Source organism: Rhamphochromis sp. 'chilingali', assembly GCF_963969265.1.
Source record: "Rhamphochromis sp. 'chilingali' genome assembly, chromosome: 6".
Lineage (NCBI taxonomy): Eukaryota > Metazoa > Chordata > Actinopteri > Cichliformes > Cichlidae > Rhamphochromis > Rhamphochromis sp. 'chilingali'.
The window spans coordinates 3,836,107-3,908,195 of NC_137933.1; the positions used below are offsets into that span (position 1 = coordinate 3,836,107).

A 72,089-nucleotide genomic window follows, 5' to 3' on the forward strand; every position below is an offset into this window, starting at 1 on the left:
TGAAATGTAGCGTTTAGAGGAGTCAAAAGCTTGAGCCGTTAGCTCACCCAGACTTCTTATTTACACATGTACCCTGACCTCATTATTGGAAATTTAACTACTTACAATTTACATGTTATGCAATTTCTCCAAGCATTGCGTGCACGAGCCTATATTCTTGCATTGTATAGTCCTTTTGCTACATGCCCTTAGACATTAATTTTGTTTGCATTGACTAGAACATGTCTGCAGCCTCTTATAGGTTAATAATAACAGGCAGCTAATGTCAGTCAGAGAAGAGAGATGATACCTGTCTGACGCAGACATCAGCAGCACTCGGTGTGCAAAGAATGGGCGCCCGTCCACCATGAATGTCACATCTGACATCTCTTTGTTGTTCAGAAAATGAATATCTGAGCAGAGACAACCATGTAATCCTTCATAAGTTGGTCAAATGTAACATGTTAAACATTGACACTGGCAGGAGGGGAGTGTTACCCAGCTGTGTGGACAGAGTGACGTCCAAAGGTGGGACCGGAGGAACGGGAGACGAGCCGTAGCAGAGAGAAAAGACAGTCGCCAGACGCTTTGTTACCACGTAGTCCTACATAGAATAAAACAGAACAGGAGATCATCGTAGCACTGACCTCTGCACATTCAGCAGCACACATCCACACACACAGTCCTTTATATATGCTGTATTATATAAGAAGACTGATGATCCAAACTCTGACTCCTCCAGTGGTGAAGCATCTGCGGGAAATTTTCCCCGAAGCATCCATCAGCATGTGAGAATGACACTGATGGATGTGTGAACGTGGCTCACACTAATGCCACTGCTGAGTGCTGTGATGAACTTTACTGAGAAATTACCAAAGAACAAACAAGTATGTAAATAAATGAGAAAATATTTTTATAATATGGTGTCATAGTTTGAACAGGTTTGAATTTCAGAATAGTCCCCAGTGCAGGTATAAATGTCCCCAAATGGTTGGCTCTGTGTACCTTTTCAAAAGTGTGGGAGTGGTCGGGAACTACGCTTCGTCACGTTCTGCAGCAGTATCATTGTGACACACAGTTTGTCTTTCATGCATGGGAGCAAAAAACCAACTGAACATCCGCCACCTTGTAGAGCTAGTAGATGTTTGTTGTACTGGGCACAGAGTGTGACACCACTCTCTAAAATCTGTTTAACAATAAAAATGTACCATCGCTATTTTTCAAGACAGGTCAGGAATCATCATTTCTGTTTCTTTTGTTTAGCTGCTCTGCCTCAAACCCTTTATCCGCATTTCCATGAAATTATGGAAAGACGGGAAAATCCACATAATCAGAGATGCAGAGGTGCTGAGTTGTACCTTGGTGGTCTCCAACATGCTGAACATGAGCGGGATGCCCGTGGAGAGAAGCCCGGGGCTGTAGTCCTCCGTCCTGATAGAGGTGAACTCTGTGAGGAGGGAAATGATGACATCGTCCCTACACAGCTGTTGGGCTCTGAGCAGAGACTCTAACCAGATGTGCAGCCTCCAGGGGACACCTGGAGAGATCAGCGAGAGGGAACCAGGGAACGTGTTTGAGGTCTTTGTGCAGTTGGAGCCAGAAGCAACAAGCTGTTAAACTACTCTGTTTTTCCCCGCCGCTCTCTGGATTGCTGCTCATCAAAGCCAAAGGAAATAGGAAGCTGCAGGCAGGTGATTGCAAATGTTCCTTTTATAAAGACGCTTTCAATGCAATATATGGAAAACCACCAAGTTTCCTGGCATCATACAAAGTTTGGATTTTGAATGCTTTTGTTAGTTCATTCAGTTTATTTCACTTTCATTTGTTGAAGCACACAAATACAAAGAGAACGTGCACACCTCATGGACAACAAAAAAAAGGGTTCAAATTTATATTGAAATTTGTGCTGTCAGCATTAAACGCGTTAACGAGCTAACCGTGCTAACGCGTTTAACGCTGACAGCACTAGCTGTCACATCCTCAACTTCTTTTACGTCTCTCAGTGATCTAGCATTTTTATATACACTCAACAAAAATATAAACGCAACACCTTTGTTACTGCTCCCATTCCCCATGGGATGGACGTAGAGACCTAAAATTCATTCCAGATACACAATATAACCATCCCTCCCAAACAGTGGTCACAAATCAGTCCAAATGTGTGGTAGTGGGCACATCTGCCATATTGAGATAATCCATCCCACCTCACAGGTGTGCCACATCAGGATGCTGATCTGACATCATGAGTAGTGCACAGGTGTACCTCAGACTGCCCACAACAAAAGGCCACCCTGGAATGTGCAGTTTTGTCTCACAGCAAAATGCCACAGATGCCACAAGCAACGAGGGAGCGTGCAATTGGCATGCTGACAGCAGGAATGTCAACCAGATCTGTCGCCCGTGCATTGAATGTTCATTTCTCAACCATAAGCCGTCTCCACAGGCGTTTCAGAGAATATGGCAGCACATCCAACCGGCCTCACAACCGCAGACCTCATGTAACCACACCAGCCCAGGACCTCCACATCCAGCAGGTTCACCTCCAAGATCGTCTGAGACCAGCCACCCAGACAGCTGCTGGAACAATTGGTTTGCACAACCAAACAATTTCTGCACAAACTGTCAGAAACCGTCTCAGGGACGCTCAACTGCATGCCCGTCGTCCTCATCGCGGTCTTGACCTGACTCCAGCTCGTCGCCGTAACAGACTTGTGTGGGCAAATGCTCACATTCGATGGCGTCTGGCACGTTGGAGAGGTGTGCGCTTCACGGATGAATCATGGTTCACATTGTTCAGGGCAGATGGCAGCTGAGAATGTCCCAGTTCTTGCATGGCCAGCATACTCACCGGACATGTCACCCATTGAGCATGTTCGGGATGTGCTTGACCGGCGTATACGACAGCGTGTACCAGTTCCCACGAATATCCAACAACCTCGCACAGCCATTGAAGTGGAGTGGACCAACATTCCACAGGCCACAATTGACAATCTGATAGACTCCATGCGACGATGTGTTGCACTGCATGAGGCAAATGGTGGTCACACCAGATACTGACCGGTTCTGGGTCCCCAGACCCCCAATAGCCCAAAAAACTGCACATTCCAGGGTGGCCTTTTGTTGTGGGCAGTCTGAGGTACACCTGTGCACTACTCATGATGTCAGATCAGCATCCTGATGTGGCACACCTGTGAGGTGGGATGGATTATCTCAATATGGCAGATGTGCCCACTACCACACATTTGGACTGATTTGTGACCACTGTTTGGGAGGGATGGTTATATTGTGTATCTGGAATGAATTTTAGGTCTCTACGTCCATCCCATGGGGAATGGGAGCAGTAACAAAGGTGTTGCGTTTATATTTTTGTTGAGTGTATCTAAAAATACTAGATCACAGTTTTAAACGCTCGCTGTTGAAACATGTTTTCTTTGTTTTCCAGATTGTTCTATATGTCGACACACCCTCCTGTCAGATTATAATAACTCTATCAAGCAGTGAACACTTGAGGTAGATTTTCATGTCCCAGCAATGAGCTTCATAAATACACCTCTGTGCCTGCTTCTTGGTACTGTGCTAGGGCTGCACACTAGGCTAATAGTTTCAATGTGTTCACTTCACTGGACGTGTGTTTTTTAATGAACTAATTTTTCAATCAATTTGATTTCATTCGAGCCAATTAAAGTAACAAATAAGGTGTAACTGGGCTCATTATGAAGCTCATGATGAAGCTCTGTCTGATATTCATGGATATTTTCATCCTGAGCTTTGTAATAAAGGACTGTAAATCTCACATTTTGCTCTCCTCTGATTTCTTCAGCATGAAATTTTGTTTTTATCTGTCACAAGTTTACAATTAATTACGCACATTTCAAAATTATACCAGGAGCCTGCAGTGCATATGTATTTACTTCTTAATTAAAAGTCGATTACCCCAGTTCAGAGTTCCTCAGTTTGACATCACGTGCTTACCCATGTCTCTGAGCTCCATGGTGACGTCCAGGTAGCCGTGCTCCGCGCTGTAGTAGGCTGCCTGCTGCAGGGCCTTCATCCTGTTCTTACACAAACTCGGAATAATGCTTGGGGAGTCAGGAGCTAGAGGCTGTGTTGAAAATTTTAGTTCCTCTTCCTCCTCATCCTCCACTCCTTCAGCCAGGATCTCTTCCAGAGAGAGGATGTCCTCCTTCCTGTGCTGTGGCTGCTGCAGAAGCCTCCTGAGGATGTTTCTGCAGGTGGAAAGGGCAAATGTGTTGCTATATATGTGTGAAAGAGCAAGGTAAAACAGGAACTGGAAAATGTGGAACTTTAAGTCTCACCTGTGCCCATGTGCTGCTGCATAGCTAAAGCAGTTCATGTCTTCATACAGCGGTGAATTCCCATGATGCACTTTGATCAGAGGGTCTGCTCCGTGAGCGAGCAGCAGGCTAACCATGTCGTAGTAACCTGAGAAGATCGGATGTTCTATTGGTGGATCCATTCGAAACATGTGACATGTGACATGTGTGACTCGTGGTCACATGGCCCCTCATAGAGCCTAAACTGGCAGCGCTGTCAGTATACAAGTCATTATTCTGCTAAAACATCTATTCATACAAATAGTTTTCACCAAACAGTCAACCACGCGAAAACCTCAAAATAGATGTTATATTGTAACCAGTTTTTATTTACACCATTGTAATTTATTCTTATTAACAATGTGTTTCTGATCAAAAAGGTCCACTTTGGTAAAGCTACAGTTTTGTCAGTTAACTTCAGATTACATACGCTAAAATGTTCAGCAGAATGATACCTGCTGCAGCAGCTAGCTGTAGTGGTGTCTCAGCTGAGCTCTCCTGACTGTCCAGCAAGGCTCCACCCTCCACGTCTGCACCGGCCTCCAAAAGCAGCTGCCAGCATGAGAAACACGATACTGTGAGAGACTCATTCAGTCAGACCACTGCAGCAATTAAAATGCTAATTTCAGTAGTCCAGTGAAATGTTTTTCTGCTGATGGAGTCTGTTTGAAGGACTCACCTGAGCCACGGACAGGTGACTGTGAAGCACAGCAAATGTTAAGGCCACCCAGTGCCGACTGCCTGGGTAAACAGACGGATGTCTGGCAGAGCTGCCAGGGACCTGAACATAAAGCACACACATACTTCACAACCTGTTGTTATGCAATGAGGTTTTACCTACACCACCATCACTCTTTACCTGCATGTCCAGGTGAGCTCCGGCTTCAATGAGCATCTGCACTAGTGCCTCATCTCCTGCTGCTGAGGCGTACATTAGAGGGCTCATTCCCTGCAAGAACACATAGTAGGTTTTGTTTCTTTTTATTTATGTACATAATTTAGATACAAAGTAATACAATGGAAAACACATCAGGAGACAGAGGAACAGAATGACATCCACCAGTGCAACTATGTACACATGATATGTAAGATGTATTTAAGATTTTTAAAATGTTAATGATTTTGCATCGTGAAAATAGATACAGTTGTATCTCATTATTTGTGCACAAAAGAAGAATCTACATTTTTACATTTGTAGATCGTAAATCAATGCAAGACAAAACAAACGGACTAATGCATCGTTTGGCTCGTAGAGTCAGCTAAAATGAGCAGATCACATATAAAAACACATAATCATTTTAATTTTGCAATAATGAGCACTGGACAATACATGTCATTACAGTAGATGTCTTTCTCAAAGGGCTGGAACTAACTTTAAGGAAGTGATACCGCCACTGTTATCTTCTTCCATCCATGTGCCGAGACAATGCAGAGCAGCTACCTAAACTCTGCTACGACAGAGGTCCATGATCCTATTATTACGGTTACTGTTATCTAGCATATGATAATGTGACTACTCTGAAGAAGAAGCCAACAAATCAGACACACTTCAAACTCTATAAATCTATAAAAAAGAGATCTGAGAGCTGAGACATCATCATGTCAGTGCAGTCAGACTGACAAAGAGTCACAGCTTTGTTGAACCAATTATTCCTTTAACCTTAACTAGCAATGACTTGATGAATTTCTTCGCAAATAAAATTGTAACCATTAGAAAACAAATTATTCATAGCTGTCCCACAGCTGCTGATATTAGACTCTGTCTCCTATGAATCTATCTGTATACTGACAAAGGTATCACATTTATCCAGCAGAGCTCTTCTGACCTTACTCTGATTGGAGTCTTCTCAGTAAATTTTTAAGCAGTTTTCTGAATTACATTTTAAACGTATAAACATCAACCTAGTATCTGTTCCAGTCACTGAAACACAGCTGCACTCACCTGATCGTCTATAGTGTTGACACCTTCAGCTCCTAGAAGCCGGGCGGCGTGGTGGAGCAGGTCTGCTCGGCCACACGAGAGCATCCTGAATCCTAAATCCAACTGGAATTTAGCCGAAGCAGCTTCTGCATCCAGACATTTAAACAACTGGAAACAGCACTCTGGCCTGCAGAGTAACACAGTAAAAAAACAGGTCATATCAATTTAACTCCTATCTGCACGGCATTTTTAGAGAACATCCACCTATTAGAGGACTAGATGCTGCTCATACTGATATCCATACAGCTTGTTTTGATATTCAGGGTTCCTGATTGGAGGCTCGATTTCCTTTTCTTTTTTGTGGTCACTAGGCAGTCTTTCTGTACCTGGAGGATCTAAGGCATCCTTTCAATACAGTCTAGTTGAGAAGGTTGAATAATGCCAGACAGGTTGGTAATCAGTCAACTCCAGCTTTGACAGTATACACGATCAGTGGTTTTATTCTTTGGTGTCCTACCTCAGCTGCCTGGGCTCACAGTCCAGTCCTGGCAAAAGCTGTCTGGCCGCCTGTCTGACATCATCACTATCAACCAATAGGCTACGGCGATGTTCAGCGTGCACCACGGCAACACGGATCCACTCCATGAGAGGAGGGAGGAGCAAGAATGGCCTGAAAAAAGTTTAACATAAGACAGTATAGAGATGGCCACACACACACACACACACACACACACACACACACACACACACACACACACACACACACACACACACACACACACACACACACACACAAACCTCTCTCTGCTCAGTGTCATGGTTGGAGGGTCAAGGTTGGGATTCTCCAGTGATTCCATCTGTGGGCTGGACAGGAAGTAGTAGAGTGTGCGGAGGGCATCTGGAGCCCAGGATACTGGCATTTGATTGGCTGAAGAAGAGTGGCTGATGGAGGCACTCGAGCTTCTTAGACGCTGCATGTGGTGCATTGCTCGACACACCAGATCACCTGCAAAAAGACAGGAACCATCATTTCCCACCACCACAGGCTGTCATATTTCAGAAATTTCAGAAAGTTTATAAACTTAATATATTTGTAGTTATGTCTGTTTTATGGACAAAGAAATAATGTTAAAAAAAAAGAAAAACAACAGCAATAATGAGGCTGAGATTATTTGCCATAAAGCTCATACAGTTACAATTTAATTTGCATTATTTTTCCCTCTGATCTGCCATTTACCTGCTGATCCAGTGTTTTTGAGTTATGAACCTTCCAGTTTTGTTGACATAGTGAATCACAGTGGGTCTGTAATAGTCAGAGTTCTGGAGTAACAGAGTACATGTACCAGCATAATGTATTTAAAAACACAAAATATGAGTAACTGTATTCTGTTACAGTTACCACTTAAATAAGTGATAATTAGAATACAGTTACTTTGTTAAATGCATTACATGGCGGTCATTTCCTGTTTCATATGTTAGCCCATCCCCTCTCTAATTGTGGTAATTCCACGCATTGCAGGAAGCCCAAACAAAACACGCAATAAGAGGCTCTAATGTAAGCGTCCTGTTAATGTTGGTGGCGTCAGTTACACAATGGACCCGGCGCCAGCACAACAGAGCCAGCAGTGCACAGGCAGGAATGCATTTCTTATTGACCGTGCAGCCAAGCTGCTCTCAGCGTCAAAAGACTCCAACCTAAAGAAACATCTGGAAATAAGTTCTTTTTAAAAGCTAACGTTAGCCTACTGCAGCTAGCTTGTTTTAGTTGTGGTAGCTACCTAGGTTATGTGCCAGATAATGAGGTGCGGTGGCCTGCAGGGTCTGAAAGTGCTCTTGTTATTTGGACACAAGCCACAGGTTATGGAACCAAGTGGAAACACTGTGTCCCAGGAGTCCGACGTCGGTCACAGTTTAAATAAACACACACAAAACACAGGAGCCTACTGTGCTGACTGACACAACACACACGTACTCAGCTCTCCAATGCTGCCAACGCAGGTGGCAAGGAGCGCCTGCTCCAACATCCGCAGCTCCAGCTGGATGTAGGCATCTTCCCTGCTCTCTGTGTATGGGCTGATGTGGGCTGGGAGTGACAGCTCACCTACAAAAACAAAGAACATTTATGAAGCTGTAAGTTTTTAGCCAAGTTTCCTGCATAAAGGTGGGAGTTGGTTTGTTGCATCACTTTGGCCTATGTACGTGGTTGGAGAAGGTTCTGTCTTCAGAAACTCTTTGCCAGTTTTAAACTCATCACTGCAACGTAGCATTACAAAAGTATCTCACAAACACACAGAACATCATGGATACAACAGTTCTGAATGCACTGCAGCACAAAAGCTCTCTCATGTTATTGACATGATGCACCACCACTTCAGGCCATCTGCTAGTACGATGCGATGCACTCACTCTCAAAGCCAAGCAGCCACTTTAGAAAAGCCCATACAGATATACGCCAACACACACACACACACACACACACACACACACACACACACACACACACACACACACACACACACACACACACACACACACACACACACTCGTAGATCCCTGACCATTGTGTGCTTTTGAATCGGGGATTTGCTGACTCGTAATCTTACGCACAATGGAAGCCACATCACTGATGACAATCTGCAAAACCTAAAGCCCAACAGAATACAAATCCAGCTTTAGTGAGGCATTCACAGTGATCATGTATGGAGACATGAACATGACTGACCAGCCAGGACAGATGGGGATGGTGAAGTGGTTGTAACCACTGGAGCGTTTACAGGTACTTAGTTTTCAAGTTCAATTCAATTCAGTTTTATGTATATAGTGCCAAATCACAACAACAGTCACCTCTATATTGTAGAGTAGATTGTACAATAATTGTAAGAGCTAGCTAGAGTAAGCTAGCATTTTCTGCATCCTTACTATACTCCAGTGTTTTTAAAACTTAAGATCCAGCAGATTTCACAGTCAGAAGACAGACAGATCTTCATCCTCTTTGATGCCTTCCCTGCAGATGGCGGCCCCTCCCTGAACCTGGTTTTGCAAAAAGAGGTTTTGGGGGTCTTTTTCTCCCCACCGTTGCCAAGTCCTTGCTCACTGTGAATCATGTAATTCCACTGGTTCTCTCTATGGTCAGATCTTTAGCCTTGACATGACCATAAACCACAGGTGTCGAGGGCCGGTGTCCTGCAGGGTTTAGATGTGGCCGTGATCCAACACAGCTGATTCAAATGGCTAAATGACCTCCTCAACATGTGTTGAAGTTCTCCAGAGGCCTGGTAATGAACTCATCATTTGATTCAGGTATTTTCACCCAGGGTGAAATCTAAAACCTACAGGACACTTGAGGCAGTATACAGCTCAGTGTATTAGAAACAATATTCACCGTACGGTGTGGCCCAAACCTCATCCAACACCTCTGGGATATACCAATGTTAATCAGACTGTTTATCAGCCTGAGCTGATTCATTCCTCTCTACTGAAAAAACATCTCTGCTTTCTAAAACCAGGCCTGGCCAGAAATAAAGAAATCTTTGGTTAAAAAACGGACTTGTGTAGGTGATAATCGATGCTCATTACCCTGCTATGTTTACAGACAGGAGACAGGGTGAACAGGCATCTATTCACTGGTGCACAACAGGGGACCAGTCTGCAGTGGACAAAGCACAAATCACTGTTCTCTAATACCGACCCGTGTAGGACCGACCCCCCCTAAAGACACGCCTGAGCTCCTGTTCCCAACACTGCCCTGCTTACATCCAGAATCATGAGTGATTAAGTCATTTCCTTTGACGGTCTCCTTGTGTGTACCTGCGGCTCAGTGAAAACAGTGCTCAACAACCCTCGAGCCTGCAAGCACACACTGTGAGAAAGACTGAGTGTATGTGTGTGTGTGTCCCAAATGGAGAGAGAGGCTCAGTCCCCGGCCCCGAAAACAACAGCTCTTTTCTGCTGCATGGTATAATACTGCAAGTGTTTGGTTGAGACAACAGAACCAGAGAGTCAAAGGTTGTGTGCGTGTTTCAGTGTGTGTTTGTATGTAAGGGTTTAAGGTTACAATCTCAGTCCCGATCCAGACTAAACCAGGAGAGAAGGAAATACATTAAAAAGAAAGAAAACCTCTGCAGTGCTGTGAAAACGGGTCAGATAGTGACAACATGGAACATTTACATGCAGAAGGTTTTATTATTGCTACAAAAATAATTTAGAGTAAAGACTAGTAACAAGAGTAAGAGTAATGCTCATGGCATCAAAGCAATAGAAACTCAACAACATCCAACTGGAATCATGTAGGCAGACCTCTGTCACCTTCTCACTGTGTTTATTCACCACTCCCCATTTAGTCATGAGTTATTATTAATCTCTGGCTCTCTTTAACAGAGGGTCTTTATCCTGTCTTCCTTCTCTCACTCCAACCAATCGCAGCAGATGGCCCCGCCCCTCCCTTAGCCTGGTTCTGCAGGAGGTTTCTTCCTGTTAAAAGGGAGTTTTTCCTTCCCACCTGCGCCAAAGTGCCTGCTCATACGGGGTCACATGATTTTCAGGGTTTTGTCTGTTGTATTATTGTGTGATCTTTACCTTACAACATAAAGCACATTGAGGCAACTGTTGTTCTGATTTGAGAAAACGGGGAATCACAGATTGTTGCTAATCAAATAAATTAAGGCTTTTTTGAACTTCTGTTAAAGTCATTTATAACCTGTTGCTGTTCTAATATTTTGGGACTACATCACACTAGAGTAAAAATAGGATGTCAACTAGCTGGGAACAAAAGGTTACCTGGTGATCACATCTTCAACCAGCAAAACTGTGGATGCAGTCGAGCCTCTGCATCTAAAAACTGAGTCAGTAGTCTCGAATTCTTTCTAATGGTCATCAGGGTCAAGTTTAAGAAAATGATCTTATTAATCATTTTAAATAATTTATTGCATAAAGGCCTTCTTAAGTATATCTCCCTGTTCATACTTTGGTTCGTTAAAATAGATGATAAAGGCAGAGCATGCTTTTTGCGACTGACAAATTGTAACCAGACCATTAGGCATGCTTTGGATGTAAGATGCATCCCTCACTTATTTGGCTTTCATTCTACTAAGGACACGGCGTTTCATTTCTTCTGACTTTTCTCAATTTAATTAGCCAAAACCTGTACCCCAGTTTAAATAAAAGTTAATAACTAGCTGTGGTATCCATGGTGTCAGTGTCTCCACTAGAGCACTGCCTTTTTTACCTTGACCTGTTGGTCAGAATATTAGAGAGATGGATGCTTAACCCAACAATGTAGACAAGAGCCTGCAGCTACAGAAATATTATAACCATGAAAAAGGGATTTTTGAATTCACACAGTTCACCCAAAAGCACCAGTAAGTCACTTGTTTGTGTAGTATACAGTATGATAATACAGTACAGTACAATACAGTATGATCCTAAACAATCTCAGTGTTTTAAGCGGAGGTCAGAAGGTCAGTCAGAGCAGGGGTTAGCTCAGTGTTCATAACATCAAGGAACCTGAACAGACTGTTTAAAGTCAATTTATGGTAGAAACAATCCGTATCAGGGCTTTTATGATACGATCTCTGTTTCACATGGAGCCAACATGACAACACTAATGGAGCAAACATGAAGAAACATGAAGTGCCAAATGGCACAGAAACAGAGAATCCTGTGCTCCTACTTGGGTGGGATTAAATAAAGCCTCCGCTCAGAGAAATGTCAAACACACAGGCAGAAGATGTTGTTTTCGTCGTATAATCTGGTTAAAACCTGCAGGCCGCATGTCTGGAGCGATTCTGTGTTGGCTTGGGGCAATGAGCGCACAGAGCCAGGAATCAGCAGCCATGAGATGCTGTTAACAGCAGAGCAGAGCTCCAACATCCAAACGGCCTCCTGTCACAAAGAAGTTTACAGTTTGATTAAAGCTGGTCAGGACAGAGCCGTCCAATGTGCTCAACCTCTGGTTAACCATTTACTTTGGTGCAGTTGTCCATAAAATGCTCCTGCTGGAGCCTTCCTCTGTGGTGGAGCTCACAGATTGTATCCTCCTGCTAATACAACCCAAAGTAGCCAAGCCATTAAACATTAAACCACATTTTCCTTCTGTTTTATAGTTTCACATAAAGGCCAGATGGAGATGACATTAAGTGACATTTGGTAGCCAATGAGTGTTGGATTACTCCATGTAATCTGACCCAGCATCAGATACTGTCTCCAGCTGGCTGCATCCACTTCCTCCTCAGTCATAGCTGACACACACACACACACACACACACACACACACACACACACACACACACACACACACACACACACACACACACACACACACACACACACACACCAAGTTTACCAAACATTTCAAGTGTTCATTAGTAAACTTTTTTTTTGACTGTTTTATCCTTTACACTTAGTTTTCTTTTATGCTTTCATATGCAATTTCTTTTGCTTTTGTGTTTTAATGCCATTCAACTTGCTAGCTGTTTTGGTACCTTGCCATAGCCCTCATCCTTCCCTGTTACTTCATCCTATTCTCAAGCACTTTGGTACACCACTGTTTTTTTGTTTTTTTTGTTTTTTTGTGTCCCGTTTGGATCTTTAGCCGTCAGAATTGTTGTCTTAAGGCCAAGTAAGATGCCAAGCGGATTTATTTTACCAAGTGGATCATCATGGCTGTGCCATATTGGTCCATTTGATTGACCTTTATTATAATTATGTATTTATTTGATTTGATTTTTGGTTGTTACAGACGGGACAGACATGACTGGGGGATAGGACAGGGAGAAAGAATGAAAGAAAGAGAGGGAGAGAAAGAAAACCAAAGGGGAGAAGAGATGGTGAGAAGGGGGGGAAGAAAGAAAAAACAAACAAACAAAACACCTGGGTCACCTGTATGGAGGAAAAAAACAGAAGAGAAAGCAAACAACAAAGAGCAACATAATAAAAAAAACAGCACCATCACAATAAACTAGCTAGCAGTAGATAACAGTAGATACTAAATAATAAACGATATTGTGCAGCACGCAAGATAGACAGCGCACAATGTGCTTTGAGGCAGCAGCCAAGAAAGCTGTAGTCCGTGTCTGTGAACACCCGTGTGTACACCTGTGTGCATACCTGTGTGGATCAGCATGCTTGTATTCCAAAGGTTCCTCCATGTAACGATCTGCTAGGGAGTGTGGGGGAGCCACAGCCCCGTCCTCCAGGGTATGAAGCAGGTGTGGAGGAGATCCAGGCCCCAGAGTACAAGGACCCGAGGAGGACCACCAAAAGGGGGGGAACCGTGCCACCCTCCTGGGAAGAGCTGAGGAGAGCCCCAAACGAGAGGTCACCCAGCAGCTACGGAGCAGAGGCCAGAGGGGGTTGCAGTGGCGTGCCCGTGGGTTCTGCCGGCAGCCAGCTGTGCCAGAGAGGACCGAGCTTCAGGCCCAGAGGCCAGAGGCCTGCGAGCATCCCACCCCCCCGGAAGGGGCCCAGCCGGGCCACAGGCGCCAGGCCCCACCAATCGGCCACCAGGAGTGAGCTGGTACACCACTGGTTTTTAAATGTGCTATATAAATAAAGTTTGTTGTTGTTGTTGGATAATGCTTCAAAATATCTGCCCAAAGATAGCTCCCACGACCTTGCACAAAGGATTGTGACATCACTAATAGTACTGATTACAGTAATATTTGGTTGTTGAGATCCTGCCTGTAGAGCTGACACAGTAAATAAATCTAAGTCAGCTTTCACATAACCAAAGCGTTCTTCAGGTAAGCCATCTTTGTTGGTGACACGGCAAACACCATCATGACCGGGTGCGTCTGCTCTCTGAGCCATTACCAGTTTGCAGCAGAACAACTGTAACCACTGTATTTGCTGCAGAGTAATTCATCTGCGCCTCTTTTTCTGTTCTCTGTCATCCTGCTCATGACCCAGAAATCAGCCTCATCAGTGCATCGTGTTGAAGGACGTCAGAGTTATTCAAATATATTTGGAGGAAAGAGGAGAGTTACTGAAGGATGCTCAGGAGTAAAAATAGTTCACTGATTTTTTTAACCTACACAGAAGCAGATGAAAACTACAGATGTCACAAAGGAAGACAAAAAAAGCCTCATGTAAGGAGTTCGCTCTGAGCTGATCTGACAACCATGTGTGTTGCAGTGTTAGCCTAAATCTGCTTTCTGTTGTATTTATTATGAGCTGTGTCTGTGGATGCTATCAGCAAGCTGTCTGCAAACAAAGTGGAAATATTTGCTCAGGTTTCACTGCTTTTCTTGCCAGATCAGGAAGAACACTGTGGCTGTGTGTGTGTGTGTGTGTGTGTGTGCGTGCGTGCGCGCGCGCGTGTGTGTGTGTGTGTGTGTGTGTGTGTGTGTGTGTGTGTGTGTGCGTGCGTGCGCGCGCGCGCGCGTGTGTGTGTGTGTATGGGTCAGAGGCTAACAGCACTCATTCATTTACTTTCCCTGTTCGTCCTCATTTGAGGGTTGGGACCTGTAGTATCCCAGCGTGTTGCAGGCAGTTTGAACATATAAGGGAAACGATTCAATTCAGTGTCATTTATATAGTCCCAAATCACAACTCTGTTTCACCAGGTGTGGTCACTAGGTTCTGTAAGCATGCTGTTGTTGAGCCAATATTAAAAAGAGCGGTTTGGATCCAACACAGCTTAAGAATTATAGGCTTATCTCTAAGCTTTCATTATTGTCAAAAATTCTGGAAAAACTAGTTGCAGATCAACTTACCACTTTTTTTTAGAAAAACATGAAATTTATGACAAATTTCAGTCGGGTTTCCATAAAAGTCACTCAACAGAAACCGCAAAATTAAAGTCTCTAGTGACATTATGATGTCAGCTGACTCCGGAGCATCCTCAGTCATGGTTTTGTTGGACTTAACATCTGCCTTTGACACCGTTGACCATACCATCCTGATTAACAGGCTCCGGGACATAGTCGCTGTATCCGGTCTGGCTCTGGAGTGGTTTCAGTCACACCTCTCCAACAGATCTTTTAGTGTTTTTGCAAATCAGTTTATGTCACATTCTAAGGATCTGACATGTGGGGTACCACAGGGTTCAGTTCTGGGACCGATTCTTTTTCTCCTGTACATGTTACCTCTAGAACTTATAATCAGGCAGTTCCCTGAGGGGTCTTATCACTTCTATGCTGATGACATTCAACTCTACTGCTCTTTTAAGCCGATGGAAGTCCATAAACTGTCCTCTTTAATTAAATGTTTAGCTTCCCTTGAGCAGTGGCTTGGTGACAACTACTTACAGTTGAACTCTGAGAAGTCAGAAACATTAATTATTGCCCCCAACAACCAGATATCTCTAATCAAACAGCATCTTGGTTCTCTTGGCTCATCTGTTCACCCGAGCCTCAGGTACCTTTTTTTTAAAATTCTGCCATGTCCCCAAAACAACACTCTCGACAGTTCATTAGGAACTGCCTTTTCAGCTAAGAAACATCTCCAAACTGCAAACTTTGTCTAAATCTGAGTTAGAAATGGTTATTCATGCTTTTATTTCATCTCGCTCAGATTATTGTAACAGTCTGTATCTTTGTTTGAGCAAAAGGAATCTTGACCGTCTCCAGTTAGTCCAGAATGCTGCTGCAAGGCTTTTAACTAAGACACGAAAAACGGAGCACATTACACCAGTGTTACGCTCATTACACTGGATTCCAGTACATTTCAGAATTCATTTTAAAATCTTGGTACTGATTTTTAAAGCTTTGAATTGTGATGCCTCTGCCCACATTTCTCAACATCAACCCCACACTCCCTCTCGCAGCCTGAGATCATCTAATCAAAGGCTGTTGGTAGTCCCACGAACTCGTTTTAAGACCAGAGGTGATAGATCTTTTAGAGCGGTGGCCCCCAGGTTGAGGAATGCTCTAACTCCATCATTGCGTTGCTTTAATTGTATTTATTCTTTTAAAAAGCAGCTTAAGACTCATTTATTTAGACTAGCTTTTAATTAGATTTCTGCTGTAAGTTTGATTGTGCTGTTTTTTTTTATGTATATCTGTTTTTATATTACTGTGAAGCACTTTGTGGTTTTTATCCTGTGAAGAGTGCTATATAAATACATTGAACTGAAGAGAACAACAGTTGCCTTGAGGCACTTAATGGAAGGTAAAGACCGGTGACGGTGGGAAAGAAAAACTCCCTTTTAACAGGAAGAAACCTGACAGAACCAGGCTCAGGTAAGGGTGACCATCCGCTTGGGATAAGGGGAGAAGAGTAGAGATTGTGGAGATACAGAAATAATTCTTTTATTGCTGCCATATAATCTGCATCATTATAATTGCATTAATAACATTCTTTACAGCATTATTTCATTTAATAATATTTCTTACAGTATTGATATTGCATTTGAGGACCCTTCCATTAAGTATTTTATACATACTGCATATCTGTGCTTATTTTGAGTTGATGTTCGGTTCATTAAGGGTCTTAAGCTTCACTGGCGTGACTGTCCAGGTGATACATGCTGAGGGAAACTAGAACATAGAAGGATAACTGCAATGCATGCTTACAACACATATAATCTAGGAATAGGCCTGAGCAGAGGCCCAAATGTTCCCAGCTTCTTGTTGCAAACCTGTTGCATTTTACTTTCTGGCAACAGATGACCAGAGTCAATAATTAGCCCCAGAGACCCTGAGGGCTTGAAGTTTATTACCTTGCATGGAAGGTGTTATAGAAAAGAGAAGTTCTATGTCTGCTTATAGCTATCAAAGATGTACAAGATGTACGATTAACTGTGACTAATGTCTGGTACCTATTTTAATCTGTCATTGACGCCATGGGGGGGGGGGGGCGTGTAACCCCACTGCTTTATAAGTGTCCACAACATGTATTTTGGTCAGAAGACATATGTTGATGTTTTCTCCGGGCTGTTAATAAACTCAACGTTTGATTGCACTTTTCTGGGGCCTCCGTGGTTTGCGACACTGCTCTACATTGATCGATTTCACAACAAGATGAATGATAACTAATGATGAAACGCAGGGTGGTGTATAAACACACAGTGGGTGAAAAAAAGGTAAGTGAAGAGAAAAAAAAGACAGTGCATCATGGGAAGCCCTCACCAGCCTTGGCACAACCAAGGGAGGATTCAGGGTCACCTGATCCAGCCCTAACTATATGCTTTATCAAAAGAAACAAAGTTCTAATCCAAATCTGTAAAAACGTAACCATCTGTCTCCCGAATTCAAACATGAAGCTGTCAAGCCTCAGTCCTAGCATTCATGTGGATCTTGCTTTAACATGTACCTCCCACTTAAAAGCTGCAGCCGATCAAGCACACCTAATGATGGCAACAACACTCTCCATCAGCAGCACCCTCCCACAGCAGGAGCAAGGCCACAAAGACTGCTCAAGAATACAATAAAGAGCCCAAGGAATTAATCTGCCCTTCAAACTCAAGGCCGAAAGCATCTTTTGTCAATTTTGTGACATAAGATTCATGCAAACTTTGCTCTGTAACACTTCCTCAGTTGCTCATTGTCCATGCTGTGATTATTCAAAGGCAAAATATGTTCAAGAAGAACAAAGCTGACCTCAGTGAGTCTAACAGACAGTGTTTCCTACTTACTACCCAAAATGCCTCTTTCCTGTCTGAAGGATTTTCTAATTGCTCTCTCTGTGGTGTTTGTAGACTTCTTAAGCTTCTGGTTCTTATTATCGGGACTCTGGAGAGTTCTCAGCAATTTAATGCCATCATCAACTCGTCTAATCTGTAACACTACCCAGTTCAACAGAGGACCGAGTAGGAAGTCAAGGTTTTTCCCCTCTGTAGTGAGGTCAGCCTGTGAAGATGTAGCCCACAACCGTCAGTCACAGATGCATGTATGCATGTATGCAAGTCCTGGCACTGTACTGAAGAAGAGTTTTTTTTCAAAGACTGATTGAAATAACAAAAGCTGGCAGGTTTTCATCCAGACATCTTCCTCTTTCTCACAAGCTGTGATGTGAAAGTGTAACAGAGAAAGAAGAGGAAATATCACATATTATAAGATAAATGTGACAAAAATTTGGAAAGAGAAATCTCAGCAGAGCCTCAGACTAGCCTCAGACTAGCATGCTACAGCTGGACATAGTGTTGTTGTCTCTATATATGACATATATACAGTATATATATATGACTCCTATAACAGCAGAGGTCAAAAGAACACTGCTTCACTGTGACTGACAGTGAAGTAAGAGCTCCAAAACAAATAAGTCCTAATGGACAAATCGTTTTGTAACCAGATGAACATAATTATAATAAAAGTGAACATTAGATTGGAATGTTGCACAAAGAACACATTGTATCCACTGTATCAGAAAAAAAGGTGTCAGAACCTTTTTTGAACTTTCTGAAGCACCGTTTGTGGATCTGCTGGAAGGTAACTTGGATGAGTTGGTTGTTGTAAAGCTATTTCTTATTTTGGATTTTCTGTAGTTGTCATTTTTTAATCTAAGGTTCTTGACAGGGGAGAGAAAAACAGCCTGTACATGTGCATATAATACCTGCTTTAAACTTAAGCGATAAATTAATAACATTTGCATTTTGATCCTTTTTTGTCTTTTTATTTAGATCAGAATTTTTAAAGATCTATACTTTATTAAAAGTAAGCTTCAAAATCTCGTCATGAGGTCACTGAACTCACCACTGGCATTTTTGCCACATATGAGATGCTCGTAGACCTGCAGCAGCCCCCACAGCTCTGCGTCGTTGCTCACAGCTCCATCCAGCAGCTCGGTGGTCACCGGACCGCAGATGACCCCGTCGATCTGCCCTCCCTCCTCTTCCGCGGTCAGCCTCGCCGCCTGCAGCCCACGTCCTGCCACTTCCTCTGCCAAAGTTTCGACACAGGCTGTTAGGCACACTGCAGCGTACTCGTGCACACGAACCGACACCCGCGTCTCCACCATCCACCTAAAGAAACGGCCCGCGGAGAGCGTGAGGCCGCAGCGCGAGGACTTGCCGCGCTGACGCGCGGTGTTGCCTGAGTTCATGCAGTACAGGGACACCGCCTTCACAGCAGATGAGATGCACTTCTCTGCGAGACCCCAACTCAACACCAGCCTCACTGCGCTCTGCACTTCCAGCCGTGTGCACCGCCTGTGCAGCTCACTCAGCCGCTGAGCCTCCCGGGAGATGCGCACCAAAGCTCTCCGGAGCAGGACAGAGAGCCGGTGGACCGCTTCCCTCGTGTATGACGCACGCGTGCGGGCAACTTTACGCAGAACTTCCAGCAGCTCCTGTTCGATCCAGGGATACTCCTCCAGCTCGGGCAGAAAGGGGCATTTCGTTAGGATATCTATCACGTCCTCCGGCAGCGTGCTCACAGTGTCCCAGCTACCGTTTCTGCTGTACAGGGAGCCGGCGTGCTGCCAGCAAGGACCCCGGTGAGGTGTGTTCAAATTTGGCTGCGAGTGCCCCGACCTGCCCGAGGACAGGCTGAGTGACGGGCAGTTCTCCCCCGCCATATAACCTGAGTCCAGGCACAGGCCCTCTAGGGTTTTAATCAACACATTGTTGGACATGATGTGGAGCTCTTTACGCACAATAAAGAACCCAGCTAGTGTTTACCATTCCAATTTTGAGCCCCAGTTTAAAGAAGAGAGGCTCCTACATCCAGTTGCCAGAAACACACAGCTGTAGGAGAGGCTATACCAAACCTGACCGCAGTTTAAAGAGGGACGGAGTGTTTTACGCACAAGCGACCAATCAAACTCGAACTCACAGTACTGCCACAACATCCTTTTCACCCTGCTCGTCAGCACCTCCCTGCGGCTATAACTACGCGTGATTATCTGTGGGTGTGTTAAAGTCATTGGGAAAAAAAGTCTGGTGTATGATGTTCACATTAAAAACTACGCTGGACTAGAACTCCTTTTCACCTCAGCTGTTTTTACTTTCCAAGTTGGAAAAGCCCAGATGAGACATATTTTGTTAAAAGCCAGCATGAACAACACGGAAGCTGAACTGTATTTTCAAAAATGTAATTAAATTTGTCCTCTGAGACAAGCAAAGACCTTATTCAAAGCTACGAAACCTGAGGCCTCTGATATGATGCAAGATTTCACCATATTCAGGTAAATTCATTGTTAACCACGAGCTTTCTATACAACGAATGTGGCTCTCTGGGGTACACCACCATTGTAACTTATGGTGCAATCAAACAACACCCTATAAGCAAGCACTTTGCAACAGTAAGAGAAAAATTCCCTTTTAACTGCAAAAACACAGGCTCAGGGAAGACCAGCCATCTGCCACGACTGGTTGGGAGTGAGAGGCAGGAAAAAAGACAACACGGAAGAGAGCCGTCGATTAAAAAGAATGAATAATGATTAAAGTCTAAAAACACACGGAGAGTGAAAAGAGGAATGAAAAAGAAAAGCTCAGTGCATCATGGGAAGACCCCAGCAGCCTAGGCCTATTGCAGCGTGCCTAAGGGATGGCTCATGTGACCTGATCCTGCCCTAACGATATGCTCTAGCAGAAAGTTGAAGCCTAATCTTAGAAGCAGAGAGGGTGTCAAGCACCTTGAGGCGGCTGTTGTTGTGATTTGGTGCTGTATAAATAAAATAAAATAAAATTGAATTGTCTTTAATATCTTTTGTGGGCCTCTGCCATTAAGGATTTTTTAAAAATTTAAAATAATTATCCAGTCCAGCCCACATCATAGCTCTCAGCCAGTGAGACTTCAGAGCCTTGTTTCCCTCCTTCTTTCAAACAATAACCGAGGTACAAAGATTTGCCCCAGAGTAATTTGCCTTCACAGAATAAGTCAATAGAAGAGTTTTGCTGTCTGAGTTAAATATTTTGTTCAGTAGCATTAAATGTTGTTCTGAGGTCTAAGAGGACACACACAAAAATAAGCCCACTGTCAGAGGCCACAAGTCATTAGTAACCTTCACTTTACCTCACTTGGGATGACTGTTACTCAGGAAGTAGACCGGGTCATCTACCAGTCGGACGTTTAGCGGTTTAATCTCTGGCTGCTCCAGTCTGCATGCCAAATATCCTGGGAATAACACCAAGTTGGTCTCTGATGCGCCATGGGAGCATGAATGTTAGATATGACACAAGAAAAAAGAGCTCGTTTGAATAGGCGAATGAGGTATGTTGTTCCTGTTTCTCCTGAAGACCTTCTATGACTCTGTGGTGGCCTCAGCCATCTTTTACGGTGTGGTCTGCTGGGGCGGCAGCGTCTTTGCAGGGGACAGGAAGAGAACGAAGAGGCTGGACCCTGTGGAGGTGGTGAGTGACAGGAGAAGCTGTCATCGCTGTTGGTCAGCATCTCCCAGCCCATGCAGGAGACTCTGACATCACTGAGCAGCTCCTTCAGTGGCAGCTGCGGCACCCACGATGTGGGACGGAGAGACTCCGCAGGTCTTTCCTTCCTACTGCTGTCAGACTCCACAACATGGTCTCTGCAGAGGATCACACACGTGCAGACAGACACACACAACCATCCCATACACAACTGTAACTCTCGCCCTGTCTCCTTGTTTTGCAATGGCACTAAGAGCAATTTTCCCAGTGTAACAAAGTATTTTATTCTATTTGTACTTTTTCTATTGTATATGGTGTTCTGTCCGTTTTGTGTAGTATGTTATTCTGTTTATCTTATTCTATTGTTTTTTCTCTCTTGTACTTCCTGCCGTGACCAAAGATTTCCCACGTGTGGGACTATAAAGGTTTCTCTTTCTTTCCTTCTTTAAAGAGGCTTTGAGTGCTCAGGTACAGTAGAAAAGCACGATGTATAAAAACCAGTACATTTACTACTTTATTGTCTCTGCTTGCCTTACTGTAAAAGTCCCCGCAGACAAAGACAAAATAAAAACAGTGTTAGTGTCCAATGTTAACATTTATTTGTATGCTGTGTGTATTTATTGTATGTTAACTTTATGTTAGTACGACTCAACACACTGATGTTAGGTTGCCGACCGTGTTACCGGGGTAACGCGCAGGCGAAGAATCTCTTTTGAATAGTAGTTATTTTTTTACGTTTAATAATACATGTTTGAATTCTCCTGCTGGTCTTTACCCAGCACCACCACATCGGTCATATCGTTGCCTCGTTCTGTCCCTTTCAGTTTAAAAACATCTTAGACCCATAATCTACTATTTCCCCGACATGATTTTTACTTTGCAAGAGTCAAGGAAGACAAAGAAAATCAAAATTAAAGTTTATTGTTTCACCTCCAAGGCTTCAATCAGCTAATTGGTTGGACTGTAGCTACTGGACTTTGGCACATCATTTCTCCAACCCTGGAGGATTTTCAGGATGTAAATATAGTCAAATACCATAAAACATATTTACATCATTCAAAACAATGGCATTACATTGTAAAATATGACTAGATTTATTTGGAAAAAATGAAGACCTTTCTAGAACACTTCTCTCCTTCCTGGCTCGTCTATAACTGGAGAGAAACTCTTAATCTAAACTAACCACAAGATGTCAGCGTTTCATTATTTCTAAGAACAGAACTGAAGTTTTTCTTCCTTCAGATGAACAAACTAGTCCCAGCTGTGTCTACCTACTGGTTCTACAGCACTGTACAATATTAAACACATGTTCAAATCATCTGATACATACACATTCGTATTTTGCGTATTTTCACCGTTTAAGGAGGAAACACACAAGATGCCTTTTCTGAGATGATACAAACAATAAATTACAGAGCTAGAAAAAAGCACTTCTTTGAAATGAGCTCAACAGGTTTCAGTACGTATCATCGCAACAGTGAGCCTGCTCACCACGTCAGAGATCTGCACAATCAGTACAGCGCCAGGAAGCTGCTTCTGTTTCCTGATGTAGAGTCAGGTTAGGTTCAACGGGGTCCAATGCAGAACTGAAGCCAATCCAAATAAGGCATCGAGACGTTATTACAAAAAATAAACCTGTAACTCTCCTAGCAAACACTTTACAAAGGCCTAGACTGAACACACAAAAAGTTAAAAAACTACAAACGTGTTTCGTCTGTTGTAAAGGATGATGCTTCAGACTTGGAGTCCTTGGAAATCACTTTCCCGCCAATCCAGACCTAGAATATGATGTCTTGATTAAAGCAGGCGACGGCAGTTTTAGTCAGTCAGTATGATTGGGGTGGCTGTTGCTCAGGAGGTAGAGCAGCTCACCTACTGATTGGAAGGTTGGTGGTTCGATCCCTGGCTCCTCCAGTCTGCATGTCAAGTATCCTTGGGCAAGATACTAACCCCAACTTGCTCTCCGATGCATCCATCGGAGTATGAGTGTACTTAGAAAGCACTGAGTATAGATAAAGTGCTTGTGAGAATGGGTGTGATTGGGTGAATGAGGCATGTTGCATAGAGCGCTTTGAGAATAGAAAAGCGCTCTATAAGAATCAGTCCATTCTGGGCAAAAATGCTTTGTGCCCAAAGTTGAACGATGAAGTGACGTGTTTTCCACAGATCAGCGATTTTAGCAGGTACTCAGGTGTTTTTTAATGTTCGGTTAAAGTGGAAAGATCGGTGCCCACAAAAAAAACCCCCAAACTACTGAAGCTTCTGCTCAACTGGAGAAAAGAACTGAACTGAAAATCAATTAAATCTGACAAAAGTTCTCAGCTGATCCTCTCAGAATATGCTGATATATTTCTTATCAGTTACAGGCCCAAGCCATTTAAGGCTTATAAATGGCTTGGGACATTTGCTTATTCAGCAAAGCATGTGAGGGTTGTATTAAGACAGACATCTTCTAATTAAGACATTTAAAAGCCAGAATGACAGCTAGCTAGCATGTCCTTCTCCCACAACTGGATCTAACAGAACAGCACATACATCATCCTGTTCACTGCTTCAGGACCAAACAAACCCATCTGCCTTTCACTATGTCGACATATTGTCTTTGTAACCTACATCTGGAACTTTCAGCCACATAAAGGGCAAAAATCTACCAGTTAAAATGTTACCTAACATGAAAAAGGGCTGAAAAGTCCGAAGGAGGAAACAGCTTCTTGTAGCCAAAAGTCTTTAGAAAGTCAGTTTGAAAATTGGCAAATACAAAACTTTTATAAATACTGGTCCCGAAACTGAAAGCACATTTTGAAGCAACTGTTGCTTAACACTGTAAATCTGACTAATAAATCACACCAGAACATTAATCACAGACTTAACCTTTTTACATGTAAAAGCGTCATAAATAAATTAGCGATCTACACTTTTCTGCTCTTCTCATGAAACATCGGCAGCCGATGTGTCCTCTGATTCTGCACTCGAGTCCAGGTTCACGTCCCTGCTCAGTGCTGAGGCCTGCTCCGGCAGCTGAAGCCTCTCTGCTGCAGGCAGACTCTCAGACTGGGCCATGCCCAAAGCCGGCGAGGCTACCTGAGACACGGGCGCTGAAAGAGTCCGCGGGACTTTGCAGCAGAACTGACCGGTGACGGCCGAATGCGCGTCTGCAGTGAGGTCGTTAGTAGAGGCCGAGTGCGGGGCGCTGGTTATTTCTGAAGGTGAGGGAGGTCCTACCGGGACATCTGTGTCAGCTTCTATTCCAACCCTCTCCGGGTCGGACCGTGGTGACGGCTGATCTGCTGCAACCACAGTTTGACTCCATGGGGGTTGGTAAGGCGGAGGCCCTGCTAGTGGGGAGCTGTCAGGGGTGAGTGGGGCTTGGCTGTGGATGATGATGGGATCTGGGGAAGGCAACGGAGTCTCCTCTTTGTCCACACCTTCAAGATTCACAAGGTCCTTGGAGGGACTCTGGTCTGGGGATATGGAGTCTGGCTGGTGGGAGATGATGCGGAGGCACAGGCCGGCTTTGGGGAACCCGCTAGCTGACGTTGGCTTCCCTTCAGAGGGCCGCACTGGACTCAGCAGCACGGGTAGCTCTTGGCCCAGCGGCTTACGGGGCAGCTCCTCAGGCTTCCCTAAAAACGAGCCATTAAGAACTGTTTATTTTCTTTAAGTGCACATTATTGACACCGAATAATGTACTGGAGTACTGGAGACTCCTAAAAGGACAGCCGCGTACCTGGAGGCGGGAGATCCAGCTTCATCTTTCGCAGCTCAGCCATGGAGGCCTGAAGCTGCTCAACGATCATGTCGTCGCTGTAGAAAAAAGTCTGAGCGATGCGCTCCTGCAGGAACTCTCTCAGCTCCTCCAGAGACATCTTCAAGAGGCGCTCTGTTCACAAACCAGATGTTAAACTCACAGAAACGTGCAGTCACGTCTCATCTGTCTTGTATTGGAGCTGTATTCAGATGACATTTAACCCCTGTTTTAAAAAACTGACAATAAAAAATGTTTGTGTAAACTGAGTTGTGTAATCCCACATATGATTTTGTAATGAGCACATTAATTATAAACATCTTTATATTTATATAACATCTTCTATTTTCTGCAATAATAACTTGTTTGCTACAAATGAGATTTAAACGACTGTAAACATCTATACACTTGTAGATATCCACACGAACACAGAAACCCTGAATCACACAAGTATACAGACATTTATGCAAAAATCATAAAGATGTCTCGAGACCAGACACCAGTAAGTAGTACTTAAATTGCAAAGTGTGGCCTTGCGAAGTTTCACTTTTGCAGACTTTAGGAAAGCAAACAAAAACTGGAAAACTTCAAAATCACTCGATTTCAGGAGGTTAATAAGAGGCTAAAGTTAACACAATGTGGTTGTTGTGTAGAAGGCTCAGTGAGGAAACTGAGCAGAGAGTGATTTATTGTTTCGTGGCGACCCATCCATCATCTCCTTACTCTTGTGTATCTTGAGGATAGTGTAAGACATGGCGGTGAGGAGCCGCTCTCCCTCCAGGATGAAAATGTCCCACAGGCGGAGCGTTAGGGTGAACGGTGTCTGCCGGATCACAAACACAAAAAGTTAGAGAATCACTGCAGCTTAGCTGGATTTGTTTGTGCCAGTGGGTTCATGTATGTGCTGTTCTCCTGCTGGCTGGAGTCAGGAAGTTTGTTTGGTTCCTTCTCAGACCTCAGAGGCCCCGAGGCCCGTCTGAGCCCGGCAACTCAGTGGGATGGAGAAGTGCTGACAACAGCCAAACGCTGCCAGACCACTACCACAGGATTGTGGGCATGCAAGTAGAAGGCTAATAACAGTTTAGGCTGACAGGTCTTAATGCTCTCCTCTAATGCGATGCACCCGAGCTCTGCTGAAATCATGTACAGTATAACTGTGTGAAAGGCGATTCAGTGTTTTTATGTTACAGAGATTAGCATCTGCTAATGCTAACTGCTATATTTACACAGGCTTAACTTTCCAGTTTTATTAAACATGCAGTTGGCTATATTCATAAATTCACATTGTAACGAGCAGCATATGAGCAGCATTCCTTCTCTCACCCCAACCGGTCGCAGCAGATGGCCCCGCCCCTCCCTGAGCCTGGTTCTGTCGGAGGTTTCTTCCTGTTAAAAGAGAGTTTTTCCTTCCCACTGTCGCCAAAGTGCTTGCTCATAGGGGGTCATATGATTGTTGGGTTTTTCTCTGTATCTATGAAGCGCCTTGAGGCGACTTTTGTTGTGATTTGGCGCTATATAAATAAAATTGAACTGAATTGAATTGAATGTGTAATCTGGCTATTTAATGAATAATAATTATCATTCAGAGCACTGAGATACCAGGTTCCTCCAGAACCAGCTCTCAGTTTAGAAGACATGAAGCATCTTTTCTTTGAAGGTCAGGATTAAAACGTTCCTCTCTGATAAAGCTTGTAGTGACGGCTGGATCAGGTGACTCGTTATGCTGCCACACGCTCAGGCTGCTGAACACTTTTTCTTCTCTGTATTCTTTCATTTCCTTCCCCTCACACCCCAACCAATCACAGCAGGCGCTGCCAGAGTCTGTTGGTGATAGCTTCCTGTTGGGAGGGAGTTCTTTTTCTCCACTGTTGCAGGTGCAAGATCGTTATTCGCTTTAGTTTAGTATGTTTCAGGCTCTGATGCAGGGTTCCACCTTATAATATTAAGCACTGTGTGTTGACTGTTGTTGTGAACTGGCACTATAGCAAAATTGAATTGAACTGCTTTAAAACTTCCCAAGCAAAATAGAGAAGATACATGGAAATGATATGACATAAAACAAGAAGAGGGGAAAGCAACCTCTTCACACAGTGAGAAAATAATCAGATGACCTTTTATTCAACGTTTAACAGGCAGAAAAAGATGATCTTACTCGTTTACCCCAAGATAATGACTCACCCTGTCAATGAAACACTGCAGGAACCATTTGGTGCTGTAAATGCCTGCAGACATCTGCTCTTTGTCCTTGAAATAGAGAACACGAGTCAGAACTAGCACGTATCCTGCTTGCTAGAGCGTTACTCCAAGTTTTTCAAAAACAGAAAAAACTGATCTCACCAGATGTTTCTTCAGTTTGGGAACGAGCTTGGAAATAATCTGATCATGATGTGCCTGGAATCTCTGAAGTTTTGGAAAGCCTGGAACAAAAAAGCCTTAACAGGGCAGAAGGGAAGTGAGAACTTTTTAATCTAATTTCATGTCAGTCCAAACCAAATCTGACAAGCAGTACAGTTTGTAATCAGTTCCACCACCCGCAGAGCCAAAGACTGTCATCTGCACGGTTGGTGCAGCTGCAGGAAAATGATTTCAGTGTTTAGCTTCATCGTATCTTGCAGAGAACACGTTTGCTGTTAATGTTCAGACGAATGAATGAATCCTCTGGGATGTCTCACCATGCATGGCGTGTTTCTGGTTGGTGAGCAGCTGTGACAGGGCCCAGAAAGCGTCTTCCTCATTCATGTACATGAGCAGCAGGGCGGCAATCTGACTCATGCCCTGGCAGTAGCTCACCTCCTGCAGGAAACGTGCAAAAAGACCCCAATAATGGGCTTTCCGCTGTTGTGGTAACTGTAACTGACACTAGGTTAACACAAGTTAACACAAGACTATCAAACAATTATTAACTTTTTGTCATCATCCTGTGGGACCATTCTCCACCACGGATATTAGTTTTATTATTATCAGCAGTACTGTTATTGTTGTATTTGTATATTCTATAGTGCCTTAATAGTCAGTAGGAATAAAGCAGATGGGCCATGATCAAAACGAATTAAAAACCCCAGAATATATTAAACATGGGCAAATTTTCAATTACTTAGTCATTCCTATTTTGAAATGTTAATCATGCAAAGCAAAAAACAAAAGCACGGAGCTTTGGTCACTGAGGGGAGTGGAGTCTATCTTAGCAAGTGCAAGGTGAGAGGCAGGGTGCACCCTGGGCAAAGGCCATCGCAGGATCAACAATGAAAGACAGACAGCCATGCAAACTTGTATGCACTCCTAAAACTTTAAGATGCATGTCTCTGGCTGTGGACGAGGACCCACACAGGCACTAGGAGAACATGAGAGAAGGACCCCAGCTGCAGCAAGCACACTACAGACACAATGCTACATGATTTTATTCATATGTACAGAAGAAGCAATGGTGATATTGTCTTAATAGTATATTGCAAATATGTTTGTTTGGTGTGGGCAACTGTATTTGACATAGTACATTGCAACACTATTCTATAGGAAGTGCAGAATTACTAGGCAAGTTGTATTTTTGAGGAATAATTTTATTATTGAACAACAACCATGTTCTCAATGAACCCAAAAAACTCATTAATATCAAAGCTGAATGTTTTTGGAAGTAGTTTTTAGTTTGTTTTTAGTTTTAGCTGTTTTAGGGGGATATCTGTGTGTGCAGGTGACTATTACTGTGCATAATTATTAGGCAACTTAACAAAAAACAAATATATACCCATTTCAATGATTTATTTTTACCAGTGAAACCAATATAACATCTCGACATTCACAAATATACATTTCTGACATTCAAAAACAAAACAAAAACAAATCAGCGACCAATATAGCCACCTTTCTTTGCAAGGACACTCAAAAGCCTGCCATCCATGGATTCTGTCAGTGTTTTGCTCTGTTCACCATCAACATTGCGTGCAGCAGCAACCACAGCCTCCCAGACACTGTTCAGAGAGGTGTACTGTTTTCCCTCCTTGTAAATCTCACATTTGATGATGGACCACAGGTTCTCAATGGGGTTCAGATCAGGTGAACAAGGAGGCCATGTCATTAGTTTTTCTTCTTTTATACCCTTTCTTGCCAGCCACGCTGTGGAGTACTTGGACGCGTGTGATGGAGCATTGTCCTGCATGAAAATCATGTTTTTCTTGAAGGAGGCAGACTTCTTCCTGTACCACTGCTTGAAGAAGGTGTCTTCCAGAAACTGGCAGTAGGACTGGGAGTTGAGCTTGACTCCATCCTCAACCCGAAAAGGCCCCACAAGCTCATCTTTGATGATACCAGCCCAAACCAGTACTCCACCTCCACCTTGCTGGCGTCTGAGTCGGACTGGAGCTCTCTGCCCTTTACCAATCCAGCCACGGGCCCATCCATCTGGCCCATCAAGACTCACTCTCATTTCATCAGTCCATAAAACCTTAGAAAAACCAGTCTTGAGATATTTCTTGGCCCAGTCTTGACGTTTCAGCTTGTGTGTCTTGTTCAGTGGTGGTCGTCTTTCAGCCTTTCTTACCTTGGCCATGTCTCTGAGTATTGCACACCTTGTGCTTTTGGGCACTCCAGTGATGTTGCAGCTCTGAAATATGGCCAAACTGGTGGCAAGTGGCATGTTGGCAGCTGCACGCTTGACTTTTCTCAGTTCATGGGCAGTTATTTTGTGCCTTGGTTTTTCCACACGCTTCTTGCGACCCTGTTGACTATTTTGAATGAAACGCTTGATTGTTCGATGATCACGCTTCAGAAGCTTTGCAATTTTGAGACTGCTGCATCCCTCTGCAAGATATCTCACTATTTTTGACTTTTCTGAGCCTGTCAAGTCCTTCTTTTGACCCATTTTGCCAAAGGAAAGGACGTTGCCTAATAATTATGCACACCTGATATAGGGTGTTGATTTCATTAGACCACACCCCTTCTCATCACAGAGATGCACATCACCTAATATGCTTAATTGGTAGTAGGCTTTCGAGCCTATACAGCTTGGAGTAAGACAACATGCATGAAGAGGATGATGTGGACAAAATACTCATTTGCCTAATAATTCTGCACTCCCTGTATGAGTGCTGCAGTTTCAGCAATTTTTGCAATCCACATGTTTCAGTGGCACGTCTAGTAAAAACCCTGTTTCTGCAAATAATAAAAGCAGCTCAGTAAGACAACCATCAGTGCTGTATCAGCTGCTGTCCACTTAAAGCACTCAATGCATATCATGTCAAAAGCATGCAGTACTGTGTGTGGGGTGTGTGTGTGGGGGGGGGGACAAGAAACCACAGTGGAAAATGAAGTCTCTGCCCACAAAAAGAACATTTAGACGTGACTGCAGATTTTTATCAGTTCACTTGAGTTGCTGGTGTTTTAATGTTTCATGTAATTTAGAGAAATCAGCTACTTACTGTGTTGTAGACTGAATATGCAGAGAGGACATGAAAGAGAGCCTGCTGCCTGTAAATCAAAGAAACAGGAAGGAAAGGATAGGAAAGGAGAAGAAGCAACAAAAGGAAACAAGGAAGGGAGTGAGAAGGAGAGGAAATGAAAAAATGAGTGTCATGAATCCTGACACTGTATGTGAAGCTGTAAGCAAACCCCACAGCAAACAGTGTGCTGGACACACAATTACAAACCAGAAGTGAGAGGAAAGGAAAAAATAACAGTAACACAGAGAGACTACAGTCTCTGCTCTTTAAAAATCCTTTTTGTATCCTGAACATCTGTTAGATACTGAAATGTTCTCCAGCTCCACACTTTCCACTGCTGCTTCTGAACAGGACCATTACACTGACATCACTCTGTTACAGGATCAGGTTACACATAAACCCACGCCATCCAGAGCTCAGCCTGCCCACCTCTCTCTCACACTCAGTCCAAGTTCACCCTGAGGTCTCTCTGCTGCAGACACAGATTTTTTTCCTCTCGCACTTTTTTAATCTGTTTGAATATGGTAACAGTTACAACCTGGAAAATGATATGTAACACACACTACATGACCCAAAGTATGTGGACATCCAAGCCATGTGCATCAATGTCCTTCTACAACAACCTTAATTAGTCTTGTCTCAGGTTTTCCCTCTGACGGGAACCTGGATGCAGGGATTTCAGTGCTCAGCGCTACTCATTTCAGCCTACTCTGAATCCAGCCTACACTGCAGTGAAACCACAACTGCTGGTTCCTTTCAGAGGTAAGAAAACTCATAAACCTATTTGGATTTTTATTTAAAATATCCATCCATCCATCCATCCATCTTTTTCCACTTATCCGGGGCCGGGTCATGGAGGCAGCAGAGTAAACAGAGAAGCCCAGACCTCCCTCTCCCCAGCCACCTCCTCTAGCTTATCCAGGGGAACACCAAGGCGTTCCCAGGCCAGCCGAGAGATATAATCTCTCCAGCGTGTCCTGGGGCTGCCCTGGGGCCTCCTCCCGGTGAGACATGCCCAGAACACCTCACCCAGGAGACGCCCAGGAGGCATCCTTGTCAGATGCCCGAACCACCTCAACCTGCTCCTTTCCATGTGGTGAAGCAGCAGCTCTACTCTGAGCCCCTCACGCACCCCTGAACTTACCCTATCTAAAAGGGAGAGTCCAGCCACATTTCTGCTGCTTGTATCCACAGCTCGTGACCATAGGTGAGGGTAGGGACGTAGATCGACTGGTAAATTGAGAGCTTCGCTTTTACACTCAGCTCTCTCTTCACCACAACAGACCAGTACAGCGTCCGCATCACTGCAGCCGCAGCACCAATCCATCTGTCGATGTCCCACCCCCTTCTCTCGTCACTTGTGAACAAGACCCCGAGATACTTAAGCTCCTCCACTTGGGGCAGAAACTCGTCCCTGACCCAGAGTGGGCACTCCACCATGGCCTCAGATTTGGAGGTGCTGATTCTCATTCCCACTGTGAATAAGGAGTATTCCAGTATCCCAATACTGGAATACTCCTTATCCTAATAGTCCATTGTGCTTAGTTTAAATGCTAATTGCACAGTAAATATTCTGTAGGTGTCCCACATTTAAAGGCATCTTAAAAGCGAATGCAGCAAAATAACCCCGTCTCTCCATCACTGTCAGTTTAAAGCACATAAAAGATCCAGATCTGTTCAAAGAATTCAAGGTGAATGAGCTTCAATCTGACAGCTAACAACAAATAATTATTATCGTCCTCGTTTTATCCTGAACTGCACGTTACCATCCCCCCAAAAATCATTTTGTTTAGGTGTCGAGATAGGTTTGAAGAATCGTGGACTTCTATTGGTCCCAACTACTATATTTCTGGTATCGCAACATTCCTGTTACAGCATACTGGTAACTGTGGTTTTTCCCCTTTTCAGCCAGCCTACCAGTTTGCTTTTGTGTGTACTAGGAAGGGAACATTTTTATTCAACCTTTTCTTTTTCTTCCTTTAACTTGAGCTGGTATATTCATCTTGCTCAGCTATGTTTACTCTTTTTCACTTAACTAATTCTGAAGCTACACAACTAAAGGCCAAAAACGTGCGGATCTGGTAGTTCTCGAGAAACAGAGGGGAATATGGTAGCATCTTTATTTATAACGCACTTTACATCCAACAATGTTGGCCAAAGTGCTACAAATACAAAACAAAAGAGAAAACTGTTAAATTACATATAGAATACCTTAAAAACTTAAAAAATAATATAATTAATAAGAAACAGATTAAGAGACATCAACAAGTCCTGCTGTGCTGAAAGCCAAGGTAAATAAATATGTTTTAAAAACAGATAAGGAAGGTGCCTGTCTAACATGTAAAGGCAACTTATTCCACAATTTTGGTGCTGCCACAGCAAACGCCCGATCCCCTCTGAGCTTACGATTAGTCCTGGGCACGCTCAGGAGGAGCTGGTCTGCCCACCTGAGGGACCGTGAAGGTATGTATGGATGAAGAAGCTCAGAGAGGTACAGAGGGGCAGCATTGGACAAGCATTTAAAAACAAATACAAGCAGCTTAAAATGGATCCTAAAATGCACGGGCAGCCAATGAAGTGAATATAAAACTGGGTGATGTGCTCGCATCTACGAGTGCCAGTTAAAAGACGTGCAGCCTGAACTAGCTGCAGTCGAAAAGCAGAAGATCGACTCACCCTAAAATAAAGAGAATTACAGTAATCCCGCCGAACGGTTACAAAGGCATGGATTACTGTTTCAAATTGCTGTCTCGCAAGAAAGTGCTTGATTTTGGCCAGCTGCCTCAGATGAAAGAAACTAGACCGTACAACCGACCGATCTGGAGTTCAGGATCAATCTTAAAACCCAGATTAACAATCTCTGGTTTACAGAATGATTTCAGGGTTTGCAAATCAACACACGGAACAGCAGTGGAGGCAGGTCTGAACACCATTACTTCAGTCTTAGAATCATTAAAACAAAGAAAGTTTATCGCCAATCACGACTTGACGTCGTCCGGACATGTTTGCAAACGATTTACAGACGATCCATCTGTGTCTGTGTCTCCTAAAAATTAAACCCAAGGGAAGTAAATAAAGCGAAAACAGGATAGAGCCCAGAATGGAACCGTGTGGTACTCCGTGAGACAGCGGAGCACGGGAGGACTCACAGTTTCCTAAGTGAACTGAAAAGGTTTGATCTGTTAAGTAAGACCTGAACCATTTCAGAGTCACATCTGTTACACCGACACACTGCTCCAAACGGGAGATTTCATGGTCTACGGTGTCAAATGCAGCAGTTAAATCGAATAAGATAAGAATGACACTTTCACCAGAATCACATGATAAAAATATATCATTAAAAATTCTTAAAAGTGCTGATTCAGTGCTATGCATTACTTTAAAACCAGATTGGAAAATCTCCTGAACATTTTGTGCATCAAGTACAGGATCAATTGGTTATATGCTACTTTTTCCAAGACTTTAGATAAAAAGGGCAGCTTAGATATTGGTCTAAAGTTTATTAGTTTATTATGTTTCATGTCGCACTAGTGTAAATGGTAAATGGGCTGACTCTTATAGAGTGCTTCATACAACTTACCTTATTCACCCAATCACACCCATTCATACAATTCATACAGTTGTTTGCTAAATGTTGTCCTATAATTAGTAGGGGTGGGTTTTTATAATCGATTTATCGATTAAAATCGATTCTGGCTTGGATAACGTAAAATCGATTCATTAAAATCCTGAATCGATTTTTTAATATTAATTTATTTTGCCCGAAATGCCAGAATCTCAGGTGAAAGATCACAAAATTTCAACAACCACCAAACAGCTAAGACAGTAAATGAGAGCAGGAACACGGCTTCTGCACAAAGACGTAAACACACAGCGCGACCCGCGGATCAGAATCAGTTAGATGTCGCCTTTCTCAGCTGATGGTCGGGGCTGAAAGCCGACAGCTCGCCGATTCTGATCCGCGGGTCCGCGCTTTTTGTTTACGCCCTTTATGAGCCGATTCTAAAGCTGTTAGTTTCATCTCTCTCCAAACAATATTGACCGAACCAGCAGCAAAAGAAGATCCAAACTACGCTTCACATAAACATCATCATGAATTCACTCTGACTTTTGCTGACTTTTCAGGATAAAAATCACACTTCATGCACAGCTCTCTCTCTCTCTCTCTCTCTCTCTTTTCTTCATTATTCGCTTGCTTGTTACGCACAAGTCTAACGTTGTTTACAGCGCTGTCGGCCGACGTTTTTTTTTCCCTTTTACTTACTTCCGAAAAGTAAACCTAATTTCTGCTGTTCAATATTGAACAAATTTAAATTTTTTTAAATTAAGCAAAATGTAAAACGCTTAACCGTGTCTCTAATAAAACCGCTGTAATGTCAGAGGTGATGTTCATGTGTTGATTAATGGTTTTCTTTCGTTTTTGATGTACTGCAGAATATTTTTATAAAATCCCAGGCCAGGAAAATCACCTTCATGTTTTTCTGTGTTTTATCTTCAGCTACTTTGACACAAAAGCATCTGCTGTGACGCTCACACCTGTGATAAAGTCTTGCGTGTGTCAGCTTCCTTTTTATTGATACAAAAATATGTAAATGTACTGATCTGAATTATAATATTTCTGACTGTCAAAATTTCCCAGATTCAAATCGAATCGAATTAAATCGAATCGTGGATCGAATCGATTCGGGACCTTGTGAATCGGAATTGAATCGATTCTAGAAATCAGTGACGATACCCAGCCCTAATAATTAGCACTGCGACCTAACAATCTTAACACTTTGCTGAAAGCATATGATAACTGTATGCTTTCACACTGTATTCCTCTTTAATGTGCAAGTTACATCATTTGCTCACAGTGTTGGGGAGTAACGGAATACATGTACCGCCGTTACGTATTTAAAATACAAAATATGAGTAACTGTATTCCGTTACAGTTACCGTTTAAAAAGGTGGTATTCAGAATACTTTGTTGAAATAAATGGATTACACTGCGGTACTTTCCTGTTTCATTTTGTCGCGGGTCAGGACTGTTTGGGTTTTGTTTGACAGCTACGTTCTGTTGTTCCAGGCGGCAGCGTTACGGTTGCCATGGTTACAGGGTGACGCTCTATCTCTCGCGTGGCTGTGTGTTTCCTGGGTGAGAGAGCGCCTTTTTGTTGTTGTTGTTGTTGTGCTAAGCTAACAGGCAAAATGCTACAAGAATAGCTCAAAAGAATGTAGCATCATGGGCAGTGTAGTCCGTGTTGCAGGGAGAATGGACTGCCATACACGTTATGTGTCTGTGAGCGCGAGGAGGGAGAAAAAAGGATAATGGAAAGGTACGAGTTGTCATTGAGGAAAAACGGGAGCTGGAAGCATGTAAATATAATAATAACCACTTCAGCCAAGAAGAGTGCCTGACGAGCCCAGTTGTAAGTAAGCTATTAAGACTCGACTGTACACTGTGTTCGTGTTTTCCTCCAAAAACAATAAGTTCCGTTGGAGCAGCCTTTCAACGCCTCTCTCTGTCTCTCGCAAGAAAAGTTGACCCACACAACAAAGTAAAGCTATTTTTCGGCTAAAAGCCCAACACGGACCCCGCCGTATTAGTCAGAGGTCCCTTTACTACAGTTCGGAGCCGCGGACCTTCAGTAATGGTAATAAATCACACAGCAATAGTACATTCACGTAGTTGTAAAAAGCATGATAATATATTAAGTAATCCAAAGTATTCAGAATAGGTTACTGTCATTGAGTAACGTAACGGAATACGTTACAGAATACATTTTGGGGCATGTATTCTGTATTCTGTAATGGAATACATTTTAAAAGTAACCTTCCCAACACTGTTTGCTCAGTACTTTGAAAATATGTCTCTGTAACTTTGGATCCCACCACTGAGCTTGGCGGTTATAAATATTCTTTGAGAACAGAAATTCCGAGCCGTTTATCCGTCTGAAATCCATTTCAGCTGCAAAATCCGACTCAACAGTGAAACTTACTTGACTCCAAAGCGATCCATGAACATGATATGGTTTCGAAATGTCCTGTTGATGTCCAAGTCAATCTGTTTGATCTCAGATGAGCACAGCCTGGCCTGCTCCTTCATTTTCTGAGTGAAAAACAGACAAAAGTCAACAAGGACATGTGGAGGTACCTGTGCTGAAAGACAAATGTGTCATTCAGTAGAGCTACAAAAACAAGTTTTACATATCAGGGAATATATATTGTAAATTCAGTCAGAATGAATCTATTATTGATTATGCTAACTGTTTATGTGTGTCATCAGTTTTCTGAAACATCTCGTCTATCAGAGAAAATGTGATTGCATCTATGAATGTGCTGAAAATGTGATTACAGGTTGGTGGACCATCTTATCCTTTACAAATATGTGTCAGTTAAGATCAGTCTGCCAGGTGATAAGACTGTCAGCTTTGATATTTCATAGCTTTAACTTTTTTTAAAACATGCTACTTTATACTTTTACTTTATTACATTAGACTTGTAACATTTACAACATAGCTACAGTTTATAACAGTTATATAATGTTTTTCTCTCAGCTTTTTAAAAAACGTATTTATATGTCCAACTTATTTTTATGCTCAGAACAGATTTGCAAAGAGACTCATTTCAGACGTGAATAAATACCTCATATTTGCCCTCGTTCTCCTTCTTGGCCCTGTCCACGTCCAGCATCAGTGCCCAGGCCCGGCCTCTGAGCTGCAGGGGGATGCCTTTGTATACTCGTTTTACCATCTGGCAGCAGAGAGCAGAGGGAATCATAAACACTGAGTGAATAAAACGCCACAAAGTTTAGAGAACAGAAGCTACAAAGACTGAATCATCAGAAAGTTAAACCACCTACCGATCGCCTACGACCCCGTTCACAGTAAAGCCAAAAGTTTGAAAACATTTTCCGTGAGCACTCGAAGCAGGTTTGTAAGTATCTCTCTGTCGTACAGTTTCTGTTAACTTGGTTGGCTTTGCAACTTCTACCTCAAGTACCTCCACTCATCAACATGGAAACACCCCCCCAAATCCTTTGTCTTGGGCCAAGTGCTTTGTCTTTTGGACTTAATGCTTAATTGTATTCAGCGTGAGTTTTAGTCTGTCTGTTGTTTTGCTTTTTTCCTCTGTGTCTGTGAGTCTGCGTTCGGGTCCAGTCCTGCCTGCCACGCACAGTTCATCCACCTTGCTTGCTCTCATTGCTGTGTATGTATTTGATGTACTTGTGCTTTTCTCAGCTCACTGACCACTCAAAGTGCTTTAGACTACAAGTCACATTTTAGCCACACATTCATAAAGCACTTTACACTTCTAGCTACAGATTTTTACAATTTTCTGATTACTCTGTTTTTTTTACTTAGACAGGCTGCACAACTATATTTTTTAATGATTTATTATTATTTTTCCATCTTTCCGAGACAGCAACATGATATTTACTCCTGCAGCCTCCCAGCCCTGACTTTGTTCAGTCACTGCTAACCAACTAACTCTGGTCCTTATACACTAATGTGCTGCCTCTGAGTAAACTGGTCAGCTTGGTGTTATGCTGGTGTATAGCACAGTTTTGTTGAGTTTGTAGACTTCAGCTGGTGACAGAAGTGCTTGTTCTGCTTTAGGGATCTGCTGTAAACTGGTGGCTCTTTGAACCAGAATCCACAGCAGTCAGAGATCTGCTGCCACTACACAGAGTTCACCACAGCTGCAGAGCAGAACAGAGACTACTGTCACCAGCTTTAGTCAGGTGGAACTGTACATATTGTATTATTTATTCAGTCATTTGGAAAAGGAAACTAGAATTACAACTAGAACGAGCTCAATGACGACTTTAAAAGAGAGCGTTAGGCTAACAAAGAGCTCAAATTCATGCTTCGAGCACGATAATGTTTCATGTTTTTAACAAAGACAGATGACAGAAATGCTCAATGATGGATCAAACTGAACTGAACTCAGTTCAGTTTTATTTATATAGCACCAAATACCAAATTAGTTACTGCAAGATGCTTTATATTTTATGGTAAAGACCTTAGAATAACACAGAGATTTATTATTTATGAACAATTTAGGCAGCACGGTGGCACGGTGGTTAGCACTGTTGCCGCACAGCAAGAAGGTCCTGAGTTCAATTCCACCATCAGGCCGGGGTCTTTCTGTGTGGAGTTTGCATGTTCTCCCCTGTTTGCGTGGGTTCCCTCCGGGTACTCCGGCTTCCTCCCCAAAGACATGCAGTTAGTGGGGATAGGTTAACTGATTAATCCAAATTGCCCACAGGTGCGAATGTGAGCGTGAATGGTCTGTCTGTGTCAGCCCTGCGACAGACTGGCGACCTGTCCAGGGTGTGCCCCGCCTCTCTCCCTATGACAGCTGGGACAGGCTCCAGCACCCCCTGCAGCCCTGAAAAGGATAACTGGAAGCGGATGGATGACTTACTGACACTAGTGGAGACCAAGCTAACGGTGGATGTACACTCAGCTGCTCTGGTTGAGTCTATTGATTTTCCAGCCACAGTAACAACGATCAATAAGCATAGCAGCGACTCTCTCACTAATGTAGGTGTTTGTCCAGAGGGTCGGAACCAGTCAAGCTAATTTTCCACCTTTCCACATCCCGTACAAGGACGCACATCGTCTTAGTGAGGAAGAGTGTCGGTGCAAAACCAAAGAAACTAACCCAGAACTGCAGAGTGTCAGAACCCAACCTCTGCGTTGTACAATGGGATTTTTTAATACATTTTAAAAAGTATAATGGAAACATGAAATTAGCATATAAGAAATCTGATTTCATCATTTTTTCAGCAAAATTGTTATTGCTAATGACTGCTTGTGAGACTTATGGGGACACTTGCCAGAAGCTTGTATGAGGACATCATTATCGAGATGGAGAGAAGATTGTAGGTTTTTTCCTCTCCTAGTGTGATTTATATTCTGGTGAGAAGCTTTGATTCAGAATTCTTAATGAGGGAGTACATTTGAGCTGAATATGTTCTGGACTCAACACCGACACTTGCTGTGATTCAATCTGTGTTACAAAACTCGCTGACATCAGAGAAACCAGCTGCAGTTTTACATGTTTGTCAGCAATTGTCTCCAGCAATGAAGTCATTATAAATCTGTTCTGAATTTTCCATGTGCTCCGTGTGCAAACTGTTACTCACCCTGTCACTGTTCTTGTATTTATCCCACTTCTTCACCATCTTCAGCCATTTCTCTGCTCTCTCAATCTCCTGCTGCTTCAGCTATGAAAGTAAAAGAAGCTGGTGAACAAAAACAACCTACTGCATGCATTTGTCCTGAAAGAAATGTGGCATTTGCCTCTTTACCTTCTCTTCATGTGCAGTTGGTGCTGGCAGCTCATCTTCACTGGAAGAATGAAGAGAAACAAATGATGAGATGCAACAAAACAGGGCAGAGTGGTACCAACCGGCATGACTTTACTTTGAAGACAGACTTACTGCATGAAGCCGAAACGGTCGATGACTTTGTAGATGCTGTAATCAGCATCCTCCCAGGGGTAGATCTCCACCCCGCCCTGCCTGCCCTGGAAACAGTAACAGGTATAAACTTACAAACTACAGTCTAGACAAATAGATACGCACATGTGTACAATTACTTACATAAACAAAAGGATCTTATTGTGCTGAAGCGCACCTGCCCTAAAGGAGGAACTACAAAGGCCCCAAAATGGAGTTTAAAGACTCTTGATGAGCCCAAGGTCCTACAGTATGGATATAGGTGCTCCTTACATGGGTCAGTTCTACAGCTGGCCTGCATCTGGCCCATATAACACATGTAACCCATGTAAAGCCTGCCTCATTGCTTTTGGCCTGTGCCTGGCCTGGATACAGGACTTGCGAGTGCTGTGCCAAAAGAAGTCCAGATTAGGCCCCCATGTGTCTTCTATCTGGGTCCATGCACAAACCTTTGCACACAATCGTGTTTGTCGTTAGTTAGGGACGACGACAGGCATATTGTGATGCTCCTCTTCCTCTTTAATGCTACAGTTATTATTATTACAGGTATTACAGAACTAGCAGTAAGGTCTGGGGTTGATAAGCTGAAGTACTGTAGAAGTAGCAGAAACTAGTTCCTCCTGGGGCCACTTCAGGCTGTCTCCAAAAACAGTCAGTTAGACTGACGTGACACTGACTGATCACTAGAATTGCACCCTCTCATCCACAAATCATCACTTCTGCCTTAAAATAAATCATAGTTTGAGTCCAGAAATCTTTGATATACAGTGCTCCCTCGCTATAACGCAGTTCACCTTTCGCTGTTTCGCTGATTTTTTTGGTGCAATTTTGCATCCTTTTTTTTTTTAAACAACACATTGTGTTCTGCGTCCTGATTGGCTGTAGACCATTGTAATCAATCTTGTGCCGTGTCTCCTGTACAGTACAGAACGTGTTCAGTTTGTCAAATTTACATAAATCTTTGATCCTAGCAGTGTGACTCTGCTGTACTGTAAGTTTGTAAGTTTTCTCCCCAACAAACACGACAATGTCGACGAAACGTTTTGCACCGTCAAAGGCTTCTGCGGTAGCACCCAACAGGCAGAGGAAGCTGCTAACCATCGCACAAAAAGACATGCTCATTCTTCTCGCTTCCTCCACTTCTGTACCATTGATTCATTATGTTGAATTCTCTGGCAGCTGCTCTATTCCCATGTTCTGGACCTGAAAACAGGGTTTGATCTTTGGCTTCATTCTATAATAATGGGCTTTTTTTTCTATGAAGGTTTGAACTTCTCTTCCACATCGAAAGGAGCCACCTGAGGTGGTTCGGGCATCTGACAAGGACACCTGCTGGGCGCCTCCTGGGTGAGGTGTTCCGGGCATGTCCCACCATGAGGAGTCCCCGGGGCAGACCCAGGACATGCTGGAGAGATTATATCTCTCGGCTGGTCCCAGACAAGCTGGAGGAGGTGGCTGGGGAGAGGGAGGTCTGGGCTACTCTGCTTAGGCTGCTGCCCCCGCGACCCGGCCCCGGATAAAGCGGAAGAAGATGGATGGATGGTTTGAACTTTGTGTTTAAACAAGAGAGAAAAGTGTGAAAATGTCTGTCTGAGAAAAGTGTATAAAGGGAGTAGTGAGGGGTTTTACAGCTTTAAAACATCTATAATAATTGTAAAAAATAAAGTTGGCTATTTTGGGGATTTCACCTATCGTGGGTTATTTTTAATAACGCGATAAACGAGGGACGACTGTACAGTATTTTTTTAGAGCTTACTTTTGGAGTAGGGCTTTGCCCCTTGGAATCAATGCTTGAGGACCAAGCATGTCATGATCATGTTCATTAGGGTTCACATAAGCCACATTGCCATACTGTAAATCCTCTACATTTACAGTTTGCATTGGTACTTCGTGATATCACTAGTTGCCAGTTGGACATTTTTTAAAATACATCTATTTAAATATTTAAGCTTTACATCGCAGTCAAAAGCCAAAAAGTACACATGTGACTAACTAAATGAATAAAAGCACAGTATGAACATGGACAGAAAGCTCCACACACAAACCTCCTCCCCTAATCAAGTAAGCACTCAGTCTCTCTCCATAGTACAACTGTACATGACATGCATTTAGAATCTCCTTAAACCTGCACAAAGTTTAGAAGTAATGCTTTTATCATGGAAAATCCATTTGAGCAACAATTTGATCCCAGTGTTGACATAACACAGAGGGAACTAATCCTCAGACAGACAGCCTGAGAGGCTTCTCACTCCACTCGACTGTGGTTGGCTGCCTAACTGGAAAGCAGCCAATCAGCGAACCCAAAGAAAGTGTAAAGCTTCACCATGGCTGAGTCGGCTCTCTGAGCCTCAGAGGCCCTGCATGTGATGTCGGCGTCATCAGAGTGAGAGGACTAAAAATAATTTTACACCGAGGGCGTTTGGAGACACACAGTGTGTTACAGAAAGACATTAAAGCCAGAGAGATGGCTCTATTTGAATCGCACTCATTTAAATTTTGCTACGCTGATTCACTACAACTGAATCGAATTCACTAAATGAATGACTCACATCATTTGTAAGACACAATAAGATTTGATGGAGTGCATCAAAACACAAGAGCACCAGTGTCTACGGCTGCCTTATTTCACAGCACTAATGACTGTCAGGCCACTTTAAACCATTCGACACAACCCGACTACTCTGCCTTGTTTTCTTTCATCTTTTCTGAATGACACAGCTACTGTGAGTTACAGGTGCCAACAAACAGACAGCCGATCTTACCCTGATCGTACTTAGTGGTAGCATTTACTTACAGAAGTCAAGTGGTAAGAGCTAGCGATTAGCACTATGACCGCCTGCTTAACATTGTGTTGGTCCCCTTTTTGCTGCTAAAATAGCACTGTCCCATTGAGGCATTGACTCCACTAGACCCCTGTAGGTGTGCTGTGGTATCTGACACCAAGATGTTAGCAACAGAGTCCTGTAAGCTGTGAGGTGGGGCCCCCGTGGACTTGTTTGTCCAGCACATCCCAGAGATGCTCGAATGGATTGAGGGAAATCTGGAGTCCAAATCAACACCTCGCTGTGCTCCTCAAAGCTTCCTGAACACTTTTGCTTTCTGACAGGTTGCATTATCCAGCTGAATATTGTTTCCATGAAAGGGTGTACATGGTCTGCAAAAAAGCTTAGCTAGGCGGTACGAGTTGAAGTAACATCCACAATGATGAAGGTTTCCCAGCTGAACATCGCCCAAAGCATCACACTGCTTGCTTCCTCCAACACAACAAACAACACACACCCAGCCATCCATGTGATGTACAAGTGATTCATCAGATGAGGCCGATCTTCTTCCATTGTGCTGGGGTCCAGTTCCGATGCTCGCTTGCCCATTGCTGGCACTTTGGGCAGTGGACAGGAGTCAGGATGGGCAGCCTGACTGGTCTGCATCTATTCAGCCCCATTCGCAACAAACTGTGATGCACTGTGTATTCTATATATGCTTTAGTAAGATAAGATAAGATAAGATAAGATAACCTTTATTAGTCCCACACGTGGGAAATTTGTTTTGTCACAGCAGGAAGTGGACAGTGCAAAAGTTATGAGGCAAAAATTAGAATACAATAAGAATAAATACAGTACACAACTGTACAGAATAGAATAAAATAAAATACTATATACAGTAGAATAAAATAAAATAAATATACAATAAGATAAAAATAGAATACAAATACAAATACTATATACAACTGAGTAAAAATACAACGATGACAGAAAGGATTATTGCACTTGGTATTATTGCATATGTATGGATGTGTGTGCTTGATCAGTAGATGTTGGATCAGACTATATGGGCCAGCTTTTGTTCCCTGTGTACATCAGTGAGCCTTGGCTGCCCATGTCCCTGTCTCTGGTTCACCCCATTTCCTTCCTTGGACTACTTTTGATAGATGCTGACCACTGCAGGCCAGGAACACGCCACAGGAGTGGCAGCATTGGAGATACTCTGACTTCGTTATTGAGCCGGCACAGTTCAGCCTTAGTCAAACTCTCTCAAATCCTTACATTCACCAGTTTTTCCTGCTTTTAAAGACAAAATGTTCACTTCTTAAATGCACCCACTAACAGATTCCACGAAGAAGAGATAATCAGTGTTATTCCTAATGTTTCACTAATTTCTCATTTTTAATGTTCTTAATTTTATACTTACCGTACTGATAATGTTTAGAGCATCATTTTGGAGCTCTGGCTTCTTTTGAAAATAATGGCTTCTTTTGGCATCAAAAGAAGAATAATTTTGTTATCCATATATTCTTTTTCAAGACGATCATACACAGTGTCATTTATTTGAACTGTTCTTTTCCAGTTTGACTGTCCAGGGTACATCTTTAATCTTTTAAAAAATAAAACAAGAATTAGGCCCACAAGTTTGAACTTATTTTGACTTTTCTCTAATCCAAGTAAACCCACATTTTCAAATATATCTGTACATTATTATTTGGTTTAATGCCCCTTAGAAACCTGCCCCTCAAATATATGTTTTTGGTAGTCATCAACTAGCTTCTGCATTATTTTGGCTGGATATTTAATGACCCTTGTTGGCAGAATTGGTATATAAAAATTGTTGTTTTCCTGGCACAGAACTGGCGTTTAAGCACAGCCCACAAATTTAAAATAGGGTTGAGTTTGGGGCATTGGGAAGACCATTCCAGAAACTCAATGGGCCATTTCTAAACAGGTGCAGATCATCGGTTCAAAGAATTGTATGTAAAGACAAAATTGATTAGGATGTTCAGGAACAAACCAGGAACCAACAAGATCAAGCCTACCAAGAGCTGGAAACTGCTGGAAGGCCAGTGTCGCTGTCCACAGTCCACTGACCTTCCAGCTGTTTACGCTACCACGGACTAAGAGAGAGTGTCGACCAAAGAAAAAGTCCATGCTTATGAAATTAATAACTTCAGGTTCAACTGAAATTTGCAGTTGTCCACATGGACAAGCCAAAAGCCTTCTGGGGAAAAGCTTTAAGACTGAGCTATTCAACCACAATGACAAGAGATATGTTTAGAAGAATAAAGGTTAGGCTTTCAAACCATGGATAGAATAATGAAGAACATAGACAAATATTAGATGTGTTTTCGAACTTCAGAGCTGCCTCCTGATGAAATCAAAAGAATTTTGAAATCGTTCCCACATTCTGCTGCAGCCAGGTTTGACAGAGAAACACTAAATCTCTTAAAAGCAACAAATTACTGCAATTCAGATTAGCACAATAGCTAAATTAGAGTATCGCCTGGGGTTGTCGAGTGGCAAACACTGTGTGGAAAATGCTGTCCCTGCAGGTCAGTGTCAACTCAATTACTGCACAGTTTGTCACAGATGTTGCTATGGCTAAAAAGCTCAAACCCCTCCATTGCCATCCTTTCACTGCAAGCCGCTGAGCTAAATTTAACCTGTGGCATCACCAACCCCACCCGGCCCCAGCTCAGCTCTGCATCAGCACATTTACCACTCTGACCAAAGCTCCTTTTCTATGTTACAGCTTGAGAAGCTTTCCTACTTACAACAGCTTTTTTTAAAGCACGAACACTTGTGCAATCATAATAAAACAATTATTCAAACTGAGAAAATCAAAGCATTGATATGTTTTTTTAAAAAAAAGTCAGTTTTGCCTTGCTCCAACGCTTTAGGCTAAGGTAGGGTTATGGTTACCACCTATGATGATGTGGTCATGAGGAGTTATATTTCCCAGTAATGGTGAGAGAAAGTAGTGTTTTTTTGATTTTTTTAAGAACCATGGTGACAGAGTGCTGAGGATTGCCACAAACATGCACCTCTGCAGTGACTGTTTTACATTTCAATACATTATTAACAAGCTAGCTAGTAGGGGTGGGGGGAAAAAATCGATACTGTTTAGTATCGTGATATTTTGTTTGCTAATAATGTATCGATACAGGGACAGCAGAAATCGATATTTTGTTACAAACAATTTTTTAGTGGACTGGAACATGCTCCGACTTCAGAGCATGTTGATCCTTTTTCTGAGCAAGAATCCTGACATTCCTTCACTGTCCAAATTTGTTTAACTTTTTTTTTGGCAGCAATAAACATGACAGTTGACTTATTTTAATTTAAGACATGTTTTATTTTAATTAAGTTTAAAACTTTTTTATTTAGTATAAAATTATATTTTGTTTTAATTTACTTTCAAATTCTTCAGTTGCTGAAGGGGCTGCATAGTTTTCATAAATTGCATAGTTCAGAATAGCTATAATTGTACCAGATGTGTGGATGATGGCACCTATTTTAAGTTAAGTTGGACTAGACTGTAATACAAACCGTTCAGTTTGTCAACAATAAAACTGACTGAAATGAGAGAAAGACGGAGTGCGAGACTTTGATATTAGATAAAATTAATATTGATAAAGTTTACCTTTATATACAGAATTTGAATATCGCAAAATATTTTAAAAAATTGCAATAATATCGTATCGTGCGTTAAGTATTGTGATAATATCGTATCGTGAGTTGTATGGTGATTCCCACCTCTACTAGCTAGCTCCAAATATGTTAACTTTTCGCTCAGAAAAAAACCAAGATGGCTACATGCAAAAAGCTAAACTCAAAACTGTAGTCAGCGATAGGGCAGCGCAATATGGCAAAATATATTTGTCACGATATATATTTGAAAACTTGCGATAACAATATAACTGACGATATAATTGACGCGAGACGAAGTACTTTACAACTCCACAACTTTATTAGTGCAAAAAACCCTAAAACATTGATTTATTTTCACTTAAACAAGCAGCTGTTTATATTAGTTTAGTTCATTAGTTAGTTCCCCCCAACGTTTGCTACTTGTGTCATAAGGCATGCAGCTATTTAAAGCTACGCCGATTATTTGTTGAGTCAGCTTCTTTGGTCTCACCACCACGCTAGTTGAAGCGGACGCCTCTTCACGTGCTTTAACAGCTTTGTTGTACTCCAACAAGCGCTTCTGTTTCAAATGATGAAACGTGTTCTGCCAGGTGTGTATGAAAACAAAGCCACTGCGCATGCGCATTTTACCCATATTCTATCGCGATATTTCATTTTCTTATCTTTCTTAACATTGTACCGGTACTACCGTGAACGGTATAATATGGCCCAGCCCTAGTCAGCGACTCGATAGATAACATTTAGGTGGCTACACCGGTCGTTCATATGAAAGTCCATGGTCAAGACTTTTTACTGTAGACATGAAGCCTGATTTTGCTTCCTGGATAAAAGAATGATTTCCAGTTTCTTGCTCAGACTGAAGAATAGGTGGATCATTAAATTCCCAAAGCCGAGGTATCTGGATCATTAGCAGGACTCTAAAACCTGTACTACATGTGCACAGTGGATGGCTTTCTTCTCAGTCCATTGAAGACTAATCAAGAGGAAAGGATGTAATGAATCATGTCTGTTTAGTTTTTAATGGCTGCTTTTAATGTTAGTTTCCACTGCAGTCACAATCAATATCTGTGGTCTTCGTTCTCCGAGACATCGCACCGCAGGCATAAACATATTATTACACAACATGTTATTAATGCACTTTGCCAGCATACTCACATCCACCCACACACATACACGCTTGTTGTCCTCCACACATGCAGAAATGTGCTGCACACAAAGCAAACACAAGAAGACATTTGAATTTTTGTCCTTTTGTGTTTTTGTTAAGCCCAAAATGAACCATGTGAGAACTCTTCTTCCAAGACACGAACGAAAACACAAGTGACAATGTAAACTCACCGTAGCATACTTCAAGATGATATCAGCTCGTTCTTCTGCGATTAGACTCTCGATGTCTTTCTTCATGTCAATATCTACAGAAAAAAGGAAGAGCAAGATTTGCATAAACTAGAGAAAACAACAACTGACGATGAAAAAAAATAACACGGCTAGATGTGACTAACAGCACGATGAGCTGGTATACCTGAAGCATGCTTTGGTTTTAAAGAGAATAAACACATCAGTAGATGGTTGCCTTGGATTTAGTAGAACAATATCATAGTGGGGCTTTAAAATATCAGCTGCAAAACTGCACCAGAAACGTGCTAAAGCAGCGGTCCCCAACCTTTTTTGCACCACGGAGTCGCGGATGAATACAATAAAATAAAACCAGTACCAGAAAAAAGAAGATTTATTCATAACACACAAGAAAAGACCCAGGGAAACAGAGTTAACGATAAAAATGCTAAAATAATCATAAAAACAGATAAAACCCCTGAAAACCATACATTTCTCAAGTCTCGTGGCCTGGTACCGGTCCGTGAGTTGTTTGGTACCGGTCCCTGGCCTGGGGGTTGGGGAACGCTGGTCTATAGGACTGAACAAGCTCGGTAAAGACGTGGTAATTAATTTAGTGATCTGAAAACAGGTTCTGGTGAGTGTACTGTGCATTTGTCTGTCAGCTGGATTGAAGAGCTGTGTGAAGGTGTAAAAGTATAAGTGCTCATATACAGGCGCACCAAGGCCCTGTGCCAAACTGTGACATGACAAGGCCTGTTTAAAGAGCAATACATACTCTTCTAACTTATACAGCCTCTAGTACTAATAAGTAATAGTAATAAGAAAACAATACAGTACATTTCATAATTTGACTTAAATCCAATAAACGGGAGCCACCGAGAAAATGTTCCCTCTCTGTTTCATGAAACTGAGCATAACAAAGTCACGCTTATCTGCAGGTCAGTGATTTATGGCCCCCCGTCGAATGATTTAGGAAGTAATAAAAGTTAATGGCAGTTATCATTTTGATGACTATCATAAAATTATGATATTTTATAACTCAGTAATAATCAATAATCCGATGCCCAAAAATATGTGATCATGAAAATATGGCGATGGATGAGGATGATGAAGAGGTGGTTTGAGACAGAAACGAAAACTGTGGAATATTCATATTTTTGTGCTGTTGTCATTTTAAGCCAAAAAGTTTACTTTTTTAGACAAAAAAATGTTCCCTTGGCAGAAACCTCTGTGTGTGTGTGTGCGTCTGTGAAACTGTGTTAAACCACAGTAAAAAGGTTGTTTTTGGTAAAGCCAGTGCTTTTGTAAAGATGGGGAGAGTTGGAGGCTGCGTGCCCCGATGGATACATTTTGTTTGTTTAATCCAAAAAAGTTAGACTTACAAACGCTCCGCCTCAGCGTGAGACCGTCGTACCGAAGCGAGAGCGATGTTTTATGTGGAAAAACGCCTGAATGTGGTGAGGAGACCAACAACACTGGTAAAGTTGTGGGGCAGCTGGTAAGGACTTTCTGCAGCATCTGCAAAGCTGTCTTGGTTGGTTTAAAAAAAAAACGCGCTTTACTCGTCAGAAGGCCGTAAATACAGCTCATTGGTCAGATCAAAACCGTCCTTAGTGGCTGAAGCGAGAGCCTGCCTTTCTAAAATTGCTTTATTGATCAGTGGTTTTTCTCATTGGTAAAAGCGAAGGCCACCTCTGTTTTAAATGGTTTCATTGGTGGATCGGGGAGGAGCTCCATCTTGCACCGTGAATCAGAGAGAATTTCACCCACACTGACCAAACTGTGCAAAGTCACACCTGACTCTCTCGGGGTCTCACGCTGAGGTGGAGCATGACTATATACTTTTGGGCATCTGATTATTACTTTTGGCCTTCAGGCATCGCAACCACAAGGCCAGGTGCAACAAGAAGCATGGGTCGTGAGAGACCAGCTGAAGCCTCACTTTACTTCACTGCTCAATTAGCAATGTTAACCTGCTTTGTAATGACAATACACAAAATGCAGTGTAGTACAATTACCAGTACGCCCTAGGATAATCTATTTGAGCCACTTTTAAAAAATGAACCTCACTCAGCTGAAGCTGGATTCTGACTGATGTTTCATCATCAAACAAAGCAGCAGAGGTATTAATCCAGCTTAATCTGCATCCTCTGTTTGGCTCTACACCAGTGACAGACCTGGAGTGATGATCCGGACACATTGCAGGACAACGCAAATCATCTGGATTAGGGAAAACCCCAAAGCGGGATTATGCAGTGAAAATCTGTGTTTGTCAAAGCCTGAACAAAGAGAAACAAAGAGCTTTGAGGAGCCAAACAGCAGACGTGCAGAAGTGCGGACACGTAACACTGATGGCTCCTTCTTGGTTTAAAAAGTCCACAAAAAGGATCCACCTTAAGAGTGTAGCTCTGATATTTAGACAAAATGCCACACTGTAGTGTCACACTGTAGCAACAGAATTTACTTTACTTTATATTTGAGTCCATTTGACCTCCTTGTGTCCTGTTGAGTTTCTATAAACAAATGACACAGAGAGCAAACTGAGCGTCTGACTATGCAAAGTGAACTGAATGTATGTTTTTACCCAGTAGGTAGCAGGATGCTACCTTTCTGCTGTGTTGCTGTTGTCTGAAGACAAATCTTTCCCGTCTGTTCTAAGATGGTGGCTTGTAACCAAAAAACGTTTAACGACTTTCATCTAGAGGCTACCAAGGAATGGGCACTGAAGCTTTAAATATGAGCTGTCCTCTGAAACATATGGCAGTGGCTGCATGTGGTCAGCGTACTAAATCACAGACGAGCTCTGGCAGGAGACCCAGCACAAAGGGTGGAGACCCAACCTAGGAGAGGGAACAGAGACGGGACTGCACCCTTTCACACTACCTGACTGATGAACATGTACTCTGCCTTTGCAGGCTGTGTTTTACTCTCGGAATACACGCTGAGCTTTATTTAATAAACCTCTGAGTGGAGACTTGGGAGCTGGACTTGAACCAAGTTTTTTGCTGAAGTGGTTCATGGTCGGAGGTAGGATTGTTGAAAGTGGGAAATGAGTCACATTTTGCCCTCTGCACATTTAAGTTACTGCGGGTGCATAAAGTGTTTGGTTGCATCGGCTAATTTTAATGTCATAAGCCCAGTTTCACAAATGAAACTAGCTAAGATTACTCTATCAGGATACGTACTGAATCAAAACATATTAACACATTAAGTCATATTCATTATTAAAGAAGTGGTGTGTTCATTTAATATCATGTGGAGGAGTTTAAACTCTTTTTTGTCAAATTGAATTTTTTTTTATTCTGACCTCCAAATCTTTAGACAACAATATAAAAAAATGACATATTCTGATTGGATTAGGCTTGTAACTGATGACGACTTCAATCTCACAGGTTTAACACGGAGCTGTTATTCCTGTTTAGAGTGTCGTGCTTCTTCCTTGGATTCCTCTAGATTCGCTTGTCTAGTTTATATATTTTTTTCTCAACCTACAATCATATTTATTCAACTTTCACTTCATATTATACAGAAAACTATTAGCTATAAACTACTACTAATTTTTTTTTTCTGATGATCTAACCTCTGTTCACTAATTATCTGTGCTGATGTCTGGATGTCTCAAAACCTGAGACATTTAGAACTGAAGGCAAACTTGAGACAAAGTTTCAAGTCAGAAACCTTAGTGTCATTTGGACAGCGATCTCACTTTTGATAATGATAGCAATAAGGTCACCAGGACAAGTTCCAACCAAAATGTAACAAATGTTCTGTAATATTCTAAACTGCAGATCTTTTAACTATTTCTAGATCAAAGTGTGCAGACGTTGATTTCGGTAAGTGTGGTCCTGTTCTTTGGAAGTGTGTGTGTGTGTGTGTGTGTTAACTTGCATTTTATTTCTTTGTAAAGTTTACTTTGGGTTTTTTCCCTGCCTTAAAACAATACAAACCTACACAGGTCTAATGTTTGTGTTTCCTGTGTTAAGCACATAGAGTTTGAACTGTAATGGTCACTGCCAAAATCTGAGGTTTGGACTTTTACATAAACTGAATATCCATCCATCCCCGGGTACTTTATGTTGACTGGGAGCCCTGTGGTTAAAAACTTCCTGGTGGACCACAAGCCTGGGAATTTGATCAAATGCCATTTAATTTAGGAGTAAGCATCATTGGAGCTCTAAAGAGAAGGAGAGAGTGTGAGAGAGAATTCCAACACAAAGTGAGTACAGCAGGACATACTTAAATGTTTTGTAACTGAATGACTCAGGTTCCTGTGCAGTTACTTGAATTACTAAAGATAAAGAACACCCAGTGAATTAGGGATTTTTTTTTTTTAGCCCTTGGTGGTCTGGAGCCTACTCTCGATGATTCTCTCTGAAGACTAAAACATTTACAGACTCCTCATCTATTAGCTAATCAAGTACAATGGAATCGTTGCACTTTGTTGATCTTTTTCATTGGTTTCAAACTGGATAAATAAAACTTTTACATCTTCCCAGCGAAACCTCACAAACAGAATCTCTTTTTTTCTGTGCTTCAGAAAAATTAAAACATGTACAATGATTAGAAAAAAATATTCATGTACTCAGTATTCAAGAACTGGCATACATTGGTTCAATTTAAGACCTAACCGCTGTGTTGTGTTTGTGGTTACTAATATGCATCACATGTGAGTTACTGCGCAGAATGTGTATCAGTGAGTGAGGCAGTTATTAAGCCAATAAAGACTTAATAAGACCCACAAATGTTGCGAAAACTATGTGAGACTCAGAGAGTACAATGTTACGGGTTATCATTTCAGGACAAACAGGAGTAGCAGAAACACGCCAGTATAATAAAGCGTAATGAATATCTGAGCAGTGCTTCTGCTTTCAGCTGTCAGGAAAAATGTTGAATAACTTCGCTGTATTCTCGAAGCTCCCCCAGCAGGCCCGAGAGCTGCTGCCGCTGCCTTCAGTGTCTCCATCCCAGACACACGCAGGGCCAGGCTGCTGAAGGATGCTGCCCACGGTGTGGACGTGTTTCGCCGACATCAGGACCTTTGTAGCGGCTCAAAGTGTCATTTAGCGCTGGTAAACAAACCCACAGCCTCCGATAGTACGAGCCGCGCGCGATGCTGTGATTTGACACCATTCTACAGCCTCGCGCGAGACCTCGTTTTTATTCATTATTATTACTCCACAGAGAATAAGAAACAAATCTGGGGCATGGCTACAAAGAAACAAATACGCTTGTAATTACCTTGATCCTCTGGTGTATTCCTGCGCTATCCGTGCAGTTACCGCTCCGTTTGCTTTGGGCATTCTCTGCTGAAAGTGCAGCTGCAGCAGAACAAGCCACCGGGCTGGTAACAATAGCCTCCCCCTCCGTCAATCCATGGGTTACCATCAGACACAGCGCACACATACGCGCACACAGGAGCACACGGACGGGACAGAAACCCTCCAGGTCCGCGATCCAAGCAGCGGCAGCGGAGAAGACGCACTGAGCAGGCGCCGATCGTCAGCCGTGTGTGAGCTGTAAACCATCCGGCCTTAAAGCAACAGAACCTCTGACAACAGCTGTCCCGGTGGAGACGCAAACACCAGCATAGAAGCAGTAACTGGGCTTTCTGCTGCCGACATCTGCTGGAAAAACACTGCAGTGCAGGGATGGAGCCAGAGAGGTATGGAGCGCCGAGAGTGCCAGAATGAAATAACTGCGTGCAGTTCATCAAAAGTGTCACTGATCTAGTCAAGTTGGAAATACATAAACAATAAATACATATTATTAATTAATTAAAATAAAAATATTAAATGCATAATTAATTTCATTTAACATAATTATTTGATGGTGCCTGCATCTGCATCATAAAATAATTAATAAATAATATTTTTTATTGCTCATCATCAGATGATACCTAACATCTGATTGGCTACCCTGCACAGAAACGCAAGACAGACTCACTCGGATTCACTCGGGCCGTATCTAACTGGTTTGATTTGTTTGTTCCTGAAGCTTCATGACTGGATAGTTTTAGTGCCTGACCGGACAGAAACATTTAGAGCAGTGTGTTGATGCTGTTCATTGATATGCTGAAGAGCGACGTCAAGCAGAGAAATGATTAAAATGTCCGTTTTTAATTTTTCTCAACTGGAATTGAAAGTTTTGGAAATGTACTAATAAAAATACAATATAAAATATTAATAATAAAAATAATATTCTTGTTGCATATGTACCCTCTCTCCTCCCCAACACGTGGACCAATCTCATTTAAACGTTGCACGAACATCATCACACATACAGCCTAAATACACAGTTACACAAATCATGCGTTTGGGTCTCCACCTGAAGGTTGTACTTGCTAATGTAATGATGTAAAAGAATGAACATGGTTTTGTCGTGGTTAAATTCCTGTTAAACTTGGGATCGCAACCATGGGTTTATTTTGAAAGATTCGATTTTAAAAGTCTGCTACTGGTAAACTGGTTTTCCCTAATCTTATCCCGTTAGTGGCAATGAAGCTTTTGCTGTGGTAAGTTCTTCCTCAGTCCGCCCTGACTGAACATGAGTTTAAAACATATTTGAAAATCCTCATTGAGGTTAACATGGCAGTGCATTAACAGCATGAACTGCCCATACAGTAGCATCTGAGTAGATTTCAGTTTTATGATCTTGTTTTGAAATTAATGGGTTAGACGGTAGGAAAAATGGACACACTGAGCTAGCGGCTAACAGCTAGAGGAGACTGTCGTGTCTAATAATTTGAAACTTCTCTTGATAGTTTGGGCGGAATCCTGTTGCTGGAAACCCATGGTTACTCATGTCCCATGTTATTGCAGAGACCCACAAAAGGGGAATAAACCACGCCTGAGCTCTACCCATCTCGAGTCCAGAGAGTTTTACTCATACAGCACCGGACATACTGAGTGGGGTTATGCTAAGAGCTAAGTGTACCCTTCTTGGTCATAAAGGGATGGACACAGTCAGCAACGATACTCAGGTAAGCTGTGCTCAGTGGTACTAAGAGATCCAAATTATGTCAAGAAAATGTCCATCATTACACCAGGAGCAGCAGGAAGGAGTCACGCTGTTTACACTAAATTCTGGCCCTGCCATAAATGTCACAGCAGACATCAGGACTCCTCAGACCAGGCAATGTTTTTGCAATATTCTGCTGAGCCCCTGAGAGCTGTAGCCTGGGTTTCCTGTCCTTAACTGAAAGGAGTGGCACCAGATATGGTCTCTGGCTGCTGTAGCCCATCCGTTTCAAGGTTCAATGTGTTCAGAGATGCTCTTCTGCATAGCTTGGATGTACAGAGGCATTTCTGAGTTACTGTTGCCTTCTTATCAGCTTGATGCAGCCGAGCCCTCTCCTTTGACCTCTGGCATCAAAAAGCCGTTTTCACCCAGAGAACTGCTGCTCACTGGATATTTCAATTCAATTCAATTCAATTTTATTTATATAGCGCCAAATCACAACAAAAGTCGCCTCAAGGCGCTTCATAGATACAGAGAAAAACCCAACAATCATATGACCCCCTATGAGCAAGCACTTTGGCGACAGTGGGAAGGAAAAACTCCCTTTTAACAGGAAGAAACCTCCGGCAGAACCAGGCTCAGGGAGGGGCGGGGCCATCTGCTGCGACCGGTTGGGGTGAGAGAAGGAAGACAGGATAAAGACATGCTGTGGAAGAGAGACAGAGGTTAATAACAGATATGATTCAATGCAGAGAGGTCTATTAATACATAGTGAGTGAGAAAGGTGACTGGAAAGGAAAAACTCAATGCATCATGGGAATCCCCCGGCAGCCTACATCTATTGCAGCATAACAAAGGGAGGATTCAGGGTCACCTGGTCCAGCCCTAACTATATGCTTTAGAAAAAAGGAAAGTTTTAAGCCTAATCTTAAAAGTAGAGATAGTGTCTGTCTCCCGAATCCAAACTGGAAGCTGGTTCCACAGAAGAGGGGCCTGAAAACTGAAGGCTCTGCCTCCCATTCTACTTTTAAATACTCTAGGAACAACAAGTAGGCCTGCAGAGCGAGAGCGGAGCGCTCTAATAGGGTGATATGGTACTACAAGGTCATTAAGATAAGATGGGGCCTGATTATTTAAGACCTTGTATGTGAGGAGCAGGATTTTGAATTCAATTCTGGATTTAACAGGAAGCCAATGAAGGGAAGCCAATACAGGAGAAATCTGCTCTCTCTTTCTAGTCCCTGTCAGGACTCTTGCTGCAGCATTTTGGATTAGCTGAAGGCTTTTCAGGGAGTTTTTTGGACATCCTGATAATAATGAGTTACAGTCGTCCAGCCTGGAAGTAATAAATGCATGAACTAGTTTTTCAGCGTCACTCTGAGACAGGATATTTCTAATTTTAGAGATGTTGCACAAATGGAAGAAAGCAGTCTTACATATTTGTTTAATATGTGCGTTGAAGGACATGTCCTGGTCAAAAATGACTCCAAGGTTCCTCACAGTGTTACTGGAGGCCAAGGTAATGCCATCCAGAGTAAGAATCTGATTAGATACCATATTTCTAAGATTTTCAGGGCCGAGTACAATAACCTCAGTTTGATCTGAATTAAGAAGCAGAAAGTTAGCGGCCATCCAGGTCTTTATGTCTTTAAGACATTCCTGCAGTTTAACTCATTGGTGTGTGTTATCTGGCTTCATGGACAGATAGAGCTGGGTGTCATCTGCATAGCAGTGTAAATGTATGCTATGTCTTCTAATGATGCTGCCTAAGGGAAGCATGTATAATGTAAACAGAATTGGTCCTAGCACTGAACCCTGTGGAACTCCATAATTAACCTCAGTGTGTGAAGAGGACTCTCCATTTACATGCACGAATTGGAGTCTATTAGATAGATATGATACAAACCACTGCAGTGCAGTACCTGTAATACCTACAGCATGTTCTAACGCTCTAATAGGATATTATGGTCGACAGTATCGAACGCTGCACTGAGGTCTAGCAGGACAAGCACAGAGATGAGTCCACTGTCAGAGGCCATAAGAAGATCATTTGTAACCTTCACTAAAGCTGTTTCTGTGCTGTGCTGAGCTCTGAAACCTGACTGAAACTCTTCAAATAAACCATTCCTCTGCAGATGATCTGTTAGCTGTTTGACAACTACTCTTTCAAGGATGTTTGATATGAAAGGAAGGTTGGAGATTGGCCTATAATTAGCTAAGACTGCTGGGTCTAGAGATGGCTTTTTGAGTAAAGGTTTAACTACAGCCAGCTTGAAGGCCTGTGGTACATAGCCGATTATTAGAGATAGGTTGATCATATTTAAGATCGAAGAATTAATTAATGGCAGGACTTCTTTGAGCAGTTTTGTAGGAATGGGGTCTAAAAGACACGTTGATGGTTTGGAGGAAGTAATTATTGAAGTTAACTCAGAAAGATCAATTGGAGAAAAAGAGTCTAACTTAACATCAATGGTACTAAGAGTAACTGTAGATAATATTACATCTGTGGGATGATTATTGGTAATTTTTTCTCTAATGATAAAAATTTTATTTGTGAAGAAGTTCATGAAGTCATTACTAGTTAACGTTAAAGGGATTGTTGGCTCAACAGAGCTCTGACTGTTTGTCAGCCTGGCTACAGATCTGAAGAGAAACCTGGGGTTGTTCTTATTTTCTTCAATCAGTGATGAATAGTAAGATGTTCTGGCTTTGCGGAGGGCTTTCTTATAAAGTAGCAAACTATTTCTCCAGGCTAAATGATGATCCTCTAGATTTGTGACACGCCATTTCCTCTCCAGATTACGAGTCATCTGCTTTAGGGTACGTGTTTCAGAATTATACCACGGAGTCAGGTACTTCTGATTTGAGGCCTTAGTTTTCACCGGAGCTACAGTATCCAGAGTCGTACGTAGTGAGGAGGTGAAATTATTAACAAGATAATCGACCTCTGTTGGAGTAGCGTTCAGATAGCTGCTCTGCTCTGTGTTGGTACAGGGCATTGAAGATGATAATAGTGGGTGGATTATATTCTTAAACTTAGTTACAGTGCTTTCAGAAAGACATCTACTTTGATAAAGTCTACTCTTCACCGCTGTGTAATCAATTATTGTAAAAGTAAATGTTATCAGGAAATGATCAGACAGGAGAGGGTTTTCAGGAAACACTGTTAAATGTTCAGTTTCTATGCCATATGTTAAAACAAGATCTAGAGTGTGATTAAAGTGGTGGGTGGGTTCTTTTACATTTTGAGAGAAACCAATTGAGTCTAATAACAGATTAAATGCCATGTTGAGGCTGTCATTTTTAGCATCTACATGGATGTTAAAATCACCCACAATAATTATTTTATCTGAGCTCAGAACTAAATCAGATATAAAGTCTGAGAAATCAGACAGAAACTCTGTGTAAGGCCCAGGTGGACGATAGATGATAACAAGTAAGACTGGTTTCTGAGTTTCACAGCTGGGGTGGACGAGGCTAAGCATCAGGCTTTCAAATGAATTAAAAGTCTGTCTTGGTCTTTCATTAATTAATAGGCTGGTGTGAAAAATTGCTGCCACACCGCCCCCTCAGCCTGTGCTTCGAGATTTCTGGTAGTTAGAATGACTCGGGGGTGTTGATTCATTTAAACTAACATAATCATCCTCTTGCAACCAGGTTTCTGTAAGGCAGAGTAAATCGATTTGTTGATCAATTATTAAGTCATGTACTAACAGAGACTTGGAGGAGAGAGACCTAATATTTAATAATCCACATTTCACTGTTTTACTCTTTGGTTCAGATGTGGATACTTTATTGTTCTTTCTTTGTAATTGTTTATGTTTAAGTTGTTTGTTGCTGGTTTTTAGTTTGTTTTTTGTCTTTTTAGAAGCTGACACAGTCTCTATGGAGATGGGTTTTTGGGGGGGTAGCAGGAGGAGAGAAGCTGCAGAGAAGCGTGTAAGACTGCAACTCTGCTTCCTGGTCCCAACTCTGGATAGTCATATTTTGGGGGGTTTAATAAATTTGTCCATATTTCTAGAAATGAGAGCTGCTCCATCCAAAGTGGGATGGATGCCGTCTCTCCTAACAAGACCAGGTTTCCTCCAGAAGGTTTGCCAATTATCTATGAAGCCCACATCGTTTCTGGGACACCACTCAGACAGCCAGCAATTTAAGGAGAACATTCCTTCCCTCCCCATCTCCAGCTGCCTCCCTCTTCCCGCTCCTCCACAACCACCCACACATGCAGGGCCTTGGAGTGGGGGTATGTCACCAGGGTGCAGAGGAGGCTACCCCCCCCCCCCCCTGTCCCCTTCTGGCTGCCTCTGCCTCAATTTTATCCCACAACTTAGACATTCACATTATTCACACTCTCATTACACATACATATAGGATCTTGGGGGTGGGCACAATCACGGAGTCCAAATCACCATCAGGGTGTATACCTCACCCCTGACGTCGTTGCCCACCTCTCAATTTTAAATACACTTAGTCATTGAGGGTTAGCAGGAGGGACTATGCGCTTACCTGCTGCTCCTTGGCAGGTAGCTCCATGCCCTCCTGGGTTTTAATTGCACCTTAGAACACATATGCATCAACACTACAATGAGCGGGTGGAGGGAGGTTTGGAGTCTTCTCCCACACCCATTCTCTGCGGCCTGCTGGAGCGGGAGGGCTAGTAGGAGGAGTTGGCCGTCCGACTGCGGTCTGGGGTGTGGGGCCTCCCTGCTGCTGCGGAGTCAGGGTGGTCTGCCTCTCCCCACCGCAGGGAAAAGGGTAACACCACCTGGGTCTGGGTGCAATTCCCCCCTCCAGGGGCAAGGGTACCTAGACCCGGTTTGTAGAGTACGCTTGGGGAGTGTGATTGTGTGTACAGCGTCTCTTTATGTCTGTCTCCACGTTGGTTGAGTGTGGAGTGAGTGCATATGAGAGCATGAGGGTGGGAATGGATGTTTGTATCTGTGTGTGCCTGTATGTCTGTGTCTATATGTCAGGTTGGGTATCAGACGCCACCTCTCTGGGGACACCTCAGGCCCTCCAAGGTTTGGAGGCCTATCTCCACCCACCACCACTTCCCCTGCCGGTGGCGGACTCCCTCAGGTGTCGGTGTGTTGGTGGTTCTTTGTGTCTGGGGGTGGGCGTCCGGGTACACACCGGCTCACTCCCTGGCGGCCGCTTATCGGGGCCTGGAGCCTGGGGCTCACTCGGGCCCCTTTGGAGGTGGGGTGCCCCCGGCCTCTCGGCCTAGGGCTCGGTCACTCAGGCGCAGCTGGGGGCCGGCGGAGCTCACGGGCGCGTCACTGCAACTCCCCCTGACTTCTGCTCCGCGGCTGCTGGGCGAGCCCTCATCTGGGACTCTCCTCAGCTCTTACTGGGACAGTGTCGCGGCTGCCCCTCTGTTGGTCTTCCATGGTCTCTTGTGTTCTGGGGGCCTCTGGATGTCTGGAGTTTTGATCTCCTCCATACCCGCTTCACACCCTGGAGGACGGGGCTGTGGCCCCCCCACACTCCCTAGCAGATCGTTACATGGAGAAACCTTTGGAATGCAAGCATGCTGATCCACACAGGTATGCACACATGGGTATTCACAGACACGGACTAAAGCTTTCTTGGCTGCTGCCTCAAAGCACACTGTGCGCTGTCTATCTTGCGTGCTGCACAATATCGTTTATTATTTAGTAAATATTGATATCTATGACTAGCTAGTTTATTGTGATGGTGCTTTGTTTTCTCTATTATTATGTTGCTCTTTGTTGTTTGCTGTCTCCTCTGTTTGTTTTTTTTTTTTTTTTTTTTTTTTTTTTTCTCCATACAGGTGACCCAGGAGTTCTTTTTTTTTTTCTCTCTCTTCCCCCCCCTTCTCACCGTCTCTTCTCCTCTTTGGTTTTCTTTCTTTCTCTCCCCCTCTCTCTCTCATTCATTCCCCCTGTCCTATTTATTAAAAAAAAAAAAAAAAAAAAAATGACAAAGGATGAACTGAAGCTCTGCCATCACGTAATGTCGCATACTGCTGTTTCTGATGTCATAAAAAAAAAAAAAAAAAAAAAAAAAAAGGAGAACATGTGGCTAAACATGTCACTCCTGGTCTGATTGGGGAGGGGACCAGAGAAAACTACAGAGTCCGACATTGTTTTGGCAAAGTTGCACACCGATTCAATATTGATTTTAGTGACCTCCGATTGGCGTAACCGGGTGTCATTACGCCAATCGTAATTTCCTCATTCTCAGATCATTCTCTGTAAACCCTACAGAGGTCATGTGGAAAAACTCAGTAGATCAGCAGTTTCACACTCAAAGTCACTTAAATCACTCTTCTTTCTCATACCGATGCTTGTGTTTTTCTTCAGCAGGTTACCTTGAACACGTTTGTATCCCTAGTGGCACTGAGTTTCTGCTATATGACACAGAATCAGGTTTTCATTCATTCTTTCCTGTTCTTGAATGAGTCTTTGGTGCTTTGTGTTCACTCTGAGAGCAAAATCAAATATGTGTTGTAAATATCTGAGGTTGTTAATGAAACAACAGCAGCAGACAAGAAGGAATCTTTAAGGCCAGTAAGGCCAAAGCCATGTCACAAATGTCCACCAGCACCAAAATGTAGCAGCTTCTTCTTTTGCACATGCTCCACCTCTCAGCTGAGTTCATTGATTTTTGTTCTTGGTTTTTGTGTAGTTCTGCTGACAGGGAGCTTTAGAAATGACACCAAAAACAATCTCATGTCACATTTTTATTAGTTCAACAGACATCTACACTGATGTGTTACTCACAACTGCACTGGACTGTATTCACATGGCTGTGCCTTTGTGTGTGAGCTTTGCTGCATTCTGAGTAAACATCTTGTGATTAAGAGATGCAACAACCTCAGCAAATATCCAACATGCTTCTACCTAACTATTAATTAGAAGCACATCTAACCAGCCCAAGAAAATAAATGGGCTCGTTCACTGAGTAAATAAAATACTCTTTGATGTCCACAGGGTGGCAGTGTTGTCCTCTGTGTTTTCAATGATTTGCATAACAGTCACGTGGACACCCAAAACCATCTGCATGTAGGCTTTCTGGATATACAGTATTGTATGTATATGTATGTATATGTATGCAATGCCACTTCACAACTACAACTGCCTCAAGTTGCTTTATTATGAGGACTACATAATGAGGTTTTGCCTCCTTTTAATGTCACTGAGAGTGCACATCCTAAATACTGTAACATTAAGACGTGGAGTGTGTGTCTGAGGTGTCAGCCTACTAAGGATGACAGCTGGGTTCACATATATGTCCTGATTCTACTGTTTAATAAAACAGGCACTGGATTGAAAAACAAAATAAATAAATTAAAACCAGTCGCAGTAGCTCCACTCGAATGCTCCACCACTGCTAACTGAATAAATACAGCCAGGAAGACAAACTAAGGAGCCTTTCCAAAGTAACTAATCAGCTGCTGATTGCACATGGAATTGAGTTTTCAGGTATTATTGAAGTTACCTGTCCTAGCTAAAATATTAACTATTCAGTTATATTCAGTTTGAAAACAGCTCAAAAACCTCAATATTTTCAACCTTTATTTGAAGTAATAAATGATTCGGTATGCCAAGAAACTGAATATGCGTTCATTTTTTTCTGGGTTTTGTGTTCCCTTTGTCCTTGTTTGGCTTCTTTCCATCACTGGCTGCATGAAGTCTGGCTTCATATTGTTTCACTATGTCATTTTCATCCTCAGAGAACACCTGCAGCTATAAGAAGAAGAACAGGCGGTTATGTTGATCATTTCCTGCTGCTCTAGCTCTTTGTCAGTAACTGATCTGCGAGTTTACCTTGTTCAGCTGCGTCTCTGTGTCATTCATATCAACTCCTTCCTTTTCTCCTATGGCACCTGCTGTCATTTCATAGAGGTTTAGGATCGCCATCTTAATCTTTCCCAGTTGTAGTGTCTTCTTTGCAGCTGTTTCCTGAATGTGGTTCCACTTTTGTTCCTGTATGAAGACAGCAACACATAATGCCATTCACAGTGTATATTTGACCTAGCCTTAGTTCTGCTGCAGGGATGTGATCCAGGATTGTGTCCGGTACCCATGTGAGAGCTTCGGCCTGAGTCTTCTCTAGCTCGGTCTGGAGCTGAGACAGCAGACTGTTTTTCTGCATTACCACCAAGTTGTGCTGGTCCTGCAGGGTTAACAGTGCTTTCTTCTGCTGGTCGACCTCATCCTGCAACTTCATCTCCTTCTGGTAGAACTGATCTTGAAAATGGAGCAGACTCTCTGTGTAGTCTGCGAGAGCCTCAGTATCCCCAAACTGTAACACACAGACATACACACAGCTTTGCTTGCAGCTTTATCTTCAGTGTTTTCGGTGGAGGAATCACTGTTTAACATCATTATTATCATCATTAATAATTGATACAATACTTATGGATGGTGCTCTGTGCTCTCTGTGCTGGAGTTTGACACACAGCAGGTTTTCCCCCACACGTTTTCATACAAAAAGCAACCTTTGATTGGCTCTGTTTTATTTCGGTATTCCCTGTTCTGCATGGTTACTGTTAGTTTTACTTTTCCCAGTCTCATTTTCCCCTTTGACTTTCAGCGGTTCCTTCACTCACCCCTCTGTCTTCCCCTATTTTTTCATCTCATTGTCTGCTTTTGCTTCTTGTTCCTCTTCCTCGTTAGCTTCCAGTGTTCCCCTTTTGGTATTTTGTTTAGCTTGTGGGTTCTGCTATTAGACTGATAATAGTTCACCTGTGCTTGTCTCAACACAGCACTGGGACTACATTTTCCTGCAGACTCTAACTGTATGCTTTTTAATACTGTAAAGCTGGTATTTTAACATGGGAGTCATGAATGGATGGATGGATAAATAGTCAAATATTGATATTTGATATCTGAGATATTTCTGAAACAGTGTTTGGTACTGTTGTGATAACTGCTGTGTATATTCCACCAGATGCTGACGCTAACTTGGCTCTTGTTCATCTGCATCACACAGTCACAGGATGTATCCTAAGGCTGTTCACATCATAGCAAGGACTTCAGCCACGCTGATTTAATAGCAGTTAATCCTAAATTCCATCAGCTACAAGGAGAGCAGATACACTGGACAACGTCTCCCCCAGCATCAGGGCTAACCCTCTACCACACCGGGGCCAGTCTCTATGTCCCTGCTCTTGTCCCGAGGATCCTCTGAAAGAACCAAGTCAACTAAAAAACAACTGGTGTCCTTCTCTTGCTGCTCCATAAAGTGCAGATTGACATATTTAATCTGTATGAGATTTGACAGCTGCACAGCATCAGAGAAGAAAGTGCTCTAAAGGGTCCTCATCATCACCCAGAAGATCATCAGATGCCTGTCTCTCGCCTGTAAAGTCTTTGACAATTCCTATTGCCTCAAAGTAGGACATTAATAACATTAAAGTAAAATTAAAACACCACAATGAGACGTTCATCCCACCCTGGTCACTTTGTTTGAAAGTCTGTCCTCTGGCAGACGGTTCAGGACAATAGAAACACAGATAAGGGTAAAAAAAAAATGACGTAGTAGATCAGCTATGGTATGAATTTCAAAATCATATGTCTCCTCATACTTGTCGCCAAGTTATTACATTCACCAAGTTGTCCACGCCGCCCACCATTAGCCTGGAACAGCTGAGGGGTGAAAATGATTTGGATCCAAAAGTCAAAAAATAATATATATATATACACACATGATATGCATGTGCACTGACAATAAAGACATTATTTAAATGAACTGATTACTGTTAGCATGAAATAAAAATACTGTACCTTTGTTATTTTAAGCACACGCTCCATGAAGTGCTTGTACATTGAGTGCCTCTGAACTTGATGCTGTAGCTCCTCTCTCCTCTCCATCAGTTCAGCATACTCTTTCTTTAATCTCTCTAACTCTGCCTCCTTTTGAATGAACTCTTTGCTGTCTGCCTTCGCTTCCTCCAGAGCATCATCAGCATCTTCATCCTACACAGTTTCAGGTCCAATTTGAGTTTCGTTCCAACCATAAAACTGAAATTCAGCTTGTGTGAAATGGTCTTCTACAGTACCTCAACAAAGGCTTCATGAAAGCGCTCCTGTATTTTATTAATGTCATCCTGCAGCTCCTTTGTCTGGTCCTTCAAACTTTTTAGCTCCTACAGAAATGCACACAAAGTAGAAAAGGTTTACGTTACTAAGGGAATACTTGTGATGACTTTCAGGACAGTAGGCCTCAAGGGTACTTATGGTGAAACCGTTTGTTTGAAAAGAGCTTAAAACTGAGGACATAAAGCTATCAACAGACTCTCAAGAAACAACTGCTTCGTATCCAAAACATCTGTGTTGAAGAGATATCAAGTGAAGCTGAACTAGGGCCAGGCCACACAGGCGGGTAAACAGTACAAGGCAGCAACGAACAAATGCAAACAGAGGTTTAATTACACATTGGGGTAATCGGGGGAAATGAAAACACTGGGGAAAACAGCTGAAACTAACCAGGAGAAAACAAGATGGAGACAGATTAACAAAATAAAACAGGAAGCAACAAAACGTGAAAATCAACAAGATGGCCCGGGGAACACAGAGAAATCCCACGCCTGGACCGTCGTTGACCACCGCCATGATTCTAGCCTACGTTACAGCGTCATGTGCGCTTTTTACATCCAACACAAAAACTGCAGTCGTGGCGCTTTTTGATTGTACTCAGAACTCGGAAATTCTGCCTTCTGAATAGGAAGATGTAGGTAACACCAGACTGCAGATGAGCTGCATACAGGGCTGGACTGGGACAAAACCACCACATATCCAGCTTTATGGCTCCAGCAAACATCAGCTGATACTAGAAAGTAATATTAAATAAATTCTAACAACAGCTGATCAAACGTGCTGCTGTTGTTTAACGTGACATCCGGTGGTTTCCTCTTTCTGGTGCAAAGCGGACGATAAATAAACAAGAGGGAAAAGCAGATCAGCTGATCATTGATCAGTTTCATGATTGAAGTAGAAACAGGAGAGGGAGGGGAGAGAATGAGAGAAGAAGAGGCAGCTGTGCAGCGTAAACACAGAATAACTCCAGCTTTGTGTCTTTTTCATTGTAGCTGAAGTCTGGGACAAATTGTTCCTTTTCACCTCAATACGAAACGCGTAATAATTTCTCTGAATATGAGACAATTCCGTTTTTTACAGGACGGTTGGAAACTCTAATAATTAACCGTATAAACAAAATAAAGTTCAACATCAGTAACATAGCACCACCCAGCTGTATAGAGATTGAAAATGTGATGTCATTCAGGGGTAAAACCGCAAAGGATTCTGGGAACTCGTGGCAAGAGGTACTAGCGCACGCAGGCTTTCAATTGAAATCAGTTACACAGCGATAAAAAGAAACACAAAAATGTCAAGAAGCCGTTGTATTATTAACTGCAATAGCCGGTCGCATGACAGCCACGGGAAGCTGACGGGTAAAGAGATCGGTTGTTATCGGATTACGTCGTTGAAGAGAAATTGTTCGAGCCATGTTTCCGAAGTAACAAAGAGGCGACGGATGGCCTGGATTGCAGCCATTCAAAGAGCAAATATAACGTCCCAGAACACTCCAGCTCACAGGTTAGTCTGCTCCAAGCATTTACACAAAGGTCAGTGTTTTGTAGTAGTTAATGCATCATTTTTCATAACATAATTGGTGATATAGGTTACAAGCAAGTCTGGCGCTGAACAGAAATTGTCGCGCTATGCTCCTTTGTTTATTGTGCATAAATAGTAAATTGTCCTGACTCAATATTGCGTTTCGCTTCTGTTATTACCATGGTACATTGACAAAAACATATACTTTTATTCACAGGATAAAACTGTTGTTTTCTATCACTAATTGCCCAGTACGATTACAGCATACAATATTATTGTCACTGCTACATTTCTGTAATGCGTACCAGAAATTATTTCCACTGCTAATTAATTAACGTTGAGCTCAAAGGTCCTATTAATAAACAGTTAACGAATGTGTATTTATGAAGACGATTTGTGAGACTGGTAAACTTATGATAGGTACAATGGTCTTTACTTTCTACACGGTGCATTTCAAGGTCCTGTACCCATCCGTCGGTAAACTGTACCTGGGCTTGTTGCAGTGACCTGAAGTTACTAAACTTCACGAGTGTATGCACTCACTCCAAGAACCGTATAATTATAAATATGAGCGTGGTGAAAGTTGGGCAGCACGCTAACATCTTTGGTCCCTCTGTGTGCTCGTAAGGGTCTGACCCTTTCACTCCTTTGATTTTTTCCTCTTATCTTTTCTTTGACTTTTCGTCGAGTCTGTCTTTGTACGGACCGGCATTGTTCTCCTTCGTTTTGAACATAACTTTTTTGGGGGGCAAAGAAAAAGCAAGAAGGTTTTGGAACCGGAGAATGAACGTTTTGCGGTGCTGCAAATGCTTGCATTTGATGCGGTACTTGGATTGTTTTGCCACGAGTTCCCGGCATGCAATGCGCGAAAGTCACGTGGTCTGTCAATCTCTATAGAAACCCCGTCATGCTAGCTAGCACGCAGTACGAAAAAGTCAACACAACGAAAATAAACTCCAACTAAACTTGGTTTATATCTGACCCAGATAGACTGCAGGTCATAACTTCTTACCTGAAGGTCAGTTCACCTGATACTCGGACGGGCGGCCGCTTCGGGTCTCTCCTCCTCTTGCCTCCCCTTTCCTTCATCCACCTGCTGGCCTCCACCACTTGCTAATGTTATTGAATCTGTGGAAGCTCCGCGAGAGCCACCACATGAAGTAACGAATAACAAGCCTATCTAAATCCCAGTAACGAGTAACGCGTTCCTGATTTTGGCATAATAACTAGTTACGGTGCTCGTTACCACAATAATAACGTAGTTACTGTAACGCGTTACTTCATAACGCGTTAGTCCCAACACTGGCTACCTGATAAACCTTAAACTGCCAGAAATGCCAGTGACAAATTCACACCTGTGTGCCTTCCTCATCCTTGGCTTTAAGCCCTGCGAGCTGTCTTTCTCCCTTCAGCATTTCACACAGGACAACACTCTGATCATGGGTTTTCTTCTTTTCCCCCAAACCACACGTGTTCCTGCAAGAACAGTAAAAAGTAATTAGCATACATCATTTACCGAATCGGGCTTCACAGAGAAAAACAGTAGAAACACTCCACAAAAACTTACTGTGAAAACTGCTTCTGGCTTCTGGGCCTTGAAGACATGGCTGTCTGTTGAAGACTTTTCAAAAAGAGTTATTGGTTCACTTTTCTTATGTTATCTTTTTCTTCTTCTTCTTCGCTTATTATGTTTTCAAACTTTCTAAAAGTGTGCATCTCCAGGCTCTAACAACCTTGTTTCTATGGCAACCAGAACTTGTAAAGACACAACTCACAGCATTTCAGTTTGAAGAAACACGTCTCGACCAAATGTGAAAAGAGCTTTTTTTTATTTTGAGTACATCTGTAAGACTGAAAAGATGAAATGATGATTGAGTTAGAGGTTTGCAAAAAGGTCCTTCACAGCTGATATTCGAATATAAATTCAGAGCAGCAAAAAACAGTTAACTGGCTTGTTCAGTTGTATCAGAAAACAACTGGAAATTTGCTTACAATACTGCCTCCATGTTAACTCCTGAAGTGATTTTAATAAAATGTGAATATCTCAAAGGAATCCTAACACCATATTATCCCGACGGAGCACTTCCCAGAGTCCTCCTACAGATAGGGACTCCTCAGCTATCAGAATTCCCTGCTACAGAAACATTTCCTATGTCTGTTTCAGTTTTCAGACACTAACTTTAAAATTAGGCCTAAAACTTTTTATTTTAATAAACTTCTAGTGGGAGAAGATTATTAAATGTTATCACAACTGGCTTAAGAATGGTGCCACAAAACACCAGAAGAGTGTGGAAGTCAGAAATATCGCAGGAGGACTTTTATGCGATTCACATTTCTTTGGAGCTGGTGGCTGGTTGCTTGGACATTTCAGGCTCTGGTTGTTTAGTTAACCCTCTAAATTATTTACTGCAGGTCATCAACAGAGTCTCTCATTAGCAGTCGCTTCAATCACTCACCTGGAAGTAAAGTTTCTACTATAGTTGCTTGAAGCTGCTGAACGTCATTCACATTCTGTAGCCTCTGCCCACATAGCAGACAGGTCTGGCCCAGATCTGGTGTCAAGCTGATACTTCTGACTGACTGGCATCATGGCAGGGTGCATGTCAACCAGATGTTGGCTAGGCCTGGCAATGATGGCACTATTTATGTGATGGCATGCCATATCTGGCCTGATTATGGTTTGGTTTATATGCTTTATGTGGCCCAGGCTCATACAAAACAGGCCCTCCCTGGATCCGGGGGCTGTAAAACTCCTCTTTACACACTTTTTTTTTTTTTTTTTTTTTTGTGTCCCGTTTGGATCTTTAGCCATCAGAATTGTTGTCTTAAGGCCAAAAAAGATGCCAAGCAGATTTATTTTACCAAGTGGATCATCATGGCCTTGCCATATTGGTCCATTTGATTGACCTTTATTATAATTATGAATTTATTTTATTTTCAGTTGCTACAAACGGGACAGACATGACTGGGGGATAGGACAGGGAGAAAGAATGAAAGAAAGAGAGGGAGAGAAAGAAAACCAAAGGGGAGAAGAGACGGTGAGAAGGGGGGGAAGAAAGAGAAAAAACAAACAAACAAAAAAAAACAAAACACCTGGGTCACCTGTATGGAGGAAAAAAACAGAAGAGAAAGCAAACAACAAAGAGCAACATAATAAAAAAACAGCACCATCACAATAAACTAGCTAGCAGTAGATAACAGTAGATACTAAATAATAAACGATATTGTGCAGCACGCAAGATAGACAGCGCACAGTGTGCTTTGAGGCAGCAGCCAAGAAAGCTGTAGTCCGTGTCTGTGAATACCCGTGTGTACACCTGTGTGCATACCTGTGTGGATCAGCATGCTTGCATTCCAAAGGTTTCTCCATGTAACGATCTGCTAGGGAGTGTGGGGGAGCCACAGCCCCGTCCTCCAGGGTATGAAGCAGGTATGGAGGAGATCAAAACTCCAGACATCCAGAGGCCCCCAGAACACAAGAGACCAAGGAAGACCAATAGAGGGGCAGCCGTGCCACTGTCCCAGTAAGAGCTGAGGAGAGTCCCAGATGAGGGCTCACTCAGCAGCCGCGGAGCAGAAGCCGGGGGGGTTGCAGTGACGCGCCCGTGAGCTCCGCCGGCAGCCAGCTGTGCCTGAGTGACCGAGCCCCAGGCCAAGAGGCCGGGGGCACCCCACCTCCGAAGTGGCCCGAGCGAGCCCCAGGCTCCAGGCCCCGATAAGCGGCCGCCAAGGAGTGAGCCGGTGTGTACCCGGACGCCCACCCCCAGACACAAAGAACCACCAACGCACCGACACCTGAGGGAGTCCGCCACTGGCAGGGGAAGTGATGGTGGGTGGAGATAGGCCTCCAAACCTTGGAGGGCCTGAGATGTCCCCAGAGAGGTGGCGTCTGATACCCAACCTGACATATAGACACAGACATACAGGCACACACAGACACAAACATCCATTCCCACCCTCATGCTCTCATATGCACTTACTCCACACTCAACCAACGTGGAGACAGACATAAAGAGACGCTGTACACACGATCACACTCCCCAAGCGTACTCTACGAACCGGGTCTAGGTACCCTTGCCCATGGAGGGGGGAACTGCACCCAGACCCAGGTGGTGTTACCCTTTTCCCTGCGGTGGGGAGAGGCAGACCGCCCCGACTCCGCAGCAGCGGGGAGGCCCCACACTCCAGACCGCAGTCGGACGGCCAACTCCTCCTAGCCCCCCCGCTCCAGCAGGCCGCAGAGAACGGGGGTGGGAGAAGACTCCAAGACTCCTCTTTACACACTTTATACACTTTTCTCAGACAGACATGAACATTTTCACACTTTTCTCTGTTGTTTAAACACCCTCAAAGTTCAAACCTTTGTAGAAAAATAAGTCCAGTATTATAGAATTAAACCAAAGGCACCCGCAGCTGCCTTTGACGGTGCAAAACGCTTCGTCAACATTGTTGTGTTTGTTGGGGAGAAAACTTACAAACTTACAGTACAGCAGAGTCACACTGCTAGGATCAAAGATTTATGTAAATTTGACAAACTGAACGAGTTCTGTACTGTACAGGAGACACGGCACGAGACTGAGTGACAATGGTCTACAGCCAATCAGGATACAGAACACAATACGCTGTAAAAATGTATGTGCATATATTTCTTTATATATATATATATATATATATATATATATATATATATATATATATATATATACACTCAACAAAAATATAAACGCAACACCTTTGTTACTGCTCCCATTCCCCATGGGATGGACGTAGAGACCTAAAATTCATTCCAGATACACAATATAACCATCCCTCCCAAACAGTGGTCACAAATCAGTCCAAATGTGTGGTAGTGGGCACATCTGCCATATTGAGATAATCCATCCCACCTCACAGGTGTGCCACATCAGGATGCTGATCTGACATCATGAGTAGTGCACAGGTGTACCTCAGACTGCCCACAACAAAAGGCCACCCTGGAATGTGCAGTTTTTTGCGCTATTGGGGGTCTGGGGACCCAGAACCGGTCAGTATCTGGTGTGACCACCATTTGCCTCATGCAGTGCAACACATCGTCGCATGGAGTCTATCAGATTGTCAATTGTGGCCTGTGGAATGTTGGTCCACTCCACTTCAATGGCTGTGCGAGGTTGTTGGATATTCGTGGGAACTGGTACACGCTGTCGTATACGCCAGGTCAAGACCCCGATGAGGACGACAGGCATGCAGTTGAGCATCCCTGAGACGGTTTCTGACAGTTTGTGCATAAATTGTTTGGTTGTGCAAACCAATTGTTCCAGCAGCTGTCTGGGTGGCTGGTCTCAGACGATCTTGGAGGTGAACCTGCTGGATGTGGAGGTCCTGGGCTGGTGTGGTTACACGAGGTCTGTGGTTGTGAGGCCGGTTGGATGTGCTGCCATATTCTCTGAAACGCCTGTGGAGACGGCTTATGGTTGAGAAATGAACATTCAATGCACGGGCGACAGATCTGGTTGACATTCCTGCTGTCAGCATGCCAATTGCACGCTCCCTCATTGCTTGTGGCATCTGTGGCATTTTGCTGTGAGACAAAACTGCACATTCCAGGGTGGCCTTTTGTTGTGGGCAGTCTGAGGTACACCTGTGCACTACTCATGATGTCAGATCAGCATCCTGATGTGGCACACCTGTGAGGTGGGATGGAT

At 42.9% G+C, this 72,089-nt stretch overlaps 3 protein-coding genes across 3 annotated transcripts in view; all 3 read right to left on the minus strand.

Annotated features, from left to right (window-relative positions):
* LOC308398647 (ankyrin repeat and BTB/POZ domain-containing protein 2-like) overlaps positions 1-19,984 on the minus strand; it is a 23,333-nt gene extending 3,349 nt beyond the window's left edge. The window contains exons 1-13 of the mRNA XM_080885391.1: positions 18,864-19,984; positions 8,207-8,335; positions 7,033-7,240; positions 6,752-6,904; positions 6,256-6,421; positions 5,173-5,262; positions 4,993-5,094; positions 4,769-4,865; positions 4,296-4,422; positions 3,952-4,205; positions 1,338-1,516; positions 478-583; positions 290-392 (exon numbers count right to left, since the gene is read on the minus strand). Of these exons, the coding sequence (XP_080741517.1) occupies positions 290-392; positions 478-583; positions 1,338-1,516; positions 3,952-4,205; positions 4,296-4,422; positions 4,769-4,865; positions 4,993-5,094; positions 5,173-5,262; positions 6,256-6,421; positions 6,752-6,904; positions 7,033-7,240; positions 8,207-8,335; positions 18,864-19,743 (2,594 nt within the window). The 5' untranslated portion in view covers positions 19,744-19,984. The remainder of the gene's footprint in view (positions 1-289; positions 393-477; positions 584-1,337; positions 1,517-3,951; positions 4,206-4,295; positions 4,423-4,768; positions 4,866-4,992; positions 5,095-5,172; positions 5,263-6,255; positions 6,422-6,751; positions 6,905-7,032; positions 7,241-8,206; positions 8,336-18,863) is intronic.
* A 2,418-nt stretch (positions 19,985-22,402) lies between these two features.
* LOC308397967 (USP6 N-terminal-like protein) lies at positions 22,403-53,462 on the minus strand. The gene is made up of 14 exons (XM_080884299.1): positions 53,102-53,462; positions 47,864-47,937; positions 40,089-40,174; positions 39,957-39,996; positions 39,792-39,872; positions 37,283-37,390; positions 36,637-36,746; positions 30,635-30,683; positions 27,896-28,016; positions 27,561-27,655; positions 27,402-27,467; positions 25,947-26,046; positions 25,206-25,358; positions 22,403-25,101 (listed from the first exon to the last, which is right to left on the minus strand). The coding sequence occupies exons 2-14, from the start codon at positions 47,927-47,929 to the stop codon at positions 24,407-24,409; spliced, it is 1,770 nt and encodes a 589-aa protein (XP_080740425.1). The 5' UTR covers positions 47,930-47,937; positions 53,102-53,462; the 3' UTR covers positions 22,403-24,406.
* Positions 53,463-62,356: 8,894 nt separating this feature from the next.
* Positions 62,357-67,823, minus strand: LOC308398640 (coiled-coil domain-containing protein 42 like-2-like; the record flags this gene model as incomplete). The annotated part of the gene is made up of 6 exons (XM_080885388.1): positions 62,357-62,535; positions 62,617-62,775; positions 62,873-63,094; positions 64,579-64,770; positions 64,854-64,940; positions 67,764-67,823. 6 exons carry the CDS (start codon positions 67,821-67,823, stop codon positions 62,413-62,415), a joined length of 843 nt encoding a protein of 280 aa, XP_080741514.1. The 3' UTR covers positions 62,357-62,412.
* Positions 67,824-72,089: the final 4,266 nt, after the last annotated feature.

Coding starts and splice junctions, on each gene's coding strand:
- LOC308397967 (XM_080884299.1), bottom strand. CDS start 47,929: ATGAAGAAAGACATCGAGAGTCTAATCGCAGAAGAACGAGCTGATATC. Junction 40,175..47,863: donor TCATCTTGAAGTATGCTACG/GTGAGTTTACAT, acceptor TACTGTTTCCAG/GGCAGGCAGGGCGGGGTGGA. Junction 37,391..39,791: donor AATACAAGAACAGTGACAGG/GTGAGTAACAGT, acceptor CTCTGCTGCCAG/ATGGTAAAACGAGTATACAA.